At 39.2% G+C, this 72,089-nt stretch overlaps 1 protein-coding gene and 1 pseudogene across 2 annotated transcripts; both read right to left on the bottom strand.

Annotated features, from left to right (window-relative positions):
* Window positions 1-22,491: 22,491 nt before the first annotated feature.
* On the bottom strand, window positions 22,492-24,569 carry LOC109562976 (MAD2L1-binding protein-like; annotated as a pseudogene).
* Window positions 24,570-31,804: 7,235 nt separating this feature from the next.
* Window positions 31,805-62,225, bottom strand: SPTSSB (serine palmitoyltransferase small subunit B). 2 transcript variants are annotated; one of them, XM_019959955.2, is made up of 5 exons: window positions 62,104-62,225; window positions 60,630-61,493; window positions 49,494-49,587; window positions 39,997-40,060; window positions 31,805-33,368 (listed from the first exon to the last, which is right to left on the bottom strand). In XM_019959955.2, the coding sequence occupies exon 5, from the start codon at window positions 33,334-33,336 to the stop codon at window positions 33,106-33,108; it is 231 nt and encodes a 76-aa protein (XP_019815514.1). In that variant the 5' UTR covers window positions 33,337-33,368; window positions 39,997-40,060; window positions 49,494-49,587; window positions 60,630-61,493; window positions 62,104-62,225; the 3' UTR covers window positions 31,805-33,105. The 2 variants fall into 2 exon arrangements, with proteins under 2 accessions (XP_019815514.1, XP_019815521.1); XM_019959962.2 differs by lacking the exon at window positions 39,997-40,060.
* Window positions 62,226-72,089: the final 9,864 nt, after the last annotated feature.

Raw genomic sequence — 72,089 nt, 5'->3', positions numbered from 1 at the left:
GGAGATGACAGCTTTAGGAAGCCAGCCTACTTGTGCACACCATACACACTGACTGGGTAGGCAGCACTCTTAGGCATGAAGAGGTGGACTGGGGGTGAGATATACTAGATCAGGATCCCCACTTTCTCCCGTCTTTCAGTACTGTGTGTTCCATTTCAGGTACCATGTGTTTCAATAGGTCCAGCTTGCAGCAGGACAGTGGGATCCCAGAGGAGATTGAATAATTCCCTTTTATCCAGGGGTGCAAAGTCTCTGATCTGGGTGAGATGTCCCATTGCAAATTCCAGGAGATAATTCCCAGGAGTGATGGGGCTTGGTGTTCTCAGCAGCATAACAGGTTGATCCATGGTGAGAGCCTGGGCAATGTTTTTTTTTCCCTACCATTTCCATAACTTTACAGTACTGGGTGCCTTGGCAGGGATCCCTAAGCAGGCATATAGGGCAACAGGCCCTACTGATTGATCATTCAAATGTCTCAAAGCCTGAGAGAGTATTTTAGTTCACCCTGCCACGGTGATTTTATTTGATAGTAATTTAATATATTGTCTTCATATTCCGTTTTTGGTTTCTACCAGCCCTATTGTCTTGCATATTGTAGGGGAGATAGAACCTGTATTTAATGTCATGTTCTTTTGCCTAGTCTTACACAGATGCCCTTTGAAATGTGACCCCCAGATAACTGCCTATTCTAGGAGGGTGTCCATACATGGTCCTCAGCTTCTCTAATCCCCTAACAGTAGTAGCCTGGTTTGCATAGCTTAGGTTAAACCACACACAGTGTCCACACAAACCAAGACATGTTTTGAGCCCTCACTTGTAGGGAGGGGGCCAATATAATCAATTTACCAATCCCTCCCCAGTTGAGAACTGTGGTAGATGGGTCCAATCATCCATAATGTTGCCTTGGGCATTGTTTAGAGCACACAGGACATGCTGTTACTTCATTAACCAAGTCACTGTACCTCAAGGGCAATTTGGCATCCTTGGCAACATGCCATCCTATCCAAGCACTATGGTGGCTACCCCTTTTATACACCCAAATCCACTGTATCCATTAAAGGATCAGTTGCTAGGGCTCATACCTGAGCTGGAGCATCAACTTCTGTATTGCCAGGGGGTGTCAGTGCCTTATGAGCCAGGATGCAGAAAACAGTGAGGACTGCCTCTGGGGCAAACCCAAATGCCTTCCACACATCCTGACCCACAGGGGCCCACTCATGAATCACCTGTGCTTGCTTTCCATTGGCCAGAGCTGGGACCACAATCAGAGGGGCATTCTCTCCCTCTTTTCTCTGTCATGGTGCCTGACCCATACCTTCTGGAGTCATAGACATATCCAACCCAAACGGCAGCTCTGCTTGGGACATGCCCAGAGCTTTAATTGGCTTCACTGGTATTTTTACCTTCTCACAGGTGGCTTGCTGCTCTGACCCCTGGTCCCACGTGTGCCCTTTCTTTAACACTGTGCTGGGTAGGGAAGAAAAGTCCTCTAAAAGCATAAAATCCTTATGAAAGCTGGCATCTCTTTCACATTAGGGATTGTACAGACTTGCATCTTATCAAACACAGCTTCTGGGACAACACAGGTCTTACCCTACTAAACAACTCCTGTCAAAACTTTATAGTAGTGCCTGGGCCTTGACTTTTCTGTGAGTTCAGTCCCATCTTCTCCCTTGCAGAGGTTCTAGCAAAGTCTGTAAAGTGTCCTACAGCAGAGACAAGTCTTCACATGTTAGTGTGATATTATCATCAAACAAAACAAGACAGTATATCATCAGTGTAATGGGCCATGTTCCTGATGTGGGGGAGGAGGGTAACAGGGACAGGTCACATGACATAGTTTGGGACTGTGCAGGTAATGAAGCACTTGAAAGGTCCATTGTTGCTGCTCCTATTTGAAGGCAAATTGATCTTAGTTATCAGAAGCCTGTAGTTTTCAAAATCTTTTCCATGACTCTTTTCAAGGACAAACACTTTTGCAGGTACACTTTTGTCAAAGCATCAGAGTAAAATAATAACTGCCTGCTAATGACAAAAGACAATGACCAAGTTAAAGGTCTGATCAGAGTTCATTATAATGCATTATAATGCAATTATCAAAGAACTTGGTTATTTCTGTCACATATATTTTAAAGTTATGACTGATAACATTATACTATGACATATCAGTTTCATACAAGTATAACCTAAAGAAAATGTTTCACCCCTTCTTAAATTGACAATGCTTCCCATGACATTTAACATATACCAAAAATTATATAGTTGTAAAGCACTTAGCTTCTTTAATAGAGAAGACTCAATTTTCTTAAGTAATCAGACCTGATAAAAACAAAATACAAAATCTTTGTTTTCTAGACAGATTAAGGTAAAGAAAAAACTTTGTTCATAATTCCTTACTAGAGCAAACCAATAATTTAAGAACGCTTTGTCCTTTTAACAGGGAGAAAACCAGATTCTAATTTTGTATTATACTTTGGTATTAAAACTCTGTTTTATTCTTTTTAAATATATCTATTTCAATTTTAGCTTGACTACACACAAAACTTGTTTCTCAATAGTTTTTTCCTACAAATCTACAACTTTTTATATCCATTCCAGGTTTTGCCCTATCTTTTTTTCAGTCTTGGAACAATCATTTTACTTTAGGACAAAATTACTTTCTTTGCCAAAAAAATTAAACAATGTTCTTCATATCTTTCTTTATTTAAAAACCCCACATTCTATTTTTTAAAGCTTTTTTTTCATATACAGTCATTCTCTTTCACCCTTGTCATTTCTAGTAGTTTTGTAAAAGAGCTAAGGTCTTTTACAAACAATTTTGGTAATACCCTCTGCAGGTAGGAAAAGATCACACATACACAAACATACATCTATAGACTTCTATAAACATACAGACAAAAACAGAAACTCCATGGCTTTTATCCCAAATCTTTAGCTATGAGTCAGGTACCCATTCATATGGCTAGAGCTTTTTATTGATTTTTTTGATCTTATGGAGGCTGTGGACTAGATTTTTGGGCAAAGGGACTTCTGCAACAGTCAGTATTTTAAAAAGTCTCTTTCCCTGTCTTTTTTTTTTTTTTTTTCCAGTCTCCGTGAGCAGTGTTTTGGTTATCTCCCAGGGTGTTTATATTTCCAAGACTTGATAAAGATTTACAACTTCAAAAGACAGAGAAGAAAATGTGAGTTTTCTGCAAGGGTTTTGAGGTAATTGCTATTTAAAATTTCCCTTTGTAATTGGATGGCATCAAGTGTTTCATCTGCTTCCTCATCAATCACCATAGCATTCTCTTTATTCTCTTCACATTCCCAGGGATTTCACCTCTTAATGAAATCCTAAGTGTCCTAATCAGGCTTTATCACAAGCACTTGGACCTATCCATGACAACTTGTGTCCTCTTATCTTTGCAAAATGGTATGCTAAGCTCTCAAACTTATTGTCCTATCCTCCCGTCTTGTCTGGTGGCCCCAAACCTAAGAGTAATGGACAGTTCCATGTCTTTTTCTAACCTCAGCTTTTCTTCCAACTTTTTGACTCAAGTTCTGGCCTACAGTGGAGCTTTGATGTCCAGGGTCGAGCCCGGGTCTCCTGCATTGCAGGCAGATTCTTTAAGAATGCAGGAGACCCCAGTTTGATTCCTGGGTCAGGAAGAACCCCTGGAGAAGGGAATGGCAACCCACTCCAGTATGCTTGCCTGGAGAATCCCACGGACAGAGGGGCCTGGTGGGCTACAGTCCATGGACTTGCAAAGGGTCAGACAAGACTGAGCAATAAACACTTTCACTTTTAGGCTTCCATGGTGGCTCTGTCGGTAAAGAAATCGCCTGCAATGTGTGAGACCTGGGTTCAGTCCCTGGATTGGGAGGATCCCCTGGAGAAGGACATGGCAACCCACTCCAGTATTCTTGCCTGGAGAATTCCATGGACAGAGGAGCCTGGTGGGCTACAGCCCATGGGGTCGCAAAGAGTCAGACATGACTGAGTGACTAAGCATGGCCCACAGTAGAGTCCAGCCCATTGCAGCAGCCCTTCATTTTCCTTCTTTAGTGCAGTGTGCTATGTGCCAAACCCAAAATGCCAGCTGGCATTTTCCAGGCATCCCCACACTCAGGTGGCAGTCCACAAGCATCTGATTTACAGGCCACCCATCCCCACACAGAGATTGATGGTCAACTCAGGATTTCCCCTGTGGATGCCTCTTTTTCAAAGCCCATTTCCTCAGTCTCCTGCCTGACTTGCCAATTGTAGGCTTTCAGTCTCCTCGGGAGTTTCCTGGGTATAATCAGAAACTGACCGCTGTACACAAAGAGCAGGGAGAGACCCAAGAAAGAGGCAAATCATTCCAGATTGGTAGGTGGTGGGTTTAATAAGCAAGGGAATTTACTTAAGAGGCTTGTTTTGGGCAGCAGCATGATAAGAGGATTTCTGGGGACTTCCCTGATGGTCCAGTGGCTAACACTCCCAATGCAGGTGGCCTGGGTTCAATCCCTAGTCAGGGAACTAGATCCTACATGCCACAACTAAGACCCAGCACAGCCAAATAAATAAATATATATTTTTTAAAAAGTGGATTTCTGCACCCACCTGCTAGAATCTGAAAAGTTTACATAGAGGCCTAAACTGGGTTCAGTCGCATCCTCTGTCCAGACTGTCCCAAGGATTCCATGCTTTCTCAAGGCTGTGTCCTCAGAACAGCTGCCACAGCGTGAGTGGTAGGTAGAGTGTACATTCCAAGAACAGAGAGTGGGTAAGCAGCCTCTGATTGGCTGGGTTCAGCTCAAGGATCATGTCTTTTCAATAACCTCCCCCAACACTACTGCACTTGGTTGGGGTTATCAGGAGAGATTTCTTAGGAAGGTTGGGATTGGTGATGAGTCTTGAATGTTGGATAAAATGTTAGAGGATTGCCTGCTAGGGAGAGACTGGCATGAGGCAGAAACATGTGTATCGTGTTCGGGATTGTGGGTTCTGCAGCTCCCTGCTCTGTCACTCCATACCCACTAGTCTCATTTGATCTTTCAGTGAGCAAGTTGGTCCCAGCTCTGCATCTTCACACGTGAGCCTCCTCCGGCTCTTGGGTCTCGCTTCTCCTCTTGTCTGCTTGGCCATCCTGGGAATAATGTTTTCTTAGAGAAGCCAAACTCAAGTATATCCCACCTTCTTTTGCTATGTTCTACTGTGTCCTTTGCTTTTACACAATTTATATGTTCATTTGTTTAGCAATTGTTAATATTTATTGAAGACCTGTAATATTACTGGCATATTATATATGTCTGTTGGCCATCTGTATGCCTCCCTTGGAAAAATGTCTATTCAGATCCTCTGCTCATGGTTTAATTGGGTTGTTGATTTTTTTTTATATTGAGTTGTATGAATTCTTTATATATATTTGGATATCAGCCCCTTATTGAATAGATCACTTGCATATATATCTCTCATTTGATAGGTTGCCTTGCCACTTTGTTGATGGTTTCCTTTGCTGTGCAAAAACTTGTTAGTTTGGTGTAATCGCATTTGTTTTGCTTTTGTTGCCCTTATCTGAGGAGATATATCCAAATGCTAAAACTAATGTCAGAGAGCTAACTGCCTGTTTTCTTCTAGAATTTTTGTGGTTTCAATCTTTCACTTAAGTCTAATTTTTTTGAGTTTATTTTTGTACATAGTTGAAGAGTGTGTTATATATTTTCATGTTACTAATTAGCATCATCTTATTTCAGCTGGAAGAACTCCTTTTAGTATTTCTTACTGCCATTTCAATAAGGTGGTGAACTATTAGTGGTGAACTCTCTCAGCTTTTGTTTGTCTGGGAAAGTCTCTATGTTCCTTCAATTCTAAAGGATGGCTTTGACAAATACAGTACTTCTGGCTGGCAGTTTTTTCTTTCAGTATTTTGAATATATCATCCCACCATCTCCTGGACTTTAAGGTTTATGCTGAGAAAACCACTGATAGCCTTATGGGAGTTCCCTTGTACATAACAAGTTATTTTCTCTTACTGCTTTTAGGATTCTCTCTTTATCCTTAACTTTCACCATATTAATTATAATGTGTCAGGTGTGTGTTTCTGGGCTTATCTTATTCAGAACTCTCTGGGATTCCTGGACCTGAATGTCTGTTTCCTTCTCCAGACTAGAGATTTCAGCGAGCATTTCTTCAAGTAAGTTTTCTAGTCCTTCCTTGCTCTCTTCTTCTGGGATCTCTTTAATGTGAATTTTATTCTATTGATTTTGTCCCAAAGGTCCCTTGAGGTATCTTCACTTTTAAAGTTATTTTTTCATTTCCCTTCTCTGTCTGGGCGAGTTAAATTGTTTTGTCTTCCAGCTTGCTGATTTATTTTTCTGCCTCGTCCAATCTGCTGTTGAACTCCTTTAGGGTATTTTTCAGTTGTTATAACTTATATTTGATATTTTCTTGTATTTTCTATCTCTTTGTTGAAGTTCTCACTATGGTCATCCATTCTTCTTCCGAGTTCAGTTAGCATCTTTATAACCATTTCTTTGAACTCTTTATCAAGGAGATTGTTTATCTTCATTTTGTTTAGTTCTTTTTCTGGGGTTTTATTTTGTTCTTGGATTGGAACATATTCCTCTTTCTCCTCATTTTGTGTAAAGCTCTGTGCTTGTTTCTGTGTATTAGGTAAATCAGCGATGTGATTTGCCTTGAAGGAGTGGCCTTATTTAGGAGATGTCCTGTGGAGTTCAGAAGTGCAGTCCCACTGGTCCACCAGCACAAGAGATGCTCCTTATGTGGTCTGTGTCCCCCTTCCTGTTGTGGTGGGGCCACGGCTGCTGTGGTGTGCTGGTGGGCTGGGCTATTGCCTGCCTTTCCCCAACTGTGAGGCCCGGCTGAGCTGTAGGGATGGGCAGGACCCTCAGTGGGCATGCCCAATGATGCTAACAGATTAAGGAGAATTCCAAAATGGCACCCTCCAGTGCTGGCATTAGTAAGGTAGCTTGAGTTCACAAAAATGGCTCCCATCAGTGTCTCAGTCCCTGGGGAAGTGTCCCAACTGGTTCTTGCCTCTCAAGTAGATGTATTAAGATTAGTGAGTCCCCTTCACCTATGGTTCATGTGCTTTTCAGCCTGATGTTTTTCTGCTGGATTTTGGGTTGAGTTAGCCTGCACATGAGCTCTTTGAGAGTGGATTTCTGTTACCTGCAGTTCTATAGTTTTCTTTGGTATATTTTCCATTGATTTTCAAAGTCAGGTATTCTAGGGGTTCATTTCTCCTGTGTAGGATCTAGGGGCTGATGTGGAGCTCTAATCTCTCATTCCTTAGGGAAAAGATCTGCACCTTTGTGATTTCTCTCAATTGTGGATCACTGTGACTGGGATGTGCATTTTTTTTCTTGGTGAGGCCCCATATCTCTGCCTCTCCTCTCAAGCTCAGTGTGGTTCTTTTGCCTTTTGTTGTGGAAGCTCTGTTCATCCAGTTATTCTCTATATAGTCATAGGTATGTTGTATTTGTGGGAGGAGATAAGTCAGGATCTTCCTATGCTACCATCTTATATACATGTTTGTGAGGGATTTTTTTAATGTGTATATTATGTTGGAAATGTTGGTATTCAAGAAAGTAGTTTGGATATATTCTAAAATCTAAAAATTTAGATTTCATCAATTCATTAAAATCAGAAAAACGTTAATGGCTTTATTGTTAAAAGAAATATTCATTCTTTTAAGACTTAACTGAGACTTAATTTATACATAAATGATTGCTTGCCAAAGTATCAAACATGAATAGCAGGGTAGCCAGAAAATAAATGAGCATAAATAATTATTTACACAGCAAAAGAAACAATCAACAAAGTGAAGAGACAACTTACAGAGTGGAAAAAAATACTTGTAAACCATATATTCAGGAGGATGGTTAACATAAAAAAATATATAAAAAACTCATATAACTCAATAGCAAAACAAACAGTCCAACTCAAAAAATGGGAAAATGACTTGAATAGACATTTCTTTTCAAAGGAAATACAGGAATGGCCAACAAGTGCATGAAAAGATGCTCAATGTTTTTAGCCATTGCATGAGTGCTAAGTTGCTTTAGTTGTGTCTGACTCTGAGACGTCATGGATTGTAACCCGCCATGGAATTTTTTGTCCATGCAATTTTCCAGGCAAGAATATTGGAGTAAGTTGCCAGTCCCTTCTCCAGAGGACCTTCCCAACCCAGGGGTTGAACCTATGTCTCCTATGTCTCCTGAGCTGTCAGGCAGGTTCTTGACCACTAGCGCCACTTGGGAAACCCATTAGCCGTAAGGGAAATGCAAATCAAAATCACAGTGAGATATTACCTTATGCCTATCAGGATGGCCATCATCGAAAAGAGAAGAGATACCAGATGCTTGTGAGGATCTGAAGAAAAGGGAACCCTTGTGTACTATTGTTGGTGGGATTGTAAACTGGTACAGCCATTATGGAAAACTATATGGAGATTCTTCAAAAAATTAAATATATAACTACCACATGATCCAACAATTGCACTTCTAGGAATATATCCAAAGAAAAGAAAAGCACTAACTAGAAATGATAACTTCACTCTTATTTTCTTAGCAGCATTATTTATAATATCTAAGACATGGAAACAGTCTAAATCCTCATCAATGAATGAGTAGATAAAGAAGTTATGGTATACATGTAATAGAATATTACTAAACCATTAAAACACACACACAAGAAAATCCTGCTATTTGCAGCAACAAGGATGGAACTTAGGCATTATCCCAAGTGAAACAAGTCAGATAGAGATTGACAGAAACTAATATTTTAGTCATATGTGAAATCTTAAAACAAAACAAACTCATAGAAAAACAGATTATATTTATGGTTACCAGAGGTAGGGGTGGGGGAGTAAGTAGAACTGAAAGAAGGAGGTCAAGAGGTACAAACTTTTGGTATATATATAAGTACAAAGGATGTAATGTATGACATGATGACTATAGCTAACATTACTGTCTGATATATATATATATATATATATATATATATATATATATATATGTATATATATGAAAATTATTAACAGTAAATCCTAAGAATTCTCATCACCAGAAAAAAATTTTTTTGCTTTTTATAAACTGTATCTATATAAGATTATGGGTCCCACATAAATTTATTATGTTCATTTCACAGTATATGTAAGTCAAACCATTACGCTGTACACCTTAAACATATACACTGTTGTATATTAATTACATCTCAATAAAACTGGGAAAAACAATTATTTAACCAGGAGTAATAATCTACTTATATGCAGAGTACATCATGAGAAACGCTGGGCTGGAAGAAGCACAAGCTGGAATCAAGATTGCCAGGAGAAATATCAATAACCTCAGAAATGCAGGTGACACCACCCTTATGGCAGAAAGTGAAGAGGAACTAAAAAGCCTCTTGATGAAAGTGAATGAAGAGAGTGAAAAAGTTGGCTTAAAGCTCAACATTCAGAAAATGAAGATCATGGCATCTGGTCCCATCACTTCATGGCAAATAGATGGGGAAGCAGTGGAAACAGTGTCAGACTTTATTGTTTTGGGCTCCAAAATCACTGCAGATGGTGACTGCAGCCATGAAATTAAAAGACGCTTACTCCTTGGAAGGAAAGTTATGACCAACCTATATAGCATATTCAAAAGCAGAGACATTACTTTGCCAATAAAGGTCCATCTAGTCAAGGCTACGGTTTTTCCAGTGGTCATGTATGGATGTGAGAGTTGGACTGTGAAGAAGGCTGAGCACCGAAGAATTGATGCTTTTGAACTGTGGTGTTGGAGAAGACTCTTGAGAGTCCCTTGGACTGCAAGGAGATCCAACCAGTCCATTCTGAAGGAGATCAGCCCTGGGATTTCTTTGGAAGGAATGATGCTAAAGCTGCAACTCCAGTACTTTGGCCACCTCATGTGAAGAGTTGACTCATTGGAAAAGACTCTGATGCTGGGAGGGATTGGGGGCAGGAGGAGAAGGTGACAATAGAGGATGAGATGGCTGGATGGCATCACCGACTCGATGGACATGAGTCTAGGTGAACTCTGGGAGATGGTGATGGACAGGGAGGCCTGGCATCATGCGATTCATGGGGTCACAAAGAGTCGGACACAACTGAGCGACTGAACTGAACTGAATAATCTAGACTACCTTATCACAAATTTTGGATGCACAATGAATAGAAAATATTGTCATAAGATTTTGCAGCATACAAAAATGTTTGATCCTAATTCATTATCATTAATACTCCTGTCTTCTTTGATAGTTATGGAATTAATTTATCTTCTGTCAATTCACTAGGTTTACTTTATTTTTTAATTTTTTCTGGCTGCTCTGCCACAGTTTGCCAAATCTTAATTCCCAGACCAGGGACTGAACCCAGGCCCTCGGGAGAGGGAGCATGGAGTCCTACCACTGGACTGCCAAGAAATTCCCTCATTAGGTTTATTACATGAGCCAAAATATAGGCATATGTGCAGGACAGGGCTGGCTGAATGCCAACATTTGTCATAGACTACTTTAAAAAGATACAGGACTTCACTGTTGATTTCATTTACTAGGTGTAACCTTTTCTTTTGAGATGGATCATGCTACCCTTTTGTTATTCTTTTCTTCAGGAGGAATGAATGAGCTGCAAGATCGATAAGTAATGCACTTAACTGCTAAAACAGACAATAGGCAAAGCAAGAAAGTAGAGAAAACCATCTCATCCTGGGGGATCCTGGCTCTGGGGGGCTGGGATGGCTCAGGATACACTGGAAGCAGCCCCTGTCCCATCCAGGCCATGTTTTCTCTAGCACATTCCTGGAGTACCTTCACCTTTAGTTGAAACTGCTGGTCCTGCACCAGCACTGGCTGCCTCAGTCTTAGCTGGGCCATACTGTTGCCTATGGCTGTAGCTTGTTCATTTTCTCTGCTATGTAGCATTCCATTGTTGGAGGCTGCCATAACTTATTTAATTTGATGAATTCTTTTTTAACATCTCTCATTCCTCTAGGCTGCTCTGCCAGCAATGCAGGAGCCATAGGAGATGCAGGTTCAATGCCTGGGTTGGGAAAAGGGCACAGCAACCCACTCCAGCGTTCTTGCCTGGAGAATTCCACAGACAGAAGAGCCTGGTGAGTTATGGTCTGTAGTATTGCAAAGAGTCAGACATGATTGAAGCAGTTGAGCACTTGTGCACTCTAGGCTGCATCTCCACATAGGGTCCAACTGATTTTTTATTGGATAAATGGATACTAAGTAGATGATGTGAGATAATAAGGGAGAGCCAGTTGGGGTCTTATTGTAGAGAAACCTAAAAATATATTAAGAAGTATACACTAGTTTCTTGGACAAACAAGCTTTAGGGAGGTGAGGTTAAAACTACAGAGTATGGAGGCAGCCTATTTGGATTTGAAGGCCAGTTCTACTTACTAGCATTTACTGGCTACAGAACTTGGTGCAACTTACCTAATATCTCTGGCTCAATTTCCTTATCTAAAATGAATGGGTATCACAGGAAGATTATAAAGATTAAATGAGTAAATCTAGTAAATTATAAGATTGACTAGACCAGTACCCCACACTTAGTTCTATAGCAGTAATTGACTAATAAAATGAGAATCCACTGTAGGTTTTTGAACAGGGAAGTGACATTTTTGGTGTAGGATGAAAGGGTAGTAAAGGGAGGGTCAGTGGTCCAGTTACTATTTAGCTACTGTTTTTGTCAAGAGGCTGATTCTCACTGACCCAAGGTGAACTGACCGCACAGGAAATACTAAAGAGCAACTCACATGTAGAGAAAAAACTTGAAAATTAGAATGAGATATGTACATTTCCAAGATTCCATCCTTTGCCTCTATGGACAAATTGTGAATGGGTGGTTTGGAATTATAACTTGTAATTAGGAAACTTTCATCTTTTGTAATTATCAGTTAGCAAACTGTAGTTGCTACAGCAGTGGAATTTTAAGCCAGCAGGAGAGGGGTTTTTTTCCATTCCACTGAAATGGCACAAAGTAAGAACTGCCCTCTTGCCTATGTACATGGCTGGTCTGGTGAGATTTGCAGAAATTTCCACTGGGAGTTTCCTGCAGTGAAGTTGTCTGGGTTGTGCTATCTCACATACAACCTGATATCTATCCAGGTTATCTCATGGATCAAACTATGGAATGGTGAATATAAAGGTATCTGGGAAGAAACAGATGCTACACTCCAACAGCATAATTTGAAAATAGTATAAGAAAAGGAACATTTACAGAGAAGCCTGGACTAGATAACTTGGGAAGACCTGGCCATCCTAGGCTGAAGAGGCAGTGGGAGGGAGGGCTTATCAGAACCAGGAGAGGACTAGAGACAGAAGATGTGGGAACTGGTAGAGGAGAAATCCAACTGCTAGCTCCCTGGTAAGGAGGGAGCTGTGAGAATGAATACAGGATAAATACCAGACTTTCCTCTTATCCCATCTCCTAATCTCCTGCCAGTGCACCCACTGGCTGCACCTGTCTGGAAGCTGGAAGGCATGGGAGTCCATAGATGCCTTCATAAGGGTCAGCCTTTCAAAGGTGCTGAGCAAGTGGAAAAGACAGAGGAGTGGACCTGAAGAGGCAAGTAACTAATGTCCAGCAGAAATAGAATTGTGGCATGGGCCAGGTAGCCCATTTGGCTACTTCAGAGTCAACCTAATCTCATAAAACAGCTGTAATTAATATTAGTAGTAATAATTGATACAGTAAAAAAATGTGGCTTTTATCTATTGGGCATCTCCTATGGGCCAGGCGGTATACTCAGCACATTGCATACTTTATTTTATTTAATCTTCACAATAGTCCCATGCCTAGTATCAGTGCTATCTTGCAGAGTAGGAAAATTGAGATTTAGAGAAATTAGATGACTTGCCCCAAATCCCACAGCTCATAAGAAACATGAGAATTAAAGTTTAGTCCCATGTTTTCTAAAGCGAAGGTCCATGCTTTTTTTTTAGATGAATTTATTTGTATTAAATGGGAACATGATACATGTACATGGCATGTACAGACATGATAGACTCAGAAGTTCGATTTTATCTCTGTCCCTCCAAACATGTCCCTCTTCCGGGAGTTGGTGATGGACAGGGAGGCCTGGCGTGCTGCGATTCATGGGGTCGCAAAGAGTCAGACACAACTGAGCGACTGAACTGAACTGAACTGAACTGATGTCTCCTTCCAGACTCTTTTTTTCTATATATATACAAAGTTGCATATTTATAAGCACCTATATAGCTATTTTATTTTACAAAAATAAGATCATTTTGGTTATAATTTGTTCAACTTATTACTCTGGTCTTTTTTTTTCCTCTTTGGACCCCTGCCTACCATAGTGACTTGAGTTATGTTATTATTCTGTGGCTTAAATACATATAGCTACATAATTAGGTATAAAATTCCTTGTGCTTCTAGGTAGTACACAACTATAAAACCAGAATAAATTAAGAACCAACAAAATTTCAAAATAAAAATTAAACTATCAATGTTAATGTAATTCAGTTTAACTTACTTGAATTAAAATGGCAATGCATGTGTGCTAAGTTGCTTCAGTTGTCGCTGACACTTTGTGACCCTATGGACTATAGCCCGCCAGGCTCCCCTGTCCATGCAATTCTCCAGGCAAAAATACTGGAGTGAGTTGACATGCCCTCCTCCAGGGATCTTCCCCACCAGGGACTGAACCTCTGTCTCTTATGTCTCCTGCGTTGTCAGACAGGTTCTTTACCACTAGCGCCACCTGTGAAGCCTATAAATTGTCAGTGGTTCAGTTTGATAATAGGAAGGACTATTAACAAAAACATTTTCCATGTATTTCTACAATTACATGCTCTGATAGTGAACTTTTGTAAGCTAATTAGATCAGAGGGCTACATACACTTTCTTCCTAGATGGTACTAATGATTATATTACTAATCTGGATTAATGTATATGGAATGATACAACTCTTCAACAAATATTTCCCTCCTCAAATTATTGTTAAGCTTTTAGACTGCACAAAATGAGGTAATTTGGCCTGTAGTTGACCTTGGTGCCTCATTTCCATTCTAGGTCTGCCTCAATTCTTTCATCATTAGACTGCTTCACTAGAGCATGTTTTACATACTGTAATTTTCATGATATATAGCAAAATCTCAGTTTATTAAGTTACTTAAGAAATAGAGTTTTAGTCCATGAGAATGTCTTTCAATTTTGAGTATCACTTCAAACTCAAGATTTATCTTTGTAATTGGTTAACATAAGTACAGTATCAGTCATCAGTCATCAACAAAATGACAACATGTTGTCATTTGGATGTTAGGACATGCCAGCTCAAATGTCTTCAGTTATGCCTATTAGCACATAGAAGTTAAATGCTATCCCTTCAAATGATCAATTAATAATAACCTGACTATAAACCACTGTGCAAAATTATGAGCACTGGAATTAGTATCTGCTGTCGGTACTGAGTGACCCAGATTGGGTCAATCCTGAGTGACCCAGAATATACCTATGTTATTTTTTTCAAGAGTTCCAGTCATATGAGAATAAAGAATTATAATAATCTCAAGGTGTTTGTGGATACCATTCCCTCCAATCCCTACCCCCTCACTCTAGTATAAGTGAGCATTTCCCAGTTTGAGAATCAGTGTGCACTATGTTCCATTAATACTTTCCTGCATGGAGTACAAAGGTCATCAAGATTGGAGGCAGTTACCACTCTGCTAGTTTGTATTGTGGCTTGAGCCCCCTTTTTCCTGTTTCAAGATATATTCATTCTAAAAGATGAGAGGGAAAATCACAATGGTGATCGTATTGGTATGTAATAACCTCAGAAATGTATTATCCTGCTGTGTAACTCATCCAGGAGGCACTAGTGCCAGACATGTGTTTTTGTTTCTAGATTTTTCCTTGCAATTCAGTATGAGAATATCTCATTGAAAATGTCCCTTTAAAATGCTCCTTGTTTTCAAAGTTCCTGGTAGTTAAGAAAAAGACACAAAAAGTTAATTTACCTTTTTCCCCTCCCTCTCTCCTTTTCCTCCTTCCCTTTCTCCTCTCCTCCTCCTCTTCTTTTTTTCTAAAAAACATCCTTTGGGCTACTTTCTTTGTCTTGGAAGTACAAAACAGACACATTCCCAAGTTGATAAAGCTTATTAGAGCAGAGCTATTACTAGACTAGGATCTCCAAGGCTCCCAGGGCTATGCTATCCATACTAGACATCTGCTGAGGAGCATAAATCAATATTATATTAGGAAACATTCCTCTTTTCTGAATCCCAATAATAAATATAGAAGGAATGAGGGAAGTACAAGCCACCATTAGGCAAATACCACAGTAATAATTATTGCAGGCAAGATTTACTGATGGATAAAATCAGTGTTGAAAGCTATTTCTAAACAGGATATTAGCAAAATCTCAAAACTGTCTCTCCCTAGGGAAAAATGATAACTTGTAACAGTAATTTGCAATGAAGAAATCCAAATGGTCAAGGTCAATGTCAGTGGTAGTGAGACATTAACAGTATTTCCTACCTCTTTATATAATGCACTGAGAATTACACAAGGTCACTTTTGCAGGTATCTTGTCAAAAAAGATATAAACTTCTCTTTAATCATAACATCACTTATGTTGAATCCCAGGGACGGGGGAGCCTGGTGGGCTTCCATCTATGGGGTCGCATAGAGTTGGACACGACTGAAGCGACTTAGCAGCAGTAGCAGCAACATCACTCAAACCCAAATTGAGTGATATTCTATAAAATACTCATCTACTACTGTTTAAAGGTCATAAAAGACGAGGAAAGACTGAGAAATTGTCAAAGGTTGGAGGCGATTAGGGAGACAGTCAAATGCAATGTTGGATCCCGAATTGATCCCAGAACAGCAAAAGGACATTAAGAGAAATACTGGAGAAATTCAAATAAGATCTATAGTTGTCAATTGTATTGACTGAATATTGGTATATTAATTTCCTGGTTTTGATACTTGTGCTAAGGTTATACAACATGTTAACATCAGAAGACAGTAGTAAAGGTTATATGGAAACTGTACTACTTTTGAAATTTTTGAATTATTTAAAAATAGAAAGTTTTTAAAAAATAGAGAGGACAGAGACTCTGTCTTCTTGAAAAGGGTAGAAACATTTGAAATCTTTCGGCCTAACTTTAGAGGATCAGGCAAGTTGACAGGATAAAGTTCTTTTAGAACATCAGTATGTTGTAGTTTGCATGAGGAATTTTACCAATTTTATTTTGTATTCCCTTTCTCATTCTCCATCAAAGTATCTTGCTATTCCTTGGCAAGTGTGATTTAAAAATTGTGTTGTTTTTTAAATGTTATTTTTTAAAATTCTGAGCATGCAATTTTTTCTGTTGAGAACTCATTTCCAACTTTATAGGAAGACAAAATGAGTTTTGATTCTCCCAGTTAGCTGTGGTAATCTGCTTTGAGGGACTGTATCTCATCTTTTAAATGAGTCACAGTTATATCTAAATCTAATAAAATTAATCAATCATCAAGTGTCTACTTACCTCTTGCTGAGAACTCAGAACATAGCTGCTGTCTTCTACTGAACTTATTAGCTCACAACGTCTTTGAAGAAACAAGGTGAACACTGAGAAATCAGGGCAAAACCTTCAATGAAGCCCTGAATGAGATCCTGGTATAGGATTTAAGCACTGTTGGAGGAGAAGGGGTTAGGGACTGGAATGGTCACTGTAAGTTTCCTGCACACAAAATTATTTGAGTATTAATACATCAATTTATACATCTTAAATAAATAAATAAATATATATATAATTATATATCAAAGGTAATCTCCATTAAGCTGTTAAAAAATAAATTATTCTATCTCAGTCTTAAATTGTGAGCAGAATTCCACAGATGGTAGAGAAGGAAAAGATTTCATAGAGAGAACAAACCACCCTGGGGTGGTCAATGACAGGGACAGCCTACCTAGAGTGGGCAGTAGATGCCAACTTCAGGCGGTGGATGACCTGAAGTTGGATCAGTAAGCAGTAGTAGGGGAAGAGAGGAGGTTGGATTATGGAGATTCCTGAAAAGCAGGTCAAGGATATTAGAGTACAAGTCTGCTGCAAATAATAGCCTTTCCATGTTTGGGAATAGGGAGGCTGTTGTAATAACCCAGATGGGACCTGAGATCATGCTAGGTTTGCATGTTGATAGTGGGGATGGGGAGAAGGCAATGGCAACCCACTCCAGTACTCTTGCCTGGAAAATCCCATGGACAGAGGAGCCTGGTAGGCTGCAGTCCATGGGGTCGCTAAGAGTCGGACACGACTGAGCGACTTCACTATCACTTTTCACTTTCATGCATTGGAGAAGGAAATGGTAACCCACTCCAGTGTTCTTGCCTGGAGAATCCCAGGGACGGGGAAGCCTGGTTGGCTGCTGTCTATGGGGTTGCACAGAGTCGGACATGACTGAAGCGACTTAGCAGCAGCAGCAGCAGCAGCAGCAGCAGTGGGGATGGAGAATGGATATGGCATAGAATATCATAGGAAACGTTAAGATTTGATGAATATGAGATATGAGGGAAATAGAGAGGAGTCACAAAGGACATGAAGCTTTTAGTCTCAGATGGGTGAATACCGCTACCACTGACAACAGGAAATTCAGGAGGCAAAGGAATTTAGGGGAAAAGGATATCATTTCGATGTAAAGTTTGAGAAATTGCAAGAAATTCAGATGGAAATGTTTTAATTATAGTTTTATCAACATTCATTCATTCAACAAATCATTACTTGCTTTGTGCTAGGATTTAATGTGAGGTGTTGAGGATTAAAACAAACCTGTGATATGGGGCTTATCCTTAGGAAATCTGGTAGAGACAGACATACATGTTATGTTTGTAGGGAGAATGAAAAGATTCTAGGAGCACAAAGGAGGTACAATTCCCCCAAGGTTTGGGGAGTATAGGATTACATTAGTAGCTCAGGCAAAAAAGGAAAGATGAGAAATTTTTTGTCATTAGCAAGAAGTAGTAAGTGATATCTAAGATTGACTGAGTCCAATTTTAATGAAAAAAAAAAAAAGGCAGGTGATCAAGGTGTGAGTCCTATTGATACTCTCACTGAGAGAACAGGAGAAAGTTGAGAGTCAGTGACAGAAACAGAGAAAGCACTGGAAAAGTTGGAGAGTCTGTAGTGGTGTCACAGACACCAAGAGAAGAGTTTCAGGGAGGAGAGAGTTTGCCAATTGCTTGGATTTGAAACAGATTTGAGGGGATTATTTCAGTGAAGTGGAAAGGGCAGAAGCTGGACAGTAACTGGAAATGAGCATTGAGCGCTCATTTGAAAAGTGTGTAATGAAAGAAAGCTGTACAATAGGAAGGTAACCAGAGTGGGCACCAAGAACTAGTGCAGTAAAATCTCCACTTGTTCACTCTACTCAAAAAATATTGATTCATTTGCCAGGCACCGGAATGGGTACTTCATATATATATTTCTCTTATAGTCCTCATGACTTTTTGAGTGGGTATTAACTCTTCAGCAAACATTTACTGAGGGCTCCTTGGTGGCAGATAGCATTTCAGGTGATGATGATACAATAGTGGACAAAAGTAGTCACAGTTCCTGCCCTCTTGGCACTATTGTCTGAAGGGAGAATTCACATTAAATAAATCATGTCACACATTATAAAAAATTGCTACGGGAAAGAAAGCATAGTAGTATGGGAAATAGTGATCATTCACATAGGGTGGTGCTCTGGTTCAACTTAGTTCTGTGAGCAAAAGCTTTGCTAAACAAATTAGCAGAGGAAAGGCCATGACATCTTCATGAAAAATGTTCCAATTTGCAGAGAAATATGCAAATCCTTTACGATTATACAGTGGAAGTGAGAAATAGATTTAAGGGACTAGATCTGATAGAGAGAGTGCCTGATGAACTATGAATGGAGGTTCATGACATTGTATAGGAGACAGGGAGCAAGGTTATCCCCAAGAAACAGAAATGCAAAAAAGCAAAATGGCTGTCTGAGGAGGCCTTACAAATAGGTGTGAAAAGAAGAGAAGTGAAAAGCAAAGGAGAAAAGGAAAGATATACCCATTTGAATGCAGAGTTCCAAAGAATAGCAAGGAGAGATAAGAAAGCCTTCCTCAGTGATCATTGCAAAGAAATAGAGGAAAACAATAGAATGGGAAAGACTAGAGATCTCTTCAAGAAAATTAGAGATACCAAGGAAATATTTCATGCAAAGATGGGCTCAATAAAAGACAGAAATGGTATGGACCTAACAGAAGCAGAAGATATTAAGAAGAGGTGGCAAGAATACACAGAGGAACCGTACAAACAATGACCCAGATAATCACGATGGTGTGATCACTCACCTAGAGCCAGACATCCTGGAATGTGAAGTTAAGTGGGCCTTAGGAAGCATCACTATGAACAAAGCTAGTGGAGGTGATGGAATTCCAGCTGAGCTATTTCAAATCCTGAAAGATGATGCTATGAAAGTGCTGCACTCAATATGCCAGCAAATTTGAAAAACTCAGCAGTGGCTGAAGGACTGGAAAAGGTCAGTTTTCATTCGAATCCCAAAGAAAAGCAATGCCAAAGAATGCTCAAACTACTGCACAATTGCACACATCTCACACGGTAGTAAAGTAATGCTCAAAATTCTCCAAGCCAGGCTTCAACAATACATGAACCATGAACTTCCAGATGTTCAAGCTGGTTTTAGAAAAGGCAGAGGAACCAGATATCAAATATCCAACATCCGTTGGATCATTGAAAAATCAGGAGCATTCCAGAAAAGCATCTATTTCTGCTTATTGACTATGCCAAAGCCTTTGTGTGGATCACAGTGAACTGTGGAAACTTCTGACAGAGATGGGAATACCAGACCACCTGACCTGCCTCTTGAGAAATCTGTATGTGGGTCAGGAAGCAACAGTTAGAACTGGACATCAAGCAACAGACTGGTTCCAAATAGCAAGGCTGTATATTGTCATTATGCTTATTTAGCTGATATGCAGAGTACATCATGAGAAACACTGAGCTGGAAGCACAAGCTGGAATCAAGATTGCCAGGAGAAATATCAATAACCTCAGATATGCAGATGACACCACCCTTATGGCAGAAAGTGAAGAAGAACTAAAGAGCCTCTTGATGAAAGTGAAAGAAGAGAGTGAAAAAGTTTGCTTAAGCTCAACATTCAGAAATCTAAGATCATGGCATCTGGTCCCATCACTTCATTGCAAAAAGATGGGGAAACACTGGAAACAGTAGCAGACTTTTTTTTTTTTTTGGCTCCAAAATCACTGCAGGTGGTGACTGCAGCCATGAAATTAAAAGACGCTTACTCCTTGTAAGAAAAGTTATGACTAACCTAGACAGCATATTAAAAAGCAGAGACATTACTTTGCCAACAAAGGTCCGTCTAATCAAGGCTATGGTTTTTCCAGTAGTCATGCATGGATGTGAGAGTTGGACTATAAAGAAAGCTGAGCATCGAAGAATTGATGCTTTTGAACTGTGGTGTTGGAGAAGACTCTTGAGAGTCCCTTGGACTGCAAGGAGATCCAACCAGTACGTCCTAAAGGAAATCAGTCCTGAATATTGAAGCTGAAACTCCAATCTTTTGGCCACCTGATATGAAGAACTGACTCATTGGAAAATACCCTGATGCTGGGAAAGATTGAAGGTGGGAGGAAAGGGGACGACAGAGGGTGAGGTGGTTGGATAGCATAACCGACTCAATGGACATGAGTTTGAGTAAACTCTGGGAGTTGGTGATAGACAGGGAGGCCTGGTGTGCTGCAGTCCATGGGGTCACAAAGAGTTGGACACGACTGAGCGACTGAAATGAACTGAACTGAACTGATGCAAATGGGCACACTGGGTTTGCTGTTACTTTTAGGGCCACTTTGATTGTGGACACTGATGTTAGATGACTTCAGGTGGAGACTTGTTCTGCTGCCCTCCTAAATGTTTTGACTCATGAGAGGTATCTTTTCAAAGTCAGAAATTGTTCCAAAAATGCACTCCAAAAGTGGTGGAGCTGGTGTTTGGCACTGGACACTGGATAGTTTGACCAAAAATCCCCTAGTCCTCTATCTCTCTGGAATTTAGAACCTTCAGAAACCCCTTACCAGGGCTGGGAAATGGGGAGGTTTGGGCAGTATTCCCACTCCAGGTGCTGAATTTTCTCACTTCGGTCTGGACTCCCTCTTTCTGTTCTCCTAGCCCCTGATTATTTTCCTGTTTGCCCAGATCCTGATGGTAAACTGAAATCACCTCTGACTGGTTTCTTGTTGTTTATAAGTCAATTTTTGTCTGTGGAAGAGTCAGGCTTCCACCCTCCTGATAAGTTTTATCAATTTTTCCCCTTGCCCATCATCTGGCAGGCAGGCACCTTCAAGTTTCCTGGATATATGATCATCTTTAAAGCAGATAGACTTTTGAACTGGGTTTGAGTGTCCTCTTATGGTAATTAACTCAGAGCCATCCTGGTATGGCTTTGGAGAAGTGAAAAGTGTCCTTCCTGCCTTTCTTCTCTGAGCTTCTCAATGCATTCAGGTAAATGTGTCTTACAAGGCTTGTATCTCTGCTTGGCTGTAGAATAAGGCACCATTGTGGTCAGGTTAAAAATTATTCATTATTATAATAAATTTTAAAATATATGACTGTTAAAGTCATGATCACCAAACCAGAAACAAATAAAGATGAAGTCCAATGTGGTTCCCTCTTATTCTTTCTCTGATTAGCGTGCTTTCCTATTAGCTCAATCCTCCCTAAACTAGGTCTCAGAGTATAAGTAGAATCAATTTTTATTTGTCTGAAACTCACCAAAATGTAGCATCTTTTCCCTCCCATCCTCATGGAGTTACCAGCTCATTACCTTTGATTTATTGGAGAGTTTGAAGTCTTGACTGTAAGAAGAAACTGTTTCCCTCATTCTATTGTGTCCTGAAATATTTGGCTCTAAATATTTTTTGGAGCCCAAAACATTCCTAACTTTTTGGAATCAAGAGTTTCATTAAATCTTTCCCTCCCTTTCTAACAACCCAAGGACATCATCTGGAAGTGACCTTTTAAAGCTTTCCACATGTGAAGTAAGCTACCATGATTATGATGGGACTGATTTTTTTTTAGTTTCAGGAAAAGTTACTATGAATCCATTCGCATTATATTTAGGTTCATGAGTCATACCCACATTATGTCCCTGGTAAAAATTATGAAAAGCCACAGAAATAGGAGAAAAGGACCATATGAGTGTCTATTTATGGGTCCGTGTTTGCTTTCCTACCTCAAATAGAAATACTCGACTCCACAATCTCTGGGAAAATTAGTCTTTGATTCAAAAAGATGTTCTATGACAGTATTACAGCCCTAACCATACCATCAGCCCACCAGGAAGAGAGACAGGAAGGCAACCAGAAGGACAGAAACTTCCTCTCACCAGGAAGTAACCAGCTCCAAACAAAAGATGAGTCACTTGGTGCCACCAGAGGAAAGATAATTTAGCCATTGTGTTCGTGATTGAGAAGCATCCAGTTCACTCACGGAAGACTTTTAGTGTCACTAGTGCCAGGAGCCAAATGTAATCTTTCCAAGCTGTGGTTGGGATGGAGAGTCATCTGCAGAACAAGGTCAATTTGTGACCCTGGCTGGGCACTCTATAGCTGAGCTTGGGTCCAGACCAGTCTCCACAGTCACAGTTGCCCTGTGCTGTGCCCATGGTGCCCATGAGCAGAGTTGCTGCAGCTCACCGAAGGCATCCACAAGGAAAATGGCTCGCAAGAGACGGCGCAAACAAGCTGCTGTGCTTAAGCTCGGGTCCATGCTATTGATGGTCAAGCAGGACAAGTCAAGGTGGTAGGAATGAGACCGGCTGGGACCTGGGACTCTTTATGGAGGGCTTGCACTTGTACTTGGACAAATATCTCCTCAAGCAAGAGAACATAAAGAAACAATTAGGGACTGAAAATAACTACGCTCATGGGCAGGTGGGGCAAATTATGAACAATCAAATACAAAATGCCACAAACCAACTAAGCTTTCTGATGTGCTGAGAGCAAAAGCAAGGTCCTACCCATGATACCTGCACACAGCACTACCAAGAGGGTGAGCAGACCACGTAAGCCACCCTTCTAGCCTGACTGGCCTATCCGCCCTCCCCTCCCCCCAGCATGCCTTCCTTGGAGAGTGTGAGGAAGGGCACCTGTTCTTCATTTTCTCTCCCTTTGCAGCAGCGTGAGTCCCAATAAAGCATTGCCTGAGTTCTTCATCTGGCCTTTTATCAGTTTCTATTGATTAAAATAGAACTCCTTGGAACTTCAGGCATTGCCCCCAAGGAGCATCAGCACTTGTGCTAACGTTCAGGCAAAAAGACCCTCTAGGTGTCCAAGGACACTCTCCAGTTCTGCCAGGACATGTTGGCATTTCCTGCTGCTCTCCTCAGCAGTGGCTGGAGATTTCTTCTTCACCACGTCCTCTCCCGGGTCTGCACTTCCAGTTCTGGGGGTACCGTTATTACCCTAGGACTGAACTTTATTCTTACAGGTAATTTAGTGTTTTCTTTGAATTTGGGGAAGGGATAGTCAACTTCATTTACAAAAGGATGTATTCTGGAGTCCAAACAATATGATAAATTGGCAAGGAAGAATCTTTGTATTAGAGAACAAACTGATCCTAACTCCCAATTTTAATGTGACTAATTGGTTTTTATCCCTAAATAACTCAGTGACTCAGGCATCACTTCATGAAGGAATGCTTCTCTGAATTTCCCCACCTCCTTCCAAAGACACAGTCAGAAAATGAGAATATATGGTCACCCTCTATAAAATTATGTCTCAATCTCAGAGTGCTTTCCATACTAATAGATCTTCTGTACTCACACAATCAGAAAATGATAGAATACAAAAAAAAAAAAAACAAAAAAAACCCAAAAACAACTATGGTATAGGGGGTGGTTGACCTGGATATTCAGAAGGTACCATTTCATCCAATGGTTAAACACATTTCTTTAGAGCAGACTGCCTTGGTTCACACTTCAGCTCTCTCACTGACTGTAATCTTGAGCAAGTCACTTAACCTGTGCCTCAACTTTTTCCACCTGTAGAATAGGAATAAATAGTATCTACCCAAGAGGGTTGGTGTGAGAATTTAATGAATTATATGTACAAAATGCTTACAACACTGCTTGACACATTGTAAATGCTACTGAAGTATTACTGATTAATATTCTGGCATGTGGTGGGTCTAGTAAAAGAGGTAGAATTTGAGATGAAGCTCAAGGTAGTTGGATAAAGACAACTTTTTACCAGGATTCAGGAACACACTTTTATAAGGCTATAAAAACTAGTGGTGAAGGTGATGTAAATAGTTGTTTTCATTTTATTTCTACTAGTCTCTATTCACAGCAATGGTCTGGGAAAGTAATCCTTCCGTATTTGGCCCAGTGGAACTTACACTCCACTTCCCTACTCCTGAGCTCATGACAGATTCTGATATATTGATAATGGTATTCTTTCCAGTGAGAAGATGCAACCTTAGAATGCGTCTCAACATGGGCCTCCTGGGAGGCCCTGCCAATGATTGGAGGAACCAAAAAGATAAAACCACATACGGCATTCCCCGGTGAGTCCCTTGTGGCACCACAGAGAGACTTAAAGTCTAAAGAAGTTAAGTGACTTGCCCAAATGTTACACAGCCAGCCAGAGTGAGAACTTGAACTTGGACTTTTCTACTCTTTGGCTGGTATTTGTCATTCCATCATATATAACGGTATTTATTTTCCTAACATATCAGTTGGTTAGCTTAGTTCCTAATTAGAATGGCTTCTGACACCAAGTACATTGATGTAATTTTATTAATAAATGGTTAAATATACATATATATAAAATACATGTGTATGTATGTGTATATGCATGTGTGTAGATGGGTTGTCAAAAGCTCATCAGTAACAGAAGTAAAACCAATGAATCATTGAACTGGTAATCAGTAAAAGTTTATTGTGCATGCATCACAAAGACAGTTCACATACCAGGAGCCCTCAAACCAAAACATGGAATGAGGCTCAAAGTGTATTGCTAAAAAACAAATTATTCATTGGAAAGACAGTGCCTTTTTATTCTTCACCATGATTGGTTATAATATTAGAATTTTGTTAAATGATAGGGAACTGGGTTAGTGGTTGCCACATAATCTGTTTGGGGAAAGTGTTGTAAGTTTTGCTTTTGATTTTCAGAGGCATAAGCAAGAAATGACCCAGGTCAAGTCGGTCTTATAAAATAAACTAAGCTTTGCTTGAATGATTGAACTGATTTTTTCTGCTCAGGGAATTTTCCAGGCTGGTCTCTGTTTGTTTCTGATTTTAACAATATCACAGATTTATTAAAGACATGTATATGCAAATAATTAAAAACAATAGGAAACATGATACACTCATTCATCCAGGAGATGCCCTACACCATTGTAGTGAAATTCATAAGCCTTGCTTGCTCTGCAGCAGTCCTGATGGCACTATCTATCAGGCTTAACCAAATTATTGTGACATGATCTTGTACTCAGGTTGCAAATTGAAAAGCTCCACCAAGCTCAACAGCAGACTGAGGATACTTAGAGCTTCATGTCTGTAAGCATAAATTGTGATATTTTACAGCTTTAAAATGATGCACGATGAAATGATTGAAGACATCATTACGTGGAACAATATCCAGCAGAGAGTGTGATATTCTTAATGATTTAGCACTTGAAGCCCTTATGGGAGTGTTAAGTACTTTTACTAAAGAACTGTAGGGAAGTGGTGTTTGTTACAGTTAAGAGTGAATCTAGACCAACAGTAGAGACTTGACCATATCATGCACATGTTCAGGGAACCTGGCAAATGGGAGAAAGTAAGTGGAGTGTCTGGCTCTAAGCTGAATGTGAGTGACTTACTTAGCATTACTGAAACCCTGGTAAAGTGGTTCTCAATCTTTGCTGAATATTAGATTCACCTGCGGACTTTTAACCCTCCCATGCTGGGGGTCTGTTCTAGGGATTGTGGACTAGTTTTTTGGGTGGGGCCAGGCAGTGGTGGTTGTCAAAGCTCCCAGATGATTCTAATGTTTATCCTAAAACATGAACCAATGATGTGGTCCTTGGGGAGCAAATGTATCAATTAGCCTTTTTTTTTTTTTTGATCCTCTTTTTTTTAACAACTCTCCTGTAGGGATTGCTGTGAGAATAAATGTAGGAGCAGAGAGAAGGAGCAACAAGTAGGAAAATACAAAGGATGGGGAACAATTTCTCAAAACCATCACCTACTTGTTCAGAGTTTGGAAGCTCTCCTTATAGATGAATCATTCAATACAATTTATAATGACAAATCATGTCTGGAATATGACTATGCTTCCTAACATGGATTCAAAAAATGACTTATTCACCAATTAAATTCACTTAATGAATTTTGCAAGAATACATGGGACAAAAAAGCATAGTCTCTGCTCTCCAGAAATGACAGCTGGATAATTTTGTGGAAAATATTATAGGAGAGGGACAAAATATGCATATTTCGGCAATGGACTTTTCTTCTTCCCTCTCCTTCTTTGGAGCCAGGTACTTTCTATGGTTCATGAAAATGTAACTTGGGCGGGGAGGATGGTACTGCCTTTGTATAAGGTGCAAGAAATAAACTAACAGAAGATCATATCCAACAGCTGGTTTTTTTGGATCTTTTTTCTATTGGCTAGACCAGGGCATGAACCCCCTTCCCTCTTTTTTTAATTCTACTTAGAGCTGTACTTCCTCACCTCTGATTCCTCATCTTTCTCCCACCTGGTGGTGACAACTGAGATTGCAGTGAATGACAGTAAAACCTTCCTGGGGCTACATGTAATACTTGACAGGGTGAGGGCTAGGAGGAGGTTAAAAGGACTGAGGGGCTATGGGGGATTGGGTGGATGGGGTATGGATTAGGTGTATGTAGCTACTGAAATGCAAGCTGAAGCCCTCAGAGAAGCCTCTCCCATAAACCCACTATTCATTGAATGAATAGATTTTCTCACCCCAGCCTCAGGTAAAAGACCGTTTGATTGCTCTTTGGGATTTTGTATAATTGTTTGTTCATTTGTTTTATTTGTAGACTATATTATTTCCACAACAATGAGGGTTAATGCTGGGGTTAGGAAGGCCATAGGATTTCAGAGAGAGGTCAGACGCTTGTCAATAACCAAAGCTTCAGGAAGCTGAAGCTAGACTTTCATAGACTGTGAGTGAGTGAGTGAGTGAGTGAAGTCGCTCAGTCGTGTCCGACTCTTTGCGACCCCATGGACTGTAGCCTACCAGGCTCCTCCCTCCATGGGATTCTCCAGGCAAGAGTACTGGAGTGGGTTGCCATTGACTTCTCCAGGGGATCTTCCTGACCCAGGGATCGAACCCCGGTCTCCTGCATTGCAGGCAGACGCTTTAACTTCTGAGCCACCAGGGAAGCCCCTTCATAGACTGTAGACTTTTCAATTGGAAAAGTCACTGGAGAGACTTCACTCCACTCTGATTTTCTAATGAAGTGACCTAACCTTGAGAAATAGTGATGGAGTGGGGTGGAGATGAGGTGAGGCAGAGGGAACCTTATAAAGCCAGGCTATAAGAAAAGGGACGACCAAGGACCCACTGGATAAAGGAGAGATCAGTTGCCTGATTATTCATGTTTTAACATTGGGTAAAAGTGAATTATTTTAACTAAAGAAATGGAAATATTAATATGAACCAGATGTGAAGCATTTAGTTATGCTGCTGCTGCTAAGTCACTTCAGTCATGTTCGACTCTGTGCAACCCCATTGATGGCAGCCCACCAGGCTCCCCCGTCCCTGGGATTCTCCAGGCAAGAACACTGGAGTAGGTTGCCATTTCCTTCTCCAATGCATGAAAGTGAAAAGTGAAAGTGAAGTTGCTCAGTTGTATCTGACTCTTTGTGACCCCATGGACTGCAGCCTACCAGGCTCCTCCATCCATGGGATTTTCCAGGCAAGAGTACTGGAGTGGGGTGCCATTGCCTTCTCCAATTTAGTTATGACTCATGTTAGAAAAAAAATAAAAGATTAGGGTAGTTCTTGGAGAGATAAGGACAGAGGAGCAGCACTGCAATTTACTTGGAAGTGTTGTTCAGTCACTAAGTCATGTCTGACTCTTTGCAACCCCATCAACTGCAGCACGCCAGGCTTCCCTGTCCTTCACTATCTCTTGGAGTTTGCTCAAACTCATGTCCATTGAATCAGTGATGCCATCCAGCCATCTCATTCTCTGTCACCTGCTTTTCCCCCTGCCCTCAATCTTTCCCAGCATCAAGGTGTTTTCCAATAAACTAGCTCTTTGCATCAGGTGGCCAAAATATTGGAGCTTCAGTTTCAGCATCAGTACTTGCAGTGATTATTCAGTGTTGGTTTCCTTTAGTATTGACTAGTTTGATCTCCTTGCTGTCAGTTTGAAAGCATCAGTTCTTCAGTGCTCAGCTTTCTTTATAGTCCAACTCTCACATCCATACATGACTACTGGAAAAACCATAGCATTGACTAGATGGACCTTTGTTGGCAAAGTGATGTCTCTACTTTTTAATATGCTGTTTAAGAAGTGAGGCCTTCCCATGTAAGCTCTGAAAACAAAAGGATAATGCTTCTTCCTTTTCCTTTTCCCTCTTCACTACTCTCCCACATTTATTCTCCTCTTCCCTTTCTCCAGTCCAGTGTCATCATTGAGTGGGAATCCATGCTGAGTGAAATGAGGCTCTCTCCAATCAGTGCTTCCCTAGTGATGTAGATGGTGCCACCCAGGGAACTCACCTGCTGTGTGTGGGGATGGCTGTGCCAGCAGAGGATGGAAGGTGGGGCATAGGGAGCTCTCGCCTCCATTTTGCAGTCTCCCTCTACCCCACAATCAGATATCTGGGTTAAGTGTTACCTCTGTTAGAAGTAGAAATTCAACAATAAAAAGGAGCAATTTGAATTTTAAATTTCATGTGGAAGTGATTAGGAGTATGATTATTGTCAATGGAATGTGTCATCATTGCTATAAAAATAGACTTTGGCATTACAGTAAAAGCAACTGTAATTTTATTTTGGAACTCCTTTGCCTTCTCTTTCTTTATAATCTCCAAGAAAATAATTGAAATAAATAATTGGTCCTCTCTTCCCTGCTAACCCTACCATTAAATCTCCTTAATACTATCACATTCATTATTATCAACATAATAATTCAAGAATGAATCAAAGAGAACCCAAACCCTGAAGTTTGCTCTCAAAGCCTTTTCAAGCTCTAGAACTTAGTGTTGGTTTATTTCATCTGCAGGAATCGTGATGCTACTGGTGTTTCGGTTAGTCAACTTTGATGATGCAATGTACCTAGAGAATAACATTCTATTTCATGGTGGAAAATTGTAGTCTTTGCTTTCAATCAGAAGTGTAAGGACTCTTGATGAGATACAGTGAAGCTTCAAAACCTAGCAAAAGTAGGTAAAAATATATGAAGTTTGTTTCCTTGGACCTCTCAAAAAGACTATATCCTTTTTTTAGGGCAGCTAATTGCTCTGCAAATAACTTTCCCAAAATGAGGAGGAAGTTTCCTTTAGATGATTTTAAAAAATACTTTATGTATTTACTGAAATTACTCCTTTGCTCCAACCCATAAGCAAGATATGTTGACTTTATAGCTCCAAAAATTACATCACATCACACAGTGTTTCTGTCTCTGATGCCACCACCTTAGTCTGGCTCTCATCTGTGTTGGCTCCACCTGCTCAGAATCATGCCCCCATTCCATCTTCTCACATACAACAGCCGGTGTCCTCATCTCAGAGTGTAAATGACCTCCCACCCTACATTGCTCACCTGCTGAAAGACTTGCCCTGAGAGAAGTTTGAATTCCTCTAATGCAGTTCCCTCTCTCCCATCCTCTTGCTTTCTCTCCAGCACTCTGCTCTTTCTTTCAAAAGACTACAATAATTTGAAAATAGTTCATTTGCTTATTTTTTATTGTATCATTTTGCCTAGCAGATTGTATGATTCATAAATTCAGGAATATTTCTGTCTTGTTTATCTTTGGTTCCTGGTGGCAAGTGCAATAATGGACATGATGGACTTTTCCCGCAGTATTTTTAAAATAAAAAATTTCAAGCATATACTATAGAGAACTTTATAACGAACACCTGAATACCTAACCCCTAGTTTCTACTGTACTTTCTTCATCATGTATTTATCCATCTCTCTATTCCTCTACCCATCAACACATGGTTGACTTTTAATACATTTGTTGAATGAATGGGTAAATGAAGAATTTACCCTTTGGTAAATAGAAGTTGTATGTCCTAAGGTGACTCAACACAAGACTACGCCTCCTTATTTCTGTGTGGACACAGGGTCTGGGGAACTATGTCATGTTCCGTACTACGTGTATCTGTTTAGCTCTGTACCAGGCATTGGGCCAGAAAACTGAGGAGGCCAGAAAAATGAGAAATAAGACAAATTTCCTGCCTTTCAGAGGCACATGCTCGAATAGTGAGAAGATCCAAATATGTTAGTGATAGAAGAAAGAAGTAGAGGATGTCGACTAGAGATTTTTTTTTTTTTGCATGCATGACTTGTTAATAAAGACCAACCAGTGCCATCTCAATGTTAAAACTGCCTGATTTCTTGGCCTTTTGTGTTTGTTGTTGCACAAGTAGGCGGAAACAATTGTTGATTTGGCCAATACCAATGAAGGAATATTTTATGATTCCTAGTTTAGTGAATGACAAATGCAAGCCCATTGGAATCATGAAACTCTTAGCTTTTTTTTTTTTAAGTTCTGTACATACCATGAAATATACACATTATAGAAGCAAAGGAAAACATAGAAAAAGTATTGCTTATCTAGGCTAACTACGGTCAAGGTAAAGAGCATCTCTGCCTAGTCTGCAAAATTGACAGAGAAGAGCAGGTAGAGCTTTCTTCCTTCTGCATGCAGATAGGTTGTTTTCAAACTACGGTCGATTATATCTTTTGGACCCTGCATTTATTATTTTGATTGCTCAGAGGAAATGCTTACCTTTGAAGTGACATCCTGGGGCAGTGCTTCGCAATATCCTTTATTAAGCTTTACTGTGTCTATTCACATTTATTTTAATTCTTATTTTTAGAAGGAGGATTTTAAGAAGGTCAATGCATTTAAGAAGGTCAGTGATTGAATTCCAAGAGTACTTAGCAGGGGTCCCTGTATATAAAGGGTTGAATCATTGTGAACTGGGAATGCATCCAGGTTTATGCCTAACTGAGAATCCTCTGTGAAATATTTAAAAGTGAAAGCGTTCTTTTAAAACAGGCCCATGGACCTGGACAACATAGAAATGGCGAACACAGCGCTGCATACACAGCAGAAGCAGAGTTGAGATCTGGGCTTACTGTTCTTCTGATCTTGACTGTATCCTCAGCCCCTCACCCCTTTTATTGATGACATTCTGCTTTCTAGCATGTCAGGGGCCCTCAGCCAATTAACTTTCATTTGCTTACATTGTCCTCCCATGGGCTTCTACGTGGCAAATATTTCAGGGCCCAGTATGGTCCTGACCTGGATTTGCTTCCTGGCTTTGCCACTAGTAGTTAAAGGACCTTGAACAAGAAATGTACTTTTTCTAAGTTCTAGGTTCCTTATCTGTAACTGGGAGACCTTAATACCTATCTGAATATGTAAAACATGTCTGCCATGTAGAAGACTCTTGATAAATGTAGTCTTACCCTGCCATCTTAAGATCAGTTGCCACCTTGGATTAGTAAGAATGATATTTGCAGAGAAGTATGGATGTAAGCATCTAGATATTGAGTGCAATAGGAGGAAAAAGCAAATCTGGAGATGGATATTTTATTTATAAAATTAAACCTAATTTTATTTTGCAAAAATCAACAAATACATGTTCAGATCTGTTTTATCTTCAAAACACATTTTTGTTTTTTAACAAACATGCAAGGTAATTTGGCATGCCAAACATCTTTCCCTCTAGTTCTCCTTGAAATTTTCTTTCATAACACAAAGAAAGGTGCAAATATTGTCCAAAAACTATTTATATTTTTACCCTCCAGAATTACTAACATTAATATTTATTGAGAGGAAAGGAAAACTGCAAGGTTTGTTCTTTGGCATTCACATTTGACTCAACAGTATAATTAAAAACTTGTATTTGTTTCTAAGATAAACACTTTGAAGGAAATTTAATAAATCTTGTTTTTGCTCTGCAAAGGAGCCACTATATCAAAGCATTTAACTGAAGCTGTCGAGTTCCTGCTGGTAGAATATTACTTCCAGCCTATTTATTAGCTTTTCTTCCCGTAGCCCAATATATGATCCCTACCCCCCTCTCCACTGAGTGAAAGCACAGAAAGGATGCAATTTCTTGTCTCTTTTCCCCCAGCATCATGCAAGGCAAGGCAGCATCACAATCACAACATCTGAATTTACTTTGATTATGTATTTTTTCTTATGCTTAAAATTATTTTGTTTTATAATACTTACTGGGTTATCTAAAATCAACATTGTTGATTTTAAACTGTTATAAAGCCAGACTTTTAGAGACATTTGAAACAATTCATGAAACATGTCTGAAAGGAGTTAATTGCCTTAAACCAATGCCTTCAATTCTTTTGCACTTGAAGGAAAAGAATTTTAGGTATCAGCAGGTTTCTAGAAAATAAGACTTTGGGGTCTATATAATTTATTTGGATCTTTTTGTATATTGTAAACAAAGATAGGATACTTTGTAGCTTATGAACAAATTTTTAAAAAATATATCCTTCACTATAGAATAGGTATCAAGGGAGCATTTTAAATATGATTCTGATAGATCTCTTATAAGCCTATTTTTCCAGAAAAAGCTTATAGGCAATTTACCAATTAAAAACAAAATCTGAACTCATAGATTTAAGTTGAAAGAATATGGTACGTGAGGTAAGGTCACTGTGTTATCCATGGTCTGATGCACAACATGGTGTGTATAAAAGAACCTAAAGAGACATCTATCTCAAATTTCAGGCAGGATCTAAGACTGCATAGAGAGGGGAGAGCTTTTGAGGTTAGACAGTGAAAGAAGCCACAGTATTCACCTAAATCAATGCGTTGGAAGCAGCATACACATATGCAATGCCAGTTTGCAGAATGCAGAAAAGATCAATTAGAAATTGTACTGTGATAGCCACACATTTTGGAGAAAAATTCCCAAGCCAGGCGAATGTGGATTGGGATAAAAACATAGGCAGTGTACACTACCATAGCAAAGATGGTTAGTATGATGGTATTGAACATAGATTGCTCCCAAGGCTCCAAGACAGCACAGCAGCTAATGATTTGATATTGATAGTAGAGCCAGGATAAGTAGTCCTTCACACGCTTGAAATCCATGGCTGGTTCCTTCAAGCTGCAGAAAGTCTGTCCTGTTAAAAAAAGGTAACAGATTAGAACAAAACATAAATAAGGCACTGAACACAGAATCTCCTTAGATTTTCATGATCTCAGCATGTTAAAAATTTTCAAAGAAGGTTAATGATCATTGAATGAATTACTAATAGGAATATTACATGGATATAATACACAGCATGTTAATCATAAGAATTAATAATATTGTCATTACTACTAATAATTACTACTAGAATTAATAGCAATATTATTAACAGTAATATTTATCTAAAAATCATTAATGCTAGTAATAATTCTAGTGATAGTAGTATTTACAATTGAGGCTAACCACATTTTATTTAGCCCTGTACATCGAGAGAAATAAACATGAATTTTCTATTTCCTACGATTATATTTTGTAAGAAGAAGTTTAAAAAATAGTATGTGGGAAAGAGTTAATACAGCAAGCCTGAGGCCGCTATCTTTAGAAGGGCCCCTGGCTGGCATCTGGGAACTTGGTTTTTGGAATGTTCTCTTCATTCCCTAATGGATAAGGATGATTCACCATGCCCAGACTGTGTAAACACTGTAATTTATGGTGAACACCTGCTTTATTCTGGGAGCCTGGAATTTTTGTAATTGCCAGGCAGAGAGTGTCCATATAGCCAGCCCCAATAAAAATCTTGGTGCTGAGTCTCTAATGGGCTGCCCTGGGCAGAAACTTGACATGTATCATGGTACTTTTTGTTGGTAAAGAGAGAAGCACCCTCTGGGTGTCCACTCATGGGAGGGAGGGAACATCTGAAGCCTATATATGGATTTCTTCAGACTCTGCCCATGTCTCTCTTCCTTGCTGATCCTGTTGTTCATCATTTTGCTACAATAAACCTTAGCTGTGAGTGTGAATATATGCTGAGTCCTATGAGTCTTTCTAGCGAGGCACTTGACATGTGGTTGGTCTTAGAACCTCGGAAACAAAGGGGAAGCCGAAAGTGTACCTTTGGGTGGTCATTTGGTTTGGGGGTAGAGAACTTATGAAAGCCAAAAGAATGTTTTGTTGGCCCTCGGATAGGATCACAGTTAAAACTTCCTAGAAGGAAGGCCATCAGACACCCATAGACATGGTGGATGTCCTTGTATATATAAGCTGACCTGTGCTTGTTCTGCTTATTCCTGAGAACATCATGGTGCCACATCATCTAAGTCCACCTTGATGACTTTTACTATTCAAATCACAGTTACATCTTTTGAAGATCATTCCTATGTTCTGACATGAACGTATTTCTCTTTTTTTTGATTCTCATTTGAGTAAAAGCAAAATATTTTTGCTGCATAAGACCGTGGACTCCTCAGGTTATGGGGAGATTCTCATGATCCTAAGGCCTAGCATAAAGACAGTCATCAGTGAATACTTGCTGAACAAATAAGTAAATAAATGAACAACATGTAACTAACTTAAAAAAAAATAGAGATGACTCAGTCTGGACCTAAGTGGGATACAGTTTGCTATTGCTGACTTTCAATAGCTTGGCTTTGATAATAAGTAACCCTTTCTGATTGGAGAAGGCAATGGCAACACACTCCAGTACTCTTGCCTGGAAAATCCCATGGATGGAGGAACCTGGTGAGCTGCAGTCCATGGGGTCGCTACGAGTCGGGCACGACTGAGTGACTTCACTTTTACTTTTCACTTTCCTGCACTGGGGAAGGAAATGGCAATCCACTCTAGTGTTCTTGCCTGGAGAATCCCAGGGATGGAGGAGCCTGGTGGGCTTCCGTCTGTGGGGTCGCACAGAGTTGGACACGACTGAAGCGACTTAGCAACAGCAGCAGCAGCAACCCTTTCTGATAAGGATAATTTCCACAAAACTTAAAATGGGAAAGCCTTTGTGTTACTAGGTCATGATTATTTGTAATTATGGTCAGAATAATCCAAATAAGTAGATAATAGAAACTGAAGTTGTTTTTACTTTCCTATGAAAAGAAAAGTGAGCCTCTCATCTTTTCTAGAAGCTGGAGTAGGGAACTAAGTAATTAGATATAAATGCATTGCCCTGGCAGGTGGACTTCAGTGAGGAGTTACCTCCAGTGTTCTTCATTCCTAACTCTAGTTGCAGAGAAAGAGCAAAGGTCAAAGGTCTTAGAGAAAATGAGTGACAGAAGGAGTGATAATTTTAGTGAATAATATTATCCAAGTAACCAAGATTTTCCATTGATAGACTGATAGAGAAAATTAGGAGATATGACTATTTGAGCTATTAGGCTGTTTCATTAGACAACTGTATGTTTCAAACTAAATTTGATTTTTAAGAATCTCATTCATGGATACCCATACTTGCTCCCTCTTCATTACCTAGACAGTTTAGGGTGGTGCCAGGTAAGTGACTAGGAATGTGAGAGTCCATTCATCAGGTATGAAGTTCCAGACTGTGCTGGGTGAAGGTGGCAGAATGATGGCTCAGGGAAGCCCAGATCTTCCCCTTAAGAAGCTTTATCCATTTGGGAAGACAAGTAGCAATCAAACAATATATGTAAATATATAATTATCAACTACATTATGCCCTAAAGGACAGGAGCAATGTATAAAGGGGCTGTGGGAAAATTAATCCAGCCTAAGTATGTCTCTGAGGAAGAGGTATTTGAGGTAAAATCCAAGAGATGACTGTGAGTCTAACAGATAAGTCAGGTGGGGAGAATGGCCAAGACAGAGGAATCAACTTGTGTTTGTTCAAAAGTTAGAGGATGGAAGGAGTTTGATAGGAGGTTGGGTGGGGCAGTGAATGGAGCACAGAGATCTGGGGAGGGAGACTGGGAGTATGAGAAAACTAAAGAGGAGGAAATGACCAGAGTGAGGCCACACACCCTAAGCTTGAACCTACGAGTGAGGGGGCTCCAGAGGTTTTTAATACGGGAATGCTGTAGTGGGTTTGAGAGGATGAGACTTTAAGTTCATATAGCCACATTGCCTTCCCTGCATTCTAAAGCCAAGTTGAAATGCTTTTGAATTTTCAGTAAATCTCTGCCTCTGCCCTCCCATAGGAATTACTCATTCAGAATCAACCATGTACTGGAAATCTGTTTAAAATATTTTCAATTACTCTTTTTACTTTTATAAATGAGATAAATCACTCTTTTAGAAATATCATTGACTTTTTCCCCTATACATTGTAGCTTTTAAAAATGTACTAATTAAAAAAAATTTTTTTTAATGTACTAATTAATTGCCTAGCCATTGGTTTCTCTTAAAAAATTAAAGTTCTTGCTTGAGTAGCCCCAGTGGACACCTTGATTGTGCCGTTGTGAGGGAACCTGAGCCGAGGCACTAAGCTCACTTGTGCCCACATTTCTAAGTCATAGAAACCCTGAGGTGGTCAGTGTTCATTGTTTTTAGCTGTTAAAGTCAAACGATCAAGGAAACAACGGCTCTAAAGCATACCAACATGCATCACACCAAAGCTGGATACCTGGTAAAGCCTTGGTTACATATTGCTAACAATTTAAAGGATTAAGATTGAATTTTTGTATTCTCACCCATTTCCACAGTGCCCTGGATCACTTCCCAGCCCTCTCTGTTGTCACCTCTGACATGCTTTTATGGTCCCATTTCATTCCAGTCTCACAAAGTAGGAGAATCAATAAAAAGCATTGATGTCCCGTTTTCCTTTGGTTATTTTCCCCCTTATTAATGAGATGCAGTTTTAAAGATCATCTATTTACTGTTGGTCATGAAAAGGTGAGAAGAGTTGGTTATTACTGGTAAACCATCTGCTACAACCTATTGTTAGAATATACACTATATTTAGATTCTAGATTTGCTTAGATAATATGTTTTTCCTTCCTACTGAGTCTATTTTTAAATTTCCTATGGGACAACATGCAAGATTTAAGAAAATCACTTTAGACAATTTAAGATGAGTAATGTGGGAAGGAGAATTCATTCATTCATTAAACAACTGCACTTTGAGTATTGCTATGTGGTTTTTTCTGAGTAGTAACAGCTTCAAAAGGAATCTATTCCAAAATGGCATTGCAGACAGAAGATGCTCTTCTTAGCAGCAGCAAACTGGACCACGTAGCAAACATGCAGTGATGAGGGCCAGGAATGAGCACTAAATATGGGGAAAGGGCATGGAAAATGCTAAGAAGCAAGTTAGGAAAATAGGCTGAATTTGGGAAATAAGATGACAAAAATGGCATGAAATTAATTATCCACAGGTAACCTGGAACTGTTATTGTTGTTGTTTAGTTGCTAAGTTGTGTTCAACTCTTTTGTGACCCCATGATCTATAGCCTGCCAGGCTCCTCTGTTGATGGGATTTCCCAGGCAAGAGTACTGGATTAGGTTGCCATTTCCTTCTCTAGGGGATCTCCTTCACCAGGAACTGAACCCGCATCTTCTGCATCTCCTGCATTGGCAGGATTCTTTATCACTGAGCCACCAGGAAAGCCCAACCTAGAACTAGATAACAGCAAACATCTTAATGTCTTAATTTTCACTGTGAAGTGTGAAAAATTAACTTGCCCTTAAAGACCTGATGGCATATCCTAGTAACGCTAAAAAAAGACATAAAATGCTTACTCTATTTAAGCATACTATGCATCTCCTTGTTTTTAATTGTGTTTTTTAAAAGATGATTTCCTGTATATGGAAAAGAGGGAGCAAGTAGTTTGTTCTTTCTCTTCCTCCTCCTCCTTTTACTTTTTCCTCTAAACTTGATGATTTTTTAAAACCCTCTTAAATGTTTAAGGAGGTTGTGCATTCAAAGGTGACACTGCCTAAGCACATGGTGGTTTGTGTTCAGTAGTACAGTGGCCTGGATGGGTTTGGCTCTAGCAGCTGAAGCTGTGTGTAATGCCTTCAGGTGAGTGGGGAGGACTGGGAGCCCCTTCAGGATACAAAGTCAGTGAAGTGCTTGGTAAAAAATGGGGGTAGGACAAAGGCCAGCCCTGTTGCCTGGAGGGATGGATTGTGAGGCCAGAGGAAAAGCTTTCTCTGGGCCATTTGATTTTTAATGTTTCTTTCTTTTAATGGAAGTATAGTTGTCAATGTTGTGTTAGTTTGAGGTGTATAGAAGTGATTCAATTTCTATGTGTATTTATATGTGTAAGTGTGTGTAAATAAATGTATATATACATATATGCATATGTATGTATGTATATGTGACTAAGCCTAAGCACTGGCTCAAGTTCTGACTCCTCCACTTGCTGGGCATGTAACCTTGGCACAGTTACTTAATTATTCTGGACCTCAAGTTCCTCATCTGTAAATGGAAATAACAATCCCTTCTGTTTAAGGTTGCTGTGAGGATTAGCAAAAATGCAAGCAAAGCATCAAGTAAAGGGATCTGTATATGGAAGAAGTACATAGATAGGAAGATGGAATCTAACCAGAGAAAGACTTTCCCCTCTCTACCTTCCTTTTTATTTACTACCATCCTGGTAATTGCACTAGGAACTGGAGATTCCATAGTGACTGAGACAATCATGGCCACTGTTCCCAAGAATGATAATTATAATTTAGCTGGATATATTCCACATATATGCATTTTAGACAATATTTACCATGTGTTAAGTAGCTAAGGTGGAATCCTAGAATGTTAGTGGCTGGATGGACTGTAGAATCCCCTGCTGCTAAGTCACTTCAGTCGTGTCCGACTCTGTGTGACCCCATAGACTTCAGCCCACCAGGCTCTCCTGCCCCTGGGATTCTTCAGGCAAGAACACTGGAGTGGGTTGCCATTTCCTTCTCCAATGCATGAAAGTGAAAAAGTGAAAGTGAAGTCGCTCAGTCGTGTCCGACTCTTAGTGACCCCATGGACTGTAGCCCACCAGGCTCCTCCATCCATGAGATTTTCTAGGCAAGAGTGCTGGAGTGGGGTGCCATTGCCTTCTCCAGTAGAATCCCCTAGACCCAGTCATTAATTTTAAAGAAAAGTGTCAAGCCTATGAGGCTAAACATTAAATGGATATTAAATTGCTTGACGTCAAATTGGTTTGTCAAACCGAATTAAAGTGACTAGATTATTCCAGGTGGTGAATACCCTGTGTTTTGTGAACTGATGTTGGATGAAAGAAGTAGACATTTCAGTGGAGGGTTTCTGTGATCTTCAAAGATTCAAAGTTGAGCAAGGACATTGGTATCAAGTGTGTAGGTATCTGGAAGAACTTCAGCCCCACCTTCTCTCAATTTCCCCAGATTCTACTCTTCTCTTACTCAAGACTCCTGAAACCCCAGATTCTCTTCCAGTCAAATAAAGGTCTGAATGCCCACTTATTGCAGATATTACTGGGAACTGGCAAAAGCTAAGGTTACTGTTAGCAGTGTACAACTTAGCATGGATAAAAGACCCAAAGTGGAGTTTTGCCAAATTGAGGGGAGAAAAAGCTGGGAGAAAGTGTATTAGAGAATGATTAAGAGAGTCTTGGGAACCAGAGGGAGAGAGAGATTCCTGCAGGGAACCCAGGGAATGAATGGGGACACAGTGACAGTAGAAAACAGGAGGACTTGGAATTTCCCTAAGAAGTTATGTCATAACTGATTGGAGAGTTAGTGGCTATTTTTAATTTCCAAATGATTTTTTTATTTCTGAATATGATCACTGAGTGATTTTTCTCTCACTAGATTGTATACAGTGAGGAAAGGTAAGTTTTAATCTCGTCTCTCACAATGAAAGGGAGAAGTCCTGGGACTTGGGATCCACATTAGTCAGGGACAAAACTTTCTTCTGGCCTGAGCAGAGAAGAAGGTTAGAATAAATAGAGCAATAAAAAAACCCATATGCTCGCATAAACCCATGTAATACATGAGTCACAAAATGAGAACACTGTTAAAGGAACCTTCAGGGTGGGGACAAAAGTAGAGGCTGGGCTTGCTCAGGAGGCTTTTTGGTTTTGGATCTCTCCATGGGAATGGACGTGGTAAAAAGTTAGGCAACCACAATGAAAGATGAGTACTTGATGATTTGTCAGGGCAGTGTTTACCTTGGGAACACTGCAAAAGACTTGATCCTGCAGCCCTCCTCTGCCTAAAGAAAGTACTCCAAATGATTGGATTTTCTAAGAAAGGGATTTTCCTTTCTAAACATTGGCTAAAAAATGAATCTTCCCTCCTTAGGTGGGTGTGGGACCTAACACATTTTGGTTTAAATCTCCTTCTAAAATGTCAGAATCTGGGGCTAAAGAGAAAAGTCAGAAGGATCTACAATTGATCGTGGGCTAACTCCTTCCCAACTTATTTTGGAATTCTACGTCAATCACTCAGCTTTTTCTGTGCTTCATATTTGGAACCTGAAAACCTGAGAAGTGGGAAAAGTATCCTGCCTGCTGCCGCAGAGGGAGATGCTGTATCTAAAAAGAGATTGTGTCTGTACTTGGAAGTAGCTTTCTTTAGAAAGAGCTCAATGTGACTGACTCAAGTTGAAGCCTTCCTTTAATTAACTAATTCATTTAGAGGAGCAGAGTGATTTCCTTCCAAAGACTACAGTGTGAAAAGTGGTGATAAAAGAGAGTAAATTTACAGAGGAGGAGACTGATAAGCTCAGTCAGCTGATCAAGGCCACTATCAGCAGTGATAACTCAGGCTGACAGTAGGTATCCATGATATCATGGCATGAAAATGGCACTTTTCTACTGTCTTCCTCTCCCAAATTCACAGCCTCAGTCTAATCATGAGAAAAAACACCAGGCAAATTTTCAACAGAAGAGCCTCTTACAAAATGCCTGCCCTTAAAATTCTTAGCACTTAAAACTCTCAAGGTCATCAGAAACAGGCAAAAACAGAAAAATTGTCACAGCCCAAAGCAGCCTAAGGAAACATGACAACTAAATGTAGTATTTTAGCCTAGATGGAGTCCTGAAAAAAGAAAAGGATTTTAGCTAAAAACAAAGTAAATTTGAGTAATGTATTGGCTTTAATAATAGCATATCAACACTGGCTCATTAATTGTAACACATGTCATACTAATGTAAGATGCTGATAGCAGAAGCTGAGTGCAGGGCATATGGTAATTCACTGTATTATTGTCTCAATTTTTCTGTAGGTCTAAAAATGTTCAAAATATTCTGATGTTCTAACAAAAGCAAAAAAAAAAAAAAAACAGAAAGTCCTAAAACATCCAGTTATCTTTACTCCAAACTCCAGTGAATTTTGCTTATGCTGTCTTCTTTCCTGTCTGGAAATCTCTTCCTCATAACTCTGAATGTAGCTAAATAATAGCCTTCCACAAAAGACTGACTTTCAAACATTTTCAAACACAATATAAAAGAAAAGTGCACTTTACACTGTGATCCATGGTACACACCCATACATATACCTTTAACTGAAATAAACATCTCTCAAAATAATACTCTTCAGGGCGTGCTGACATTTTATCTCCTATTCTGTTCTACTCCACTCATTTCTCTTCTGCTGTCTTCTGTGTTATTGTCTTCATTCATTACAAAATACCAATTGTGAACTACCACATCAGTTTTTGGGGGGCTGTGCTGCACAGCTTGTAGGATCTCAATTACCTGACCAGGGATCCAACCTGGGACATGGCAGTGAAAGCCCAGAATCCTAACCACTGGGTCACCGGAGAACTCCCTACCACATCAATTTCTTAACCCACCAATTGCAACCTGCAGTTGGAAAAACTCTCCTTTAAGGTTTAACTCAAGATGTCTCTGCATTGTCCAGTTTGGCAAACACTAGCCACATGTGGCAATTTAAAATTTTAGTGCTCAGTAGCCGCATGTGGCTCATGGCTAGCATACTGGACCGCACAGATACAGAATATTTCCATCACTGCTAAAAATTTTCTTGGGCAGTGCTGTGGACTCTTCATCTCTTGTTTGGACTAATGTAATAGCCCATCTACCACTTGTCTCCTTTTCACCTTACACTCTTCCATGCGGTTGCTGGAATTAACTTTCTAAAATAACAGATTTATTTTTCTACTTGAAACCCTTCAATAGCTCTCCATTTTCTATGAAATGAAGCATTCATCTAAGACCTCTACCTCTCTGAACTTTCCTGCTAAATGCCATTCACTCTTAAGCTTCTGTGTTCACCTGCTTTTCTTTTCTAGAAATATTTTTTCTTTTAGAGAAAATCTTATTTGTTTTCAAGATGTAGTTCCTATATTCTCTCTTCTATGAAACATTCTCAGGAGACTACCTTTCCCAAGGAATGTATATTGCTTTCTTCTATGGGTTACCATTGTAGCAATTATACTGTATTATAATTAGCCACATATTCAATACAATGTTTCCCCATTAGACTATGGGGTCTTTAAATACTGAGGATATGCCACAGTTATCTCTCTATCCCCAATGTCTGGAATGTGGGATACTTATATACCAGCTCATGAGCTGGTTGGCTGACTGACTGACTTACTGAATTGTAAGGTTGTGAAGCACAGGGACCACACTTGTATTTATTTAATATTTCCGTAGCACAATGTGGGCCCATAAAAGGAACTTATGAATTCTCATTATCTGCTTTCAGGCAATGAGTTTTAGACATACTGTTTTCTAAGTACTGTCAAATTCAGTGTAATCTGTTTTTTGTAAGATGGAAGGGAGTTGGTACTAATTTTTTTTATTATGACAAATGCTTTTTAATTTTCTAGTACTATTCAAAGCTCATGGACTCTGTGGGGGAAATAAAAACACTTCTAAAGTTGTCTTAAATCCCATTAAAATGACTTTTTACAAGGAAGTATTCTAGGTGAGTAACAATTTAAGATCGGTAGGTAGGAAAGTGGTTCTAATGGGAATAATTCCAGGATGAAAACACCTGAAGACCTGAAGTGTATTACAGCTTTTTTTCTATTCATCTATTTTTCTCTTTATTTCTCTTAATTCATTCATTACTTTGTGTCTTTGAGAAAGTTCCAAAGTCTTTCTGTGTCACAGCCTCTCTATGTGAAATGGAGATAATTGGTAATTTTCTGTCTGTCTCAGTGATGTAGTAAGGAATATAGGCATAGTTTGTGAGTTCTTTAGGAATATTTGTAAGAGTCATAGTAATAGATGTTTGTTGTTGTTCCTTGTGGATTGGTACAACTTTAAACTATTTGCAAGATTTTATTAAATTATAATTTAGCGTCAAAGATTCTTCATAGAATAGCCTATAATGGTCACCTCAACAATGGAGTGCTTGGGGAAAAAACCTCATTCTTATTTATGTTTGCTAGATGAATTGCCTAGTACGTTAAGAACTTATAATAAAACAACACACATATATAGCCATCGCTGCAAACCATTACTTGAAAGGTGTTATAATCGTCACACAATTTTTAAATGTGTTTTGGGCAGGGCCACCACAAACCGTTGTGTGGACTGTGTGTTGCATAAGCTTGTGTCATTGTTCATATCTTAGGGACCTAACCACAAACTGCTTCTTTACATGAACACAATGTGATTGACAGAGGTACAAATTTGTATTATTAAAGGAAAAGCTCACATTGTGTCTGTGTAAGAATCAGACATAATCGTTTATTGATTTCCTCTAAGTTTGGCTCTAAGTTTTCTGTGGGTGACTCCAGTTTTTTCTGTATCCCACAGAAGGTTCTATTTTTGCTTAACATTTTCTGGAGAATTTCCTTTTCATCTTAAAATACTCTCCAGTCACCCTTTGGCAAGTCAGATACCAAGGTGAATATTGGATATCAGACCAGAAGTGATGGATTTGAAGTCCAGGTCTTCAGAGGGAGCTTTAAAAAACAAAAACAAAAAAACCTTAAAAGTTTGTGAGAAGCAAATCAAATAACTATAGGGCAATTAAGGAACTTTCTTTATACTTTCATGAATTAGATGGACAATTTATAGACTCCTCGAAGAGGAAGAAATAAACAATTGTAAGTGTTTCTGCTTTTAGGCAGCTAAGTTACTCAGTTTTATAGTCTTATACTTAGAAGTGAGTTACTGAAATAGTATACTAAGAGGAAAATGTCTCGACAACAATTTAGCCCAGTTGTTGGTGGTGTGGTGTTAGTTTGAGTAATACACAACAGTAGAGTATTTTTGTGGAACCAAACTTTTGGCTTCCAATTTCCATTAAGACCAACAAAAGCAAAACAATAGAAAACACGTATTTCTAGTCCAACTATCAATTGAGGCCACTGGGCAACACAGTGTGTGTTGAAATACTAATTTCAAAGCAGTCCTTGCTGTTTCACATTTTATCACAGACTCTAGAGAAATTTATGAATGAAGGACTTCTCTCTGGGAAAGGAAATTTGGAATTTCATTTTAAGAGAAAATTTCATAATCATCTAGGAAATACAAAATTCAGATTAGATCAATTTCAATGTCATGTGGCTATTAAAAAGGTGATGCACATAATAAAACCAAGAAAAAAAAGCAGTACATATATTAATGCTGAGTAGATGTTATGAATAGGAAGAGAAACTTGTAATAGGGGATGATATAGTTATTCCTGGGATCCTGTCATCGACTCATACAGGAACAGGGCAGGGGGTATTCCCTGATGGTCCAGTGGTTAGGATGCTGTGATTTCACCATGTCTGGATTGTTATTGGTCAGGAAACTAAGATTCTGCAAGCCATGTGAGGACAAAAAAAAAAAAAAAGCCTCTTAAAAAAAAAAAACAGCAAAAAAAGAAACAGGGCAAGTATCCTTCTTTATTTCTGCTAACTTGGGAATGGAGAGTAGGACTTCTGGACCAACTTTTTAACTCTAATGTCACTTCTTAGGATGAACCTCTTTATTGTTTTATTAAAAAAAAGAAAGAAAAATACAGCTTCTGGGTTGTATTTTCCTTCTGCAGACATTGTTCCCAAAGGTTACCAATTTGTTTTTTGTTTTTAGAAGTAAAATGTGAATACAGCTACAACACTAACAGTTGACTTAAAGACACGAACAGTCATTTTTAAATGTCATTAAATGTACACACATGTTAAAGCACATTATCCACAATAGCAAAAAAGCAATCCAAATGTCTATTGGCAGATGAATGGATAAACAAAAAGTATTAATAGCATATACCTACAATGGAATATTATTTATCTTTAGAAAGTAAAGAAATTCTGACACATGCTGTAACAAGGATGAACCTCGAGGATATTATGCCAAGTGACATAAACTAGTCACAAAAAGACAAATGCTGTATGATTTCACTTATCTGAGATATCTGGAGTGGTCAAACTCAAGCAAACAAAGTAGGATAGTGATTACCAGGGGCTGGAGAAAGGGAGAAATTGGGACTTGTTTATTGGGTATGAAATTTCAGTTTTGCAAGATATGTTAAAAATACTCAGAACAATATCTTTTAAAAGCCATTGAGAGTCTCAATTTGTATTGGGGCTCTACTAGTCTAGCAAAATTGCTTGGATGGACCATCTGTAATTGAATAAATGAAGAAGCCTAATATATCTTCAAATAATCATTTTAAAGTCCCAATTGGGGTTTTCCTCTCCTTGGCTTTCAGGGTATAAGAGGAAAATTGGAAACTGCTGAAATGCAAAGAATCTTCTGAGAGGAGGGTTGATCTATTTAGGTTGATTCTTGGCATCTGTGAAATTTTCATGGTTTAATTTCCTACAGTACTTGTGGGAATTATAAATTCTGTCATATGCTTACCTGTTTTTGACAAGACTGTGAAATAAGGGGCTCATAAGACTCCCAAAACCAGAATATTTAAAAGTAAGCGGAAAAGTGGCTAAATCATTTGACTAAAGCTATTACCTTTCTACTGTCATTACAGACCCCTTTACTGGCAACTATGTGCCATGCACATCATAACAATTCTGACTTTCTCTTTTCATCCCCAGGTCTTCACCATCAAACCTATACTTTGGTAAAGGAAATACCCGCTTACTGTTTGTTTCTAAGGACTCAGTTTCCTTAGGAGCTAGAAACCTGAAGCACAAAAAATCAAGCCTTTATCTCATCCCTGCCTATTGCCATTATATTCGATTTGTCTTCAGAAATAGAAGACTTTTTTTCCCAAGGAAGATCTGAAGGCAAGGAAGGTTGAGTTACTACAATACTGATTTGTCAAAAGCATACTTGTGAAGCATTTGTTCCCAGTGTTCTGCCAAAGGAAATCTGGTTGCATAAGCAGTTGGTCAACCAAGACTCTTCCAATAGTATTTTCTAGTACTAATTCTCTGGTTTTTTTTTTTTTTTTTGGTCCTTTGGGGGCAATTTTTTGGATGACATTGAATAGATTTACTCATAAAACTTTCAATTGCTTTTATTTTTCTGTTCTTCCTCCTTCTCCTCTTTCTTTTCCTCATTCTTCTGGCTTATTCTTTACATCTTATTGCATTATCTGGAAAGCTTTTGGTGATGAGTTCAATTTTTTGGTAACTAGTAACATTGAACTTGCATAGGTGTGATTTTTTTGTGAGAATAGTAAGATCCTCTTACTGGTTTTTCGCTTTTTTTTCAATACCCTTTTACTACCCTCACCTGACTTGCTTCTGTACCTCAGTTATCACTGCTTTTAAGAAAACGAATGGAGAGCTAGGCTGACTCCAAGGCTCATGGAGATAGATACAGCATTGTTGAGATGTTCTCTCTGCTAACCCCCAGCTCAGGGGAGATTTCCCTACTGGGTTGGTTAACAATGTAGGTCAGTTTCTAGGGTGGGATAGGGAGAGTTGAGAATGGAGGGGCAGGAGTAATAGAGTTATGTCAAGACATCATTGCTTTTAGGCAATTAAATTAATTAGATTTTGTAATCTGATACTTAGAAGTGAGTAACTTAAGTTAGATACTAAAAGAAAAAAGCATCAGTGCCAATTTAGCCTAGTGGATTCCTCATTCTTCCGGGCAGAATGGTATGGACATATTATGCTGGCTTCATTCTCCTTCACCTGCTCCCAGGTGCGTGGGAACCTGCATGCTTCTAGTGAAAAGCAGAAAAGGGCTGAGCTCCAAGATTATTCTTCTAAATAAGTAACAATTGTTTGTTTCCTAAGAACATTGTTGATTCTCAAGGAGAAGGCTAATGGCAACTGGGCATATTAAGAAAAATATTTCAACCAATAGATTTGTTACCAATTTAACTATAGGCTCAAACTGGATGAGATGAAACATTCTTTGCCCTCTTTGAGAAAATATGGGCTTGTTTGTCAAGAATACCAGAGGAAATCTGCCAAGACAGAAAAATATTTGCGTTAAGACATTGTAGTAGGTTGAATGGTGACCCTGCAAAAGATACATCCACATCCAAAAACCTGTGAGTATAACTTTATTTGGGAAAAGTGTCTTTGTGGAAGTAATTCAGTTATAGATTTCTGCAAAAGCTCATCTTAGATTACCCAGGCCAGTCTTAAATCCAATGACAAATGTCCTCAGAAGACAGGCATGGAAGCGAGGGCTAGCGAAGACAGGCAGAGATTGGAATTATGTAGCCATAAGCCAATAAGCCATCAGAAGCTGAAAGAAGAAAAGTAGAATGTCCCCTAGAGTCTTCAGAGGGGTTGCAGCCCTGCTGATATATTGATTTCAGACTTCTAGCCTCCAGAACTATCAGAGGATAATTTTCTTGCTTTCAGTCACTGACACTGTGGTCCAGTGTTACAGCAGCCCTAGGAAATGAATTCAGATCTCTTCCTTAAAGGTACTAGAATCGTATCATGTGGAATTCTCTTTAGGGAACAGAAACAGCATTTATTAAGTAGCACTGTGGCAGGCACTGGCTAAATGTTTAACTTAAATGATTCCTATTTTATGATGAAGAAATTGAGGCCCAAAGTCTCACAGTGACCACGTGAGGAGCTGGGTGAGAATCCAGGTGAGAATACTGCCAAGAGGCAGGGTGGTGAGTGTTTATGAGGCCTATCTCTGGATCCTGTCTGGGTTTGGCCCTGGCTAAGTTGCTCAATCCTTCAGACTCAATTTCCTCTACTAGAAAAAAAGGACTGATAGTAGAACTTCATTCATACAATTTCTGGGAATATTAAAAGGTGTAAAGTATTTAGAATAAAACATAGAAAGAAGGCCTAAGTGAATGTTAACTGTTACGATTATTATATGCTACACTAATATATTATTGCTGAGGCTATGAATACCAGGCAAAGAATAAATGAGAATGAGATCATTTCAAGGCAAAATGTGTGAACTTTGGAGAAGGAAATGGCAATCTATTTCAGTATTCTTGCCTGGGAAATCCCATGGACAGAGGAGCCTGGTGAGCTACAGACCATGGGGTCACAAGAGTCAAACATGACTTAGAAACTAAACCACTACAACACAGATTTAATAAAAGTGGGTATGTGGCCAGTGGTAGTCAAGGCTTTTCCCACTCCATTTCCTTTTCTTTCTTTCTTAAAAATAAAATAAGTTGAAAGAAAATGAATGTCCCATATGAACACCGACTAGCCTTACTTTCATTAACATTTTTTATGAAAATGTTTTTATTTTATCAAATTTCTCTCTTAATTTGGTTAACTGAGAACTTATTGAAACATTTACTCCTTTCTTGTATCAGAAGTCTTCCAGGATAAGACAGTGCTCCATTTAAATAAAAAATGAAGGATGCAGAAACAGAGCAGCTTTAACCAGCAGACCCATAAATAAGATAGTAGTTGGTGCTATGTAATCCTTACCTTGGCATTTGTACTAGAATTGGCCAGCGGTTCTTAACCAGGAGGCCAATAACTTGCTGTGTGTGCGAGGGGGGAGGATGTGGAATCTATGAACCCCTTGAAATGTTTTCAGATTTTGCATAGACATTTTTTGATATCCATTTCAAAGTGCTAGTTTCTCAGTCATGTCTGAATCTTTGCGACCCCATGGACAGTAGCCCGCCAGGCTCCTCAGTCCATGGAATTCTCCAGGCAAGAATGCTGGAGTTGGTAGCCACTCTGTTCTCTAGGGGATCTTCCTAACCTAAGGAATCATACCTGTGTCTCCTGCATTGCAGGCAGATTCTTTACCATCTGAGACATCAGAGAAGCCCACTTCAAAGGAGCCTGTAATGTCTGTAAGTTAAGAACCACTGTTTCAAAGCCTCATTATTAAAGCTAATTGCACATTTCAGTCCTATATATCTTAAGTGCCTTTGTAAAATCAAACATATCGTAAATGTTTCATGGTTGCTTAAGTGAGAACCAGAAACTTTATCTCATTAAAGATGTCATCTTCTAAGGAAAAGGGGCAGATTTCTAAAAACAATACTCCATGATATAACAGAAGAATTTACCTACCTAGGAGAGTCCAGGTCTGGGGTCTTGTCCTTGTTTCCCCTGGGGAATGATTCTGTGTGTATTACTTCTCCTCTCTGGGTTGCAGTTTCTTCATCTGTGAAATTAAGATTTGAATTAAATAAACTCAAAGATGACTTCAAACTTTAAAACAATTCTATTCTATATAAAAGGTCTTTAAACCTTAGAGAGATGATCTCCCACAGAATTCTAGAATGTATTATATTAATAAAAACAAGGTATCAGAAACCAGCCTTATTTTAAAATTTAGTTTTAGAGAAGGTTACAGTTTGAGGACATGCCATTGACTAGTGACTTCCCAATGTACTCTGAGGATTATAAGGTGCCACATTACTATCTATGATGGGGTTGAAGGGAGGCCCCAGGTGGGACAAGAGAGAGAATCTAAGAGCCCCCATCTCACTTATATCAGAATAGACTGCTTTTAATCTGCTTTAAACACTAGGTTTCTGGGTTTTATATATTTTCTATAAACAAAAACACTAGATTTTATTTATAGAAAAAATATTTCATGATTTTAATTAGTCTCTGTTGATATCTATATGAGGGGAAAAGGAAAAATATTAGTTAATCATTGTATTTAAACATTCTTCTTTGACAAAGCACTTGAAGCAGAGACAGAAGCTCTAAGGCTTGTTTCCTGTTTTGTCATTTATTAGCTGTATCACATCAGGCAAGTCAGATAGTCTTTCTGAAGCTCTGGCCTTGTGTATAGAATGGTGGTGCTAGTGGTAAAGAATCTGCCTGCCAGTGCAGGAGACAGAAGAGACACGCGTTCAATCCCTGGATTGGGAAATCCCCTGGAGGAGGACCTGGCAACACACTCCAGTGTTCTTGACTGGAAAATTCCATGGACAGAGGAGCCTGGCGGGTTACAGTCCATGGGGCTACAGAGTCATACATGACTGAGCACAAGGACAATAGAATGATGATATTTTTTCACAGGTGAATTATAAGAATTAAATGAAATGATATTTGTGAAATTGTTTTGTAATTGGTGAAGCATTTTATAAAGTAGGTGAGCTTTTTACTCATTTATGGTGAGTAGGACTTTAGTGATGAGTTCTAGGGCTCTGCATCTTGTCCTGACCATTGTAGCATTTTTGTCCATCTGAATTATGTTGGAGAGAGTATCACTTCAGTTCCATCGCTCATTTGTGTCTGACTCTTTGCGACCCCATGGACTGCAGCACACCAGGCCTCCCTGTCCATCACCAACTCCCCGGGTTTACTCAAACTCATGTCCATTGAGTCGGTGATACCATCCAACCACCTCACCCTCTGTCATCCCCTTCTCCTCCCACCTGCAATCTTTCCCAGAATCAGGGTCTTTTCAAATGAGTCAGTTCTTCACATCAGGTGGCCAAAGGATTGGAGTTTCAGCTTCAACATCAGTCCTTCCAATGAATATTCAGGACTGATCTCCTTTAGGATGGACTGGTTGTATCTCCTTGCTGTCCAAGGGACTCTCAAGAGTCTTCTCCAACACCACAGTTCAAAAGCATCAATTCTTTGGCACTCAGCTTTCTTTTTAGTCCAACTCTCACCTCCATACATGACTACTGGAAAAACCATAGCCTTGACCAGACAGACCTTTGCTGGCAAAGTAATGTCTCTGCTTTTTAATATGCTGTCTAGGTTGGTCATAGCTTTTCTTCCAAGGAGTAAGCGTCTTTTAATTTCATGGCTGCAATCACCATCTGCAGTGATTTTGGAGCCCAGAAAAATAAAGTCTGCCACTGTTTCTCCATCTATTTGCCATGAAGTGATGGGACCAGATGTCATGACCTTAGTTTTCTGAATGTTGAGCTTTAAGCCAACTTTTTCACTCTCCTCTTTCACTTTCATCAAGAGGCTCTTTAGTTCTTTGCTTTCTGCCATAAGGGTGGTGTCATCTGCATCTCTGCAGAGGTTATTGATATTTCTCCATGTAATCTTGATTCCAACTTGTGCTTCATCCAGCCCAGAGAAAGTATAGGTGGTCAAATTTGCAGATGAACCAGAGTTATGGGATGGAGTTATAAAAGACTTAGTTGATTACAGAATCCCAAGAATGACCAAGGGTAAAACTCTGAGAAAAATACAAAGTCTTGTTCTTCAGTTAAAAAAGTTAATTGTCCAAGGATAAGATAGGGGAAAATGTGGCCAACAATCAATTCAAATAAAAAAGGCTAAGGAATTTTATTTGACTTCAAGTTCATTATGAACCAATAGTGTCATGAAATGGTTTACAAAGAAGTGATCCAATTGTCTTAGTCTGTTTGGTTTATTATAACAAAATACCATAGACTGTTATAAATAACAGAAATTCATTTCTCATGGTTCTGGAGACTAGGAAGTCTAAGATCAAGGCACCAGTGTGGTTGTGTTCTGGCCAAGTCCTCTTTCTATTCCTAGTTACTACCTTCTGGCTGGTCAAAGGGACAAGGGATCACTCCAGAGCCTGAAGAACACTATTGTCATCATGAAGATCCCATTCTCACAACTAAAGCACCTCTCAAAGGACCCACCTCCTAATACCATCTCCTATGGGGGTCAGGATTTGACATATGAATTTTGAGGGGGAAACATTTGGACCATAGCACCAATATTCTTTATATTTATAGAAGTGTTGTGCCACAGATAAGAAAAGGGGGCCACAGCTCTTGGCTTTGGTTAGCATCCTTCTTCCATCTGATGAAAACAGTCACTCCAGGAAGCTGACCATGTCCTCAGGAAGCCAGATGGAGAAAATCTGGAAGGCTTCCAACAGGAAAGGTTGCAAGAAGATTTGGGGGGAAGGAATGTATCATGGAAGTCTTAAAAGATCTAAGAGATTTTAAATGGTGTTATAAGCTATGATGGAGGGAAAGGTTTGGAATTGTTTTATTGTTTTCGGAGGTTAATCTCAGGAAAAACTAGGGAATTCCCTGGTGGTTCAGTGGTTGGGACTCAGCCCTTTCACTGTGGCGGCCTGGGTTCAATCCCTGATTGGGGAACTAAGATACCATAAGCTGTGTGACATGGCCACAGACAAAAACAAAAAACTCAAGAAAAACTTTAAACAGTAAGAGTAATCTAAAGGGGAAAGGGTTAGCTGACTGAAGTAATGAGAATTCCATTAGGGAACTGTTCACAGATCTGGATAATACCTTCTGGGGGTTGCTAACAATCAGGAGGAAGGGTTGAAGAAGATATTATTAAGCTTTCATCAAATCTAAGGTGCTATTTCCATAATAGAATTCAATATCCCATTGGAGAATGATTTGCTTCATTAATTTTTTTCCATAATAAGAGAATATGGATTTTGAAATTGGCAAACTGGAGTTTGCTGTCATGTGATATTCAGGATATTGATTAACCTCTATAAACATCAGTTGAGTGTTGGTAACACAGAGATGATTAGTTATTTCTGTGTTGTTGTAAAGATTATATAACATTGGTAAAGGATACTTAATGGAGCCTGGTTTTAATAATGGCTCAAAGATGGTAACTTTTATCAGAATATTATTTGTTCCTCTTATTTTCTACATGCATTTTATAGTTTCTCCTAAGAGAGTCCTTGTAGGTGACTCTTTTGAACTCATAAAGCACAAGTGATGTAACTGGGTAAAATGGTGACTCTCATGAGTCTGGGAGAAAGAATTCACCCTGTAGGTCATGGGGAGGGGTACCATATCATCTATTTTACATTTGCATCAGGGTTTCCTAAATGGAGGAAACCTGTAGAACCACTCTTTTTGTCTTGAATTATAACATGATTTTCCTGCCCATCAAGATCAGAACTAGGCCAACCTGATTGATTTTTCCTTTGTTTAAAGTTTTGCAATAAGATATCCTATTAAAAATTTAATGACCAAGCTCTCCCTTGTGGAGTAAAATATCTGCAGCCTAAAAAGAGTTGGTAATTGAAGTATCAGGGTTTGTTACAAATTCTTACTCTAATTTTTTTCTATCCATAAAATGACTCTAAGCTAACTTTAATTAAAAATTACTCTTCAATGGATGAGTTAATAAAGGAGAATCAGTTTGCTTTTAGGAAAAGATAAAAAAAAAAAGAGAGAGAGATTCCCCTATGATTGGGGAAGAGGCGAAAAGAATTCTCTTAACAGCAGTAGAGGGAAATGTTAAAATTACTAGGTTTCCACAGATAGTTACAAGTTGGCATTTCACCTTATTTAGAAGGTAATAAACACAGTATTTGAAGAAGTACTAGGATTATCCTGATTACAGATCTCACACAAAAAGGATTATTAAACTTCCAAAAGAAACAAAAAAGATTATATAACACTCTTAGGTTTAGATAAGGCTTGACTTCAAATAAAATTTTTTCCCACTTTTCCTTCTTCTTCTGCATCAGTAAATTATCGGGCATGACATCTTATGAGGCACAAGTATGTTCTAGAACAGAGATGAACTGGCATGTTGGCTGGTGGATGTGAGAGAAGCAGAGGTATTATTGCCCCAGAAAAATTGCTCTGGACATGCCATCTTGAGCACTTTTCCTTTTTTAATTTTCTTATTCAATTTCTACTTATATTCATTTCCAAATTCTCCTTTTAATCTTTTCAGAGATCTTGAGCCCAAAGTGATAACTTTAGCCTTAATGGACATCCTTTGATTTTATAATGGAGCCAAAAGGGCAGGGATGTGATATTTGGATAGCAAATGGTCACCAAGGAAACCACCATTCTGTACTGATAATGATAGTGGATATTTATTGAGCAACTTATGTGTCAGAATTTTATATGTATTACCTTAGTCCACTTAAACAACACTACACCAGAGGCACTATTTCTATATCCATTTTACAAATGAGGAAACTGAGGCATTGAGAAACTTAAATAGTGACCCAAAGTCTCACAGTTAATGTTGAGAACACACTCTTAACTACTGTTCTTCCAGACTGCCTCTCTTGGCAGAGACGTCTGGTTACAACCTGGCAAATCATCCATCCATCCGTCCATCTAGTCAAATATTCAGTAAGCATGTACTAGGGGTATATAAGGAGAAGGCAATGGCACCCCACTCCAGTACTCTTACCTGGAAAATCCATGGATGGAGGAGCCTGGTAGGCTGCAGTCCATGGGGTCACTAAGAGTCGGACACGACTGAGCGACTTCACTTTCACGTTTTACTTTCATGCATTGGAGAAGGCAATGGCAACCCACTCCAGTGTTCTTGCCTGAAGAATTCCAGGGCCGGCAGAGCCTGGTGGGCTGCCATCTATGGGGTCGCACAGAGTCGGACACGACTAAAGCGACTTAGCAGCAGCAGCAGTAGCAGCAGGGATATATAAACTGTGAATAACACTGACGTACTCTCTTCAGACCACTTTTTAGCGAGGAGGAGAGACAGTTACACAGGCATCCCATACACTGTGATAGGTGCTATGACAGGGAAGTGGAGGGTCCTCTGGGGCATGGAAAGAGGCTCTAATCTAAACTAGAAGCGAGTGTCAGGACAAGCAGGTCAAAAAGTTCTTGTCCTCATCATTGTGTGCTCTGACTACTCTGTGACAAAGGGCATATGAGGTAACCCGAAAGAAAGGTCTTTGAAGCAAGGCCTGTGTTGTTCCCCCAGTACTTGACATATGGTGGCTGCTCAATTAAAATATATTTACTAAATAAATGAGAATTTGAATGCTCCATAACGACTCTATTACAACAGGAGGTTTTTATTTCTAACCTGACTCTTAAACACTTCTGGTCGAAGCCTAAAATAAATGTTCCCTTTTGACTTAAAAAATAATCAAGTCCCTGATCCCTTTTAAGCCATTTTCTTAAAGTCCTATTTCAGGCGAGCTGCCACACCCATTATATTTTACTAGAACAGTGTGTTCTCAGGTATCTTTTAAGTATCAGATATCAGATATCTCAGGTATCTTTAATCCTGAGGAGAGACTGTGGGTTGGCCTGGGAAAGCAGGTTGCTTTTTCCCTTTTCTCAGGTTGATCGGTGGGGTTCCTATGTTCTGTAGTTCTGAAAGATCTATTCTCCTTTCACCTTTCCAGAGAGGCCTGGACATTTTTTTCCACTCAAACTCTCCCGTACTCTCTTCACTCTTTCAAAAGGCGTTAACTTTGGGAAAGTGGTTCTCAATCATTGACCACACAATCCTCTTGCAGACTACAAGAATCCAGGGCACAGCAAGAGAGAAAAGCCAGAAGAAACTGAAATACCAGGCTAATGATTTTCCTTAACAATAATTTTTGTTGTCATAAGGCGGTGTTTTATTTGGGTTGTAGTTCTTTAAAAAAGGCAAGAAGTTCTGTCTTCCTTGTTCTTGCTTGGAATGTTAGGGCTAATGTAATATTTTCTTTGGTGAAACAGCAGTAAATTCAAGGTAATAAAACAATGCTGACGGGAAGGGGAAATGAAGCTCCTGGGGGAAAAAATTAACTTGGAGCAGGTAATCCTCATGGCCCATCCCATACATGATCTTTATATTATCGAATTACATAACTGTACTTCCTAGCCTGATGCCACAGTTTAAAATTGTAACTTGTTCCCTTCCCTTAAAAAATTAAACATTTTTTTCCAGAGCCCTTATCTCCTACTCATGCACTGTATAATTCACTTAAAAATTACATATTTATATGACAGCCCCTCTGGAATGTTAAGTTCCTTAAGGGTAGGAATTTTGTCTGTTTTATTACTCATCCAGGGCCTAGAATTGTCCTGGTACAGAGTAGATGCACCATAAATATGTTGAATAAAAGAAGCATTAATCCTGATCAAAGCAATATTAATAAATAATAACTACAATCAGATTTTTCCTACATGGATTTAATTTATAGACAATTGGTTGGACATTTAAACTATTTTATAGAAATCTGACAAAACATGACAATACAATCTCTGTAAAACCCTCAATGGTCAAAAATTGCATGGAACCCATTTTCATCAGCATGGTACGCTCTTCTAAACATATATATGGAAGGATAAGCTTGACCTGGTAAGAATGGAAAATCCTAGGTTTCCTGATGCAGGTGGATTTGCTTGAATCCCTAAAGCTAAGGTATGCTTTGGCTCAGTGTGCTCATACCTGTTCCTGGCAACAAGTTCAGGTGTTAGTGACTACCCCTCTGAAACTCAGACTGACTAATTTTATCTTCCCATTTTTTAACAAAACATTATCTCCAATTCCATGGTTTTTAGTAGAGGATCAGGTAGTTTATAGAAACTCAAAATATAGAAGTTGAGTAGAGGAGAATATTAATTATTTGGAATCTTCTATATTTGAGATTGTTAAAACCACTAGAGATGCTTCCCAGCAGTGACATGTCAGTGTGCTCTGAGTACTATCGTGGCTGCTCCAGCTCTTCCTTTCTTCTTAAGACTTCTACTTCTGAGCCATTCTAGTGTAAGTGAAACTGGGGTTGTCTAAGTGTCAGACAAGTACACTTTTGGCTGAGATTCAGGTCCCCTCCTTCTCTAACCTACTGTGGCTTCTCTCAACAACTGGCCTGAAGAAGTGATAAAGGACTAGACTTATCTAGAAACGGGAGGAATGACTGGCCTTACTGAACTTGTATTAATCTAATGAGTGCATGAGTTAAAAAAGTTAGGGTATTGCAAACCAGTTCTCTATAGGACTGCATTAAAGACATTTGACATTTCAAAACAGAGAAAAGCTTGGGCAGGTGTGTTGCTGCTGCTGCTGCTAAGTCACTTCAGTCGTGTCCGACTCTGTGTGACCCCATAGACGGCAGCCCACCAGGCTCCCCCGTCCCTGGGATTCTCCAGGCAAGAACACTGGAGTGAGTTGCCATTTCCTTCTCCAAGGCTGAAAATCACATTTGTATTACGTGTATCACTCAATTATTTCATCTATTTCAATGTGGCCCTTAGGAAAGAGCTTCATGTAAACTATTGGTCTAGTGGTACATGAAGATTCATGAACTCCAAATTCTGAACCTATATATTCTTTTAATATCTTGTATAATTTATTAAAAACAGCTCAGTAAAGAGAGATAATTCAAACACCATACAATTCACCCAAAGCACACAATTCAGTGATGTTTAGTATACTAATAGTTATGCAACCATTACTAATCGCTTTTAGACCATTTTTGTTAGCCCATAAAGACACCTTGTACCCTTTAGCAGTAACTCCCCATTCCTGCTCAACTTCACCCCTGCCCCCCCACTTCAGTCATACTTAACCACACACACACAAAATCTTCTTTCTGTCTATAGGTTTGCCTGTTGTGGACATATTATATAGATGGAATTATACAATATATGGTCTTTCACTTAGTATAGTCTTAGATGTTCATCCATGCTGTGGCACATATTTTTTCCTTTTCATTGCTGAATAATATTCCATTATTCCATTCCATATCACATTTTATCTATCCATTCACCAGTCAATGGATACTTGAGTTGAGGTCTCTTTTTGCATATTATAAGTAATGCTGCAGTGAACATCAGTGCACAAGTTCTTACATGGACCTAGATTTTCAATTCTCTTGGATAATACTTAGGAGTGAAATTATATGAGTTAAATGGCTGGGCTATAATGGTAAATTTCAGTTTTTTGAGGAATTCACAACCTATCTTCCACAGCAACTCACTCATTTTACATTCCCACCAGCAATAAAAAAGCAATGCTGGTTCTAATTTCTCCACTCTCTCTCCAACAACTGTTACTATCTTTCTTTTTGATTAGAGTCTTTTTGGTTGGTATAAAGTGGTATCATGTGTTTTTGATATTTATTTCCCTAATGGCTAATGATGGTAAGCACCTCTTCATGTGTAGATTGGCTGTTTACCCATCTTCTTTAGAGAAATACCTGAAGTCCCTTGCCCATTATAAAATGGGTTAGTTCTTTTTTAGTTGTTGAGTTTTTTCTCTTTTGCCTTAAGAATAGGGGATGGCTGGAAGAAGAAAGCCTCAGACCGTTCACTTGCTCTTGACTAAAATAGAGCTTCTGCAACCCTGGTGGTGGATGAGATGCTGGTGGCCTATTTTCTTGGGACATAACATAGCCCTCAACTGTGATCTAGGTTGAAAGTGAGCCCAGTGTTCTTGGCTGCACTCCCCCTCAGAGTGGAGCACCATCATGTCCAGGTGGAGTTGGTGAAGGAAGTGGGTTGTAGCTCAGAATCCAAGCTCTTGCTGTTCTTACTAAACTTAATAGATTGTCTTTAACAAAGTTTTCTTCATTTGTTTTATTTCCTCAGGACAATTTCTAGAGACCAAATAGTTGTTTATGTACAATTTTCAACAGTAATTTTAAAGTTATTGTTGTTTTGCTTGAGAGGGTAGGTTCACAGAGTTCCTCATACCACCATATTGGAAGTTGAGTCCCATTTGGATAATTTTTAATGAAGATTTTCCATCTTGTATACTTGGTAGTAAAATAGTTTATGCTGACATAAAAGCCCAGTAGATATAGAATTACAAAGGACAGTTTTTACATATTTGCAAATTTACAAACAGAGGTCTAAGAAAGCTAACTGAAGTTGAGGATTGGTTGACTTTCAACTTCATATCCACTACATTTCTAGAATGCCCATGAATTTGGTTGGCAAACCATTGCTAATTTGTTGTTATCAAATAGTTGTATAGAAATCTTTGGGTAATGAGAGTAATAGTACATTTCACACATTTGCTGTTGCTCTAGTAATCTATGTGTAAAACCATCAACAACCATTGAAACAATCATCAAAATGATGCCTGTTTTATGGACTTATGGATTCCAGGGGTGGAAGAGAGGGATTGGATGAATCGAGAGATTGGGATTGACATATACACACTACTTTTTGCCTCGGAAATCCCATGGACAGAGGAGCCTGGTGAGTTGCAGTATATGGGATAGCAAAGAATCAGACACAACTGAGCAACTAAACAACAACTTATAAAACAGATAACACAGGTAGCACAGGGAACTCTACTCAGTGCTCTGTGGTGACCTACATGGGAAGGAAATCCAAAAAAGAGGAGTTACAGCTGATTCACTTTGCTCTACAACAGAAACTAACACAACATTGTAAAGCACTATCCTCCAATAAAAACCAATTAAAAATAACAATAAAAGATGTCTTTTAAAAAGTATAGGAATAATTCAGAAGTGAAAATTAAGTTATTAAAACCTCATTGATTTTACACACTAATCTACAAAACTCACAAGCAAAAATAATCATGCATTTCTTAACATTTATATAATTCAAAAGAACTACCAGACCACAAAGTTATACAGGAAAACAATTGCCCCAACTTTCTTGGTGCATTTATTTGTAGTTTTAGGGCTAAAATTTAAAGTTAATAATTCTTCAAATTCTTTATTTGATCAAGGGCTGGGTTCATATGTTAATTGCCAGTCAGTTGAATGTCATTTTAGTTGACACAGATCTAGAATCTCTGCTCATATCTAAATTCTTCTCTATCCATTATGCCATATCCTCATTCCCTTGTCAAAGTTATCTATATGTACTTTCCTCCTTGGGTTTAGAAGTCTAGTTACTTATAAGTGGTCACTTAATCATCTTAAAGAAAATACATACTGCTTAATTGGAGACGGAAATGGCAACCTACTCCAGCATTCTTGCCTGGGAAATCCCATGGACAGAGGAGCCTGGTGGGCTACAGTCCAGGGGTTTGCAAAAGAGCCGGACAAGACTTGTCAACTAAAACAAACAGCAATACAGCTTAATAATCATAATAAAATGTTAAAATGTATCCCTTGTTGGAAATTCTTTACTTTGGGGGCAATTGACTTGTGTGTATTATTGCCTCAAGTAGCTTATGGGCAAAAAGTATTGTATAAAAACATGAAACAAGATAAACAAAATATTTAAGAATGAAATCAAGCAACAACCAATGACATTTCTCTGAATAGTGTTACTGCATTATACAAAGATAAAAAACAAAAGTAATTAACAAAGTAATTTTCTCTTTTGGCTGGGAAAGTTTCAGTAGTAAAGTTTGGCTTCTGTTGACTGAAACATCTTAGTTTCTAACATAGTTAAAGGCAAATGGAAAAACCCATTCAATTCTTAAAATTTTTAGTGCAGTTAAATAATAAGCTGGTACATTGCTTTATGGATCGGTATTATTTTTCCTTCTAAAGACAGGAATTCTATCCTTTAAAAGCTACGTTACCGTTCAAGCATGTATTTGGAAGATGCTTACCTCCCGGTTGGGTTGGGTATATCTCCTGCGGCTTAGGTGAGCACCAGTGCTTTGGCTCCTCCCCAACTGCTGCGAGCTTCCTACTGCGCTGGGCACCTCAAAGCTCCTGGACTTAGGTGTTCGGCCCCGCCCTCTGCACTATTGCTAAAACTCCAATTCTGTCAGCCTGATTCCGGCGATTAATTATTGACGAAAGGAAAACACTCCCAGGCAAACTTGTGTCCAACCGGTCACTGCTCCCAATGACTCCTTTCAGAAGAGAATGCTGGCTGCACCACTCCCCTCCCCCCTTGCTCTATGGTCCCAACTTCCCACACGCTGCCACACTCGGTCCTGGGCGATCAGGCTCGTCCTCCGAGGAATGCAGCCCAGCGACTTCTACATTTTTAAATTTGGTTTCCTGCAGCACGTTAGCACTTCTCCAGGGACCAGCCTCTCAGAAGGAGGCGCTTTCCGGAGGCTGGGGAAGCTGGGGCTCTGAGAGCAACGGAGGAGGCTCAGGCGTCGCTGTCACCTCCGGCTGCCGCAGTAAAACCCCGAGTCGCGGCGGGGATGGGGAGGAGGGGATGGGGAGGCGCCCTTTCCCTCGTTCGGGTGGCAGCGCCAACACTACCAGAGGGGCACGTACTTCGATGGTAGTGGTGGGAGCGGGCAAATAAATAGAAGGCGAAGGTGGGAGCTTTGGGGCTTTAACCTAGGGAAAAACCTACGCCCAGCATCTATCGATGTGCAGACTTCGGCAAGGGGTCAAAGCCGGGCGGATGCTGAGTACTGCGGTCTGAAACTCAGCAGCAGGCTGCGAAGTGGACCCAGGGCTCCGGGCCGGGGCGGCAGTCGGCCCAGCAGGCATCCCACTGCATTCGTCTGTCAGAAACGGAAGAAAGCAAACCCTTTTAGCTTTGGCAGTTAATTTTGGTGCTTCTGAACGTGCAAAATGCCTCCCACCCTTCACTCCGTCCATCCTGCACCTCCCCTCCTCCCCGTAGCTGGGAGGTTAATGGTTGAAAGGATGGATGCCATCGGGGAAACGGAAGGATCGTGCCCAGGGAAGAGAATTAATTTGGGCCCGGACTGCGGCAGGAAGGCAATTTCGGGAGAGAGGGCTTGGAGGAGGCCCGGTGCCTACACACACCGCACAGGCTGCCGCGGCTCCGGAACCACCGAACCCAGCGCTCTTGCTCTCGGCGCTCAATTATCTTCCCCAGGAGGCGCGGGACCGTGAGGAGCATCTTCCCTGAAAACCCTCATGCAGAACACCATGGATCCCTTTTCTACCGAGGACATAGTGCTTAGACAGAATGCCGCGATTGCTGGATGAGATCGCAGAGGCCCTTGAAGCTTCCAGCCCAAATATCTCCGTAGCTGACGCTGTGCCCAAGACCTCGGGGAGTCCGGAGCGAAAGCGTCCTTTGATTGATAAGTCTTTGGGCAACAGCTGCCAGTCAACCCCCACAGCCTAAGGAAGATGCCGTACTTGCTCGGCCTCATTGAGCTGAAGCGCGAATTTTAGCTGCGGGCAGGTTTCTGCTCCCTCCACAACTCGCTTCCAGTAGGTTCCAAGCTGCCTGCCTTTGCAACGGACAGAGAGACTCACACAGTTGGGCGGGGGTTTCTCCAAGCAGGAGGGAGGTGTCCTCAAAGGAACCTGAAGGTGTTGGGTCCAGGGAAGGGAACCAATAGAAAATGAGCACCTTGGAGTCTGTGTTGGCCGTTTTACATTTTGTTATCTTTTATCTTGTATCTAAATATTAGCAACCTCTGCTAATATTTTTTATTTATTACTTTATGTTCACATTTCTTACCTCTTGGCTTCCTCTGACAAAGCTCGTCAAGTTGGGAGCACAGGTATGACCATTCCCATTGAGAGATAAGGAAATAGAAACCTTGAGGAGTGACTTGTCCAAGGTCACCAAACCATTTTGTGGTGGGATCAATACTATTTACACTCGTTTTTAGGTCTTATTATTTATTGTTTAGTTTTCTTATCAGATTTTGACAGCCTCCCCGCATCCTCCCTGTGACTGTACATTTGTGGAAATGTAGAAACAAGTCTCTCTTCTTCCTGTCAAAGGTTTTTGAAATGGCAATGAGACCTGGCATTATTTGAACTGTAGGTGGGGAGAAACTGGTATCTCTTGCAGATGCATCTATACCATTAAAAATCATTTTAAATGATATATGTAATATAACCACACACATCTTTGCACCCCCCAAATGGAGAATAGGTATTTGTTTTTTTTTTTAATACAAACAGAATATTCTCAAAACTTAACTAGATCACAAATAAAGATCCACCCTTTTCTTTTTTCTTTTTCATTTATTTTTTTAAGCTTTTTATTTTGCATTGGTGTATAGCCAGTTCAGAGAAGGCAATGGCACCCCACTCCAGTACACTTGCCTGGAAAATCCCATGGATGGAGGAGCCTGGTGGGCTGTAGTCCATGGGGTCACTGAGTCGGACACAACTGAGCGACTTCACTTTCTCTTTTCACTTTCATGCGCTGGAGAAGGAAATGGCAACCCACTGCAGTGTTCTTGCCTGGAGAATCCCAGGGACGGGGGAGCCTGGTCTGCGGCCATCTATGGGGTCGCACAGAGTCGGAGACGACTGAAGTGACTTAGCATAGCATAGCATAGCCAGTTAACATTGTTGTGATAATTTCAGGTGAACAGCAAAGAGACATACATGTACATGTATCCATTCTCCCCCAATCTCCTCTCCTATTCAAGCTGCCATGTAACAATGAGCAGAGTTTCATGTGCTATACAATAGGTCCTTGCTGGTCATTCATTGTCAACACTGTTTTTTCTAGATGGACACATTTTAAGTGGCAGAAATTATAAATAGCACATTTCCCCTTGATTGATAGAGCACAATTAAAAATTTAAGAATGTAAAAAAAAAATTTAAGAATGTGTTAAACCTAGATTAAAGGGAAGCACAAATGGGAAACTACAAACTCTTTAGAAACAGAAGAAAGCAAAAATCCTACATAAAATCAGGAGAGTATAAAAAAGCTATACAATCTTCAATGTATTTATTGCAAAACAACATACAAACCAAGAAACTTAGAAGAAATTGCAAAAAATTATGTTAATTCATTGAAAATAAAAATTAATAAAATGGAAAAATAAAAAGCAAGGCAAATTGATCAAAAAAAGAAAAAACTTTTATTGAAAAGATAAAGAAAAAATCAAGAACCAAAAATACAAGTCTTATTAAAAAAAGAAAGATGGTATACAACCACAGGTGAGTAGGATATTAAAGAAAAAATAACAGACAATGTTTTTTGCCCTCAAGGAGGAGCCTCCCTTTGTGCTGATAACTAGAAATTGTGAGGTAACAAATAGTTAAGTTGTACCACAGCTTATGGAAAGTGGAATAAGGTTTGAAGAAGTAGGCAAAATTGTTTAGCATGTAATAGTGTAAGAATATAAAGTAATTCTAATTGTATCAACTGAATTTTGAACCAGGCCTTTCATCATGATTGTCATAAAGCAGTTGTTGAATAACTGAAGAACACATGTGTGCTAGAGTAGAAAACTTTAAAAGTACTAAAAGTTAAAAGACTCTATGCCTTCCAGGTTACCTGGGAGGTTTGAGGACAGAAATTACAGGGAAGGGAATAGGATCACTTTGTAAAAGCTGTATTTATGACCCAGATTGTTTGGAAATGATCTCTGGAGTTCAGAACACCGGGAAGGAGAAAGGGCTTGATGTGAGAATCCACTGAAAATAACCAGCCGTCAGGTATCCAGCCTTGTACACATCTGCTGAGGATGGTCTTACCTCTAGGGAACCAAAATTAACAGCCTGAGATGTGAGTTTTCCCAAGCTCCAAACCTGCCCAGGATGGTGTGGTAGAAAGAGTATGCACTTTGGGGCAAAGTCTGGGTTCTATTTAACAGCTTTTCTACTAAGAAACTGTGGTGGTGGTAGTTTAGTCCCTAAGCCATGTCCAATTCTTTGTGACCCCGTGGATTGTAAGCTGCCATGCTCCCCTGTCCTTGGGATTTTCCAGGCAAGAATACTGGATTGGGTTGCCATGTCCTTCTCCAGGGGATCAGGAAGATCCAAGGATCTAACGTGGGTCTCCTGCATTGGAGCAGATTCTGTACAGTCTGAGCCACCAGGGAAGCCCAAGAAACTCTGTAGTCCGAGACAAATTGTCTAATATTTCTAAATTTTAGTTTTCTTATCTATGATGTGCAAATATATTGCCTCCATGGGGTTCTTTTGGAAAATTAAAAGAGCCTGTGTTTATAAAGTACTTGTATAGTTCTCTATCTTCCCTACTCCCTGTTCACCCCCTCTCCCCTGTGCTAACACCTCCCCCCTTCTCTAAACATCATCTTTCAGGATATTCTCTTCTGTCCATTGACATGTTTCCTATTTTTTCAATAGGACTCTACCTTCCTTCCCTTCCTTTCAGTGACCTAGGTACCTCCTCTATGACTCCTCAGCAATCAGGAATCCAAACATCATGATTGAGTACCTTTGGAATCTAAATCTGAATCTAAAAATAACTCACCCTTCTCTTATAAGATGGATGGCAAAAGCAGGATTGCCCTTCCTCCCTCCCTTCCTTCCTTCTTAATTAATATATATTTTGAGTTCCTATGTGGCTATACTCTAGCAACATGAGTGTCATTGTGCCAACTCACTGATTACAGTTTAACAGAGATGCAGTACTTCAGTTGAAGTCTTTAATGGAAAGATTCTGACATTTAGCCATTCCTAGATTTAATATTAGGATAAAGATCATAATAAGAATCAGTAGTTTGTTCTAAATATTGGAAAAGCAGTATTTCATTAAGGTACTAATTGCCTGTCCCATTAATCATCAACAAACATATGAGATATATCATAATAGGCATAATTATGACCTTAAAAGGCTATTCTTAGCAATAAAGATACCCCAAGAGAACAATACAGAAATTCCCAGAGCAGCAGTGAGATCAATTTAACTGAAGATTTTCTGAAGCATCTATTCTTAAGCAGCATCAAACACTGTCTTTTCATACAATGTCCAAGGTATAACTGCATCAATGTGGATAAGACAGAGAAGACAATGAAAAGTCAAAGGAATTGAGAGAAAATAATAAGGCTCCAACCAGCTGTATCAACAGCAAGTATCTTCTTTTAGGTATTAACACTTATTCTCTTCTATTGATCTTATTATCAGGAGGGGGAAAAGAAAAAAGAAAGTAACATATATTTAAAAGCAAGAACAGAAGTTTGAAGCAAATTTTATTTACTCCCTTCTGGTTTGCTTTTATGGTGTGGAGATTAACCCTTCCTTATTTCTTTTAAACCTTGTAAATTAACACCACTTATTTTTATTGTTGTGTGACAAAAAAAAGTTGCCTGCCATTTTAGTAAACAATATTGCACCCCATCAGTCATGGGAGTCTGCCCATTGGTGTGCCCTGAGGGGAATTTAGGATGGAGAAAAACAGGATACTGGCTGTAGATAATTAAGATGCATAATAAAGAAATAATTTCAATGACTACAGACTCTTGCATCTTTCCGTGGGTAGAAAAGCACTAGAATCCTTGAGATGTGTGCTTTTGTTTGTTGTTTGTGATTAACAGTAATCTTTTGATGTTCTACTACTTTTTCCCCTCCACAGCAAAAACTCATAAACGGAGACTCCTCTCTTACCTCTTAGGCTTCCCTGGTGGCTCAGACAGTAAAGCATCTGCCTGCAATGTGGGAGATATGGGTTAGACCCCTGGGTCAGGAAGATCCCCTGGAGAAGGAAATGGCAACCCGCTCCAGTATTCTTGCCTGGAAAATCCCATGGGTAGAGAAGCCTGGTAGACTATAGTCGATGGGAACACAAAGAGTCAGACAGGACTGAGCGACTTCACTTTCACTTTCACTCTTTGGAACAATTCCAAGGTACTGTCTGAGAGGTTGCCCCCCCAGGCAATAGTCCTCAATAAGGTCACCAAATATATCATAGCTTGCAACTTTTAGGTTGTGTGTTTCTTGTTTTTATTTTTATTTTTCAGTTGACAGTGGAATACTCTCCCAGAGCAGAACTCTTCATAACACTCAATAGATTTATAAAGGTATTTGAAGGGATTGTCATATGTTAATGAATCTTACATATTTTATTTTTTAACTTTTTATTTTGTATTGAGGTATAGCCAATTAACAATGTTGTGATAGTTTTAGGTGAACAACGAGGGGAATCAGCCATACATATACATGTATCTAGTCTCCTCCAAACTCCCCTCCCATCCAGGCTGCCACATGATGTTGAGTGGAGTTCCATGTGCTATATAGTAGGTCTTTGTTGGTTATGTATTTTACATATAGCAGTGTTTTTAGTCTTCACTGAGTTACCAACTAGCTATACACTTTTGGCTAAACCAGCTAACTAACTTCTCCAGAACCATATCACAAGTAATCAAGTACTTGAATAGATTATTGGAATACATTAATCAACTAAAGGAACCAATCTCCAATTATCTGCTAGCTAGTACAAAGTCCCTTTTCTAATTTTTATATTTATTCTTTTTTTTTTTCAGAATAAGTAGATAATTCTGTTTTCCTGTAAAATGGAAAACATTTTTTCCCCCTCTTCTGGCTATGTTGATATAAAAATGCACCTGATAGCCCTCATTACTATCAATTCTTTTGTTTCAATTTTCCTTTATCAACATTTTATTTTCTTCATTAATTAGGACTGTTAGGTTAAAAACAAGTAAAACAGGGAAGTTGTATGACTGGAGTCTTTGACCTGTCTGCAAAACTTCAAAAGAGTAATAATAATGACTATCATTTATTGAGCTGCTACCAAGGTTTTCCTTAATCATCTGTTTTTCTTGCTACTAATTTGCAAGGTAGCTTTTATATCATTTTTATAGACAATAAACTAAGAATCAGGGAGGTGGTAACTTTCCTAAGGTGATGAAATTATAAGACTTGGATGCCAAAGCCTGGCTTTTTAACCCTATACTCTTAATTCACTTTATACAATTTCTCCATGATTTCTCAAATGTCTTTTTTTCCTGATACTTTTCTCAAAGAAAGTGGCTGTGTTGTGCTGTGTGTTAAGAAAACCAATGTTGGAGCCAAGCCTCCCGTGTTTAAATCCCAACTTGACCACTTAACTTTTGTGAACAAGGCCAGCTAACTTAAATCTCTCTAAAGCCTCAGTTTCCTCATCTGCCATAAAGGGTAATAACCATATTGAATTATTTAAGTTAATATACAGAAAGCATGTAGAAAAATAAATGTTCCATAAGTGTTCATTACTACTGTTCAGAGAATTCAATGAGATTATAACTCAGTATCTGGCCCTTAGACAACACTTAATACAATAATTTCATTTTTAAAAGTATTTTATTTTAATAACATATATAGTTTTAAACTACTCTTTCAGGAATATGATTAGGTTCTTCCTTCCTTCCTTTCATCGCTCCCTTTCCCTTTGTAACTATCATTCCCTATCTTTTGCTCCTCCCTTTTTGTGCCGATAACTAGGACTTACTCAACTCTACTATTGACAAACCATTTTTTTTTTCCCAGAGAGACCCATTGTTTACCCTAATGTGTCAGACCAACATAAATATACTTTAACTCAGTATCACATATTCAGGGACAGAGCTATTTATTTCCCTTATCTTTTTAAAAGACTTTTGCTAAAACAGTAGTTGATAAAAAATAAGAATGTTCAGGTTTTAAAAGGAAAAATTAGCTTAAATGTGAAAACTTTCTATTTTATGAGTAAGAAAAGTTGATTGAATACAATAATGACGGAACTCTCAGTATCTGAAAAACAGATTTGTCTAATGTGGCTGTGTTAGGGTTCTCCAAGAAACACAACCAATTATCTATTAATCTGTCAAGACATTTAGTTTAAGGAATTGGCTTATTCAGGATTCTGGAGGCCGAGGAGTCCCCATATCTAAGGCTGGCAAACTGGAGACCCAGGAGAACCAATGGTGTAAATTCCAGTCCAAAAGCTGGCAAGCTTGGGACTCAAAAAGAGTTGACTTTTTTAAAATTGGGGGATAATTACTTTACAATTCTGTGTTGGCTTCTGAATCAGCCATAAATATACACATGTCCCCTCTCTCTTGAACCTCCTCCCCACTCCCAACCCCATCCCATCCATCTAGATTGTCGCATAGTACTGTGTTGAGCTCTCTGTGTTATACAGCAACTTCCCACTAGCTAGCTATTTTACATATGGTAATGTATATGTTTCACTGCTACTCTCTCAATTCAGCCCCGACCCCTTGTCTAGCTGTGTCCAAAGTCTGTTCTCTATGTCTGCATCCCTCTTCCTGTCCTGCAAATAAGTTCATCAGTACCATTTTTCTAGATTCAGCATCCCACTACTGGGCATACACCCTAAGAGCTGATTTTTTAGTTCAGGTCTGAAGACAGGAAAAGATCGACCTGCAGCTCAAGCTGTCAGGCAGGAAGAGTTTTACCTCTTACTCAGCTTTTTTGTTCTATTGGTCCTCAATTGATTAGATGAAGCCTCAAAAGAATCTGCAATAGAGAGGGGCAATCTGCTTTACTTAAGTCTACAGATTCTAAGGTTAATCTCACCTAGAAACACCCTCACAGACAAACTCATATTAATAATAAATGTTTGAGTAAATTTCTGGGCATCCTATGGTCCAGTCAAGTAGATACATAAAATTGATCATCACAGTGGCCAAGAATTTTGATTGATCCAACCACTGCTTTTGACTTTGACATAAGACTGCATCTTTTCCAGAATAAGCATAGTTCACCCATCCTTTGCTAAGGGACTTATTGCTTCTTTCAAGGCTTTTGATTTGATTTCTCTTCTTATATTTAATTAATTGAGTAAGACTCTTTAGCTATAATGAATAACTGTGTAATAAGAAAGTGAAGAATCTTATACCATCATTGCCTGCTCCCTGTTGAGTGAGTTGTCTGCCATCTTCAACAAAACCTCTTTCTCTGACTCTTATGCACTATGAAAATTCACAGCTGTTCTAGTATCTTGACGTTTTTCTGTGGAGAATTTGACATTCATTGTAAAGTTATTTTTAATGACTGTCAAGTTAAACTTAGGGGCCAGGGATAAAAAGAACAAATCCAGAGTGAAAATAAAACACAAGAAAATAAGGCAACAAGAAAATGCATATGTCAAGAGTAAACAACAGGAAAAGAAGCTTATGGAAACACAACGGCAACTGAAAATTAAGCCATGGTCCTTTTTGGTTCATCTGCCCCAGTTTTTAATATCTGATCTGTGACCTGTAGTTGAAATTTGTATGATATTTTTTTGGAGGACATCAGGGAAATTTAGTGGAGCCTCTCACAAACCATGTGTTAATCACCTAAGAAATTCTTCCCAGCAGGTCTAGACTTTTAAATATCAGGCAGACACAGCATGCATCTGTGTAAATTAAAACAGAATCCCACCAAACTAGCCATTGAAAGTTTATATTGACTTCCTCATCTTTTTATTTTTTAAATGGCTGTCGCTTTCTTCTGTTATATGTATATTTTTAAAAAACAGCATTGTGATATAAGTCGCATACCATTTAAGTCACTCATTTATAAGATGAACTTCAGTGGTTTTTAGTGAGTTCACAGAGCTGTGCAACCATCATTACTAATTCCAGAATATTTTCATGACCCCAAGAAGAAATTTCATATTTTTTAATCATTACCTCCAACCCTAGGCAACTACTACTTAGCTTTCTGACTCTATGGTTTGCCTATTCTGGACATTTCATGTAAGTGGAATCACGCATTTAGTGGTCTTTTGTGACTGGTTTCTTTTATTTGGCATAACATTTTTAAGGTTCATTCATCTTGTACCATTTATCAATTTTCCATTCATTTTTATTTCTGAATAACATTCTATTGTGTGACTATACCATGTTTTATTTATCCATTCATCATTTGATGGGCATTTGTGTTGTTTCTACTTTGGGAGTATTATGAACATTTGTGTACATACTTTTGGTAGAGGTATATTTTTATTTCTCTTGTGTATAAACCTAGGAATGGAATGGCTGGGTCATGAGATAACTCTAACTTTCCGAAGTACTACAAAACTATTTCCTAAGTTGGGTGCACAATTTTACGTTCCCACTAGTAATGTATGAGGGTTCCAATTTTTTTTCACATCCTGGTCAACACTTGCTATTGTTTGTCTTTGTGATTTTAGCCATTCTGGTGTGTGTGTGAAATGATAGCTCATTGTGATTTTGATTTGCATTTCCTTAATGAATCGTTATACTAAGCAATTTTTCATAAATGTATTCACTATTTGTACATCTTTAGACACATGCATATTCAAGTTTTTGTTAGTTTTTAAAAATTGGTTATTTAATTGGATCTTTTATTGTTGAGTTGTAAAGAGATTTTCTACATATTTTGGATACAAGTCCTTTGCCAGTATACCATTTGAAAACATTTTCTCCCATCCTGTCACTTGTCTTTTCGCTTTCTTGATGGTGTTCTTTGAAGCATAAATGGTTTTTAGTAATCTGATGAAGTCTAATTTGTCTTTTTTTCTTTGATCTGTTGTTCTTTTGGTGCTGAAGGTAAGAAAACATTGCTTAGCCAAGGTAATGAAGATTTCCTCTCATGTTTTCTTCTGGGATTTTTAGAATTTTAGATTTTACATTTAGGTGTATGACCCATTTTGAGTTAATTTTTGTGCTGAGTGTGAGGTAAGTATCCAAATTCATTCATTTGCATGTGGATGTCAAGCTGTCCCAACACCATTTCATTGAAAAGACTACTTTTCTGCATTAAATTTTCTTAGCACCCTTGCCAAATAAGTGTCCATTTGTATGGACTGAATGTTTGTGTCCCCCAAGGGACTTCCCTGTGATCCAGTGATTAAGAATCTCCCTTCCAATGCAGGGGATGTGGGTTCAATCCCTGGTCAGGAAACTAAGATCCCACATGCCACAGGACAATTGAGCCCATGCACCACAACTGGAGAGAAGCCCATGCACCGCAACGGAGATATTGCATGCCACAACAAAGACCCAACACAGCCATAAATAAATTCATAAATATTTTAAAAAAATATGAATGTTTATGTTCCACAACATTCATATTTTGAAATCTAATCCCCAGTGTGGTGGTAGTTAGAATGAAGAACTTTAGGAACTGCTTAGGTAAAGAGGGTGGAATCCTCATGAATGGGGTGAGTGCACTTGTAAGAAGCAGCCAGAAAGCTAAATAGCTAATTTTTCACCCCATGAGAACACAGTAAGAAGTCAGAAGTCTGCAGCTTGGAAGAGAGTGCTTTCAAGAGCTCAACCATAATAATACACTAATCTTGGATTTCAGCCTCCAGAATAGTGAGAAATAAATTTCTATTGTTTGTAAGCCTCCTAGTTTAATTTTTATTATGGCAGATAATGTAAGAGATTATTTTTGGAGGCTCAATTCTATTCCTCTAGTAGCCTTTTGCCATATCATACTGTTTTGAT

The sequence above is a fragment of the Bos indicus genome, chromosome 1 (assembly GCF_029378745.1).
Source record: "Bos indicus isolate NIAB-ARS_2022 breed Sahiwal x Tharparkar chromosome 1, NIAB-ARS_B.indTharparkar_mat_pri_1.0, whole genome shotgun sequence".
In the NCBI taxonomy this organism is placed as follows: Eukaryota; Metazoa; Chordata; class Mammalia; order Artiodactyla; family Bovidae; genus Bos; species Bos indicus.
Note: the sequence above shows the minus strand (reverse complement) of the source record. Positions and strands in the feature narration are given on the sequence as shown.

What these genes read in the sequence shown, in the direction of transcription:
- SPTSSB (XM_019959955.2), bottom strand. Translation starts at nt 33,336, where the DNA reads ATGGATTTCAAGCGTGTGAAGGACTACTTATCCTGGCTCTACTATCAA.